Below are 72,089 nucleotides of genomic sequence, written 5' to 3'. Positions count from 1 at the left end.
CTTGAGTTAAAAGCTTTCAAAGATCAGTTACAAAAATCTCACGCTTTATCAGATTTATTCATAGCTTTCAGGCTATATATCGAGCACTAGCACAAGCACTTATTGTTATTATATTGGATTTTTTTAGATCAGTTGTGCTTAGAAAAACATATCAGTTGTGTACTGATAAAAGTTGTAAAGATACTAAGAGTTTCAGTTTGACAGTGTTTAAGACCAAATTGAAGTGGTTATTACATTTTCTGTAATTAATCAAAGTCTTTTAGTGAAAATCATATCCTTGATATAGAAGGGGTGACGTAGGAGCATTTGAAGTCTCCGAACATCCATAAATCATTGCGTTCTTTATTCTTCAAGTATTCAATATGTCTTTCAATTTATTTCTGCATTTTCAGTTAACTGATTGAAATTGACAACAATATTATTGAATTCAGTTTATCACTAAACTGATTCACTCCTTTGAAAAGATTCGAAAATCGTTAAGTGTTTATTCAACCATCCCCTTCTAAACACTTTCACTCACCCAACCGATCCTAACAAAAACTTTCACTCACCCAACCGATCCTAACAAAAACTTTCACTCACCCAACCGATCCTAACAAAAATTTCTGAGAACAATGAACCATCATCAAAAATTGAAATGGGTTGAAATTAGTCACAAAATCCCACTTCTCCTTTTACAATGCGTCGGCACGCACAAGCATGCAATGTATCTTCTAGTTCACAATCTTCTACTTTGAAGAATGCCGATACAGTTGACATGGAACAACACGTTGAAAAGAAGTCGAATATGACATCGACCACATCTGGGATACCAAATGATGCAGTGGAGCACGCACCTTTATTTGTCGAACAAGTTTGTTGTTGTTTTGGTTGCATTTACACAATTTTTTGTTTAATGATGTTTTTCATGCTTGTTATTGTTATCTCTAAGTAAGTAAAATGTTGTGTGTATGCTTATTGTTTTGTAATATCGTGGTGCGAAATGGACAAGACGATGTTTGATATCATATATGTCATTGACTATTTGTTGTCGCTATTTTGTTATGGAATATAAAAATATTTGGTTTTGTAATTTTTGGCTACTTTTATTCAAATAGTGGTATTACTTTACTTCATGTTAGTTTAGATTTCATGTTCAATATAATTTAGAATGTATTTTCAGCATTATATTTGTCTTCTTACATGCATCAATCAATGTAAATTCAGTAGTAACCCCATCTACACAGGATGCAATGAAGTAATGGTAAGATGACAGCAAGAACCCCATTCTCACATTTTCAGATGTTTAGATTTTTTTTTAAAATTCATCATATACTGATTTGAACAACTGTTTGTACAGGAATTTCCATATGGCTGAGGACGAATAATGGCCAGGGATTAAGGTGCAGGAGTATTGATGAGTTGTGCTTCTTCATTGCGATGCAAGTGGTTTAAGATTTCAAGTAAACTGAACCTTCCATATTGCTGCAGCCGAAGGTCAGTTAATTAGGTGACTATTCTCTACTTTTTTTCTTGTTCTGTTGGCTTCTGGAGAAATGAACATATGGAAAAAGTTTACTTTGTTGTCTTCACACTTCTCTTGATTATTTAAAAACATGTAGTTTGATTGATGGGATAAGATTTAAATGCACTTCTGAATAATAATTCATTATTTTCACTCTCCTTAGGTATTTAATAATTTTGAAAGTAATATATTGAATAAAAATGAGTGTTTATGTATAGAGGTTGACCTATATTGCCTACAATATCAAATCAATCAATTTCTATATCTTAGAGGATATGACATAAATTTTGGTAGATTTGTGTGTAATAAATGCTTTTCTTGTGTACTTAAGGGCATTGTTGAGTCTCAATTGCTTTGTGCAATTTCTATAACTAAAAATAACACAATTCTTGTTTTTGTAGCTAAAAAGATGTATGTGACTTTCCCCAATTACTCTCAAAATTCTGTTACTAGTAAGTATATAATACCAGTGATATCCCTGTTATCAGATGAAGAAATCCATGGTGATGTTCACCCTCCACAAGCATCAAAGACCAAAAATATGGTGGGTGTGTCTCCTTCACTTTCGTTGAAGAAAACAACAACCCGAACAAAGACTTTTGACCCTGTGGCCGACACGTACTACAAAGAACTAATGAAGCATTTAACAACCAAGAAGCGTGGTTGTATTGTAGAGACTGGCTCGATGAAGAAGCGTATTGCAACATATAATTGTGTACAGGTTGTTATCATCGATACATCGGACGAATCGAGTGGGTAAACATGTTACTTTCTTCCGTAAGTAATGAGGTCTTGCAACCACTACTTTGTTTATTTTGCATTGTATTATAGTTGTATATGTACTCGATAGGATAGTTAGGTGGGCAAGACTAGTTTGTTATTTTGGTGTGCCACAATGGATTGTGTATGAACAATTATTAGTACGTTTTGATGCTTAAGCTTCATGAATTTGTAATGAAATTATGATGTTTAGTTGTATATTTCAGATAATATTGTGTATTTAAGAAATTTCTAGCCCAACAGAATTGTTTGATGCAAGAGTGCAAGTTTAAGAAATTGAAAGAAACAACTTCAGTACAATGTGTTGCGTGTGATTAAACATAATTTCAAAAATTGAAAGATACATTATTTTATATCATTACTTAAAAAATTATTATTGAAGATACAGTTAGTTATTATAAAACAAAATTTGAGAAACTGAAAGAAAACATATAAAAAGTGATTATTAAATGATAGGCAACTTAATAATATTGTACATATTTGATATTATTTGAACTCAAAAATAAAATTATGAGAACACAGACTGCACAATAGTGTGATTGATTGGTTCACCAAGAAAGAAATATGGAAGCTTAGGCTTTGATTATACAAAATTCAAAACAAATCACTTTTTTAATAAATTTGGGACCCCTTATCAAACTTACCAATACAACTTGATCAAAAATTAATTTCACAACAAGAAATGAGGCAGCAAAATTCATGGAAAGTTTTACACGTACACAAGTTCATTACTTCAAAAAAATGATTGCATGGAAACTTAATATTACCCCAAAAGTGCCGCATGAAAAGGCATAACATCAACCTCTTCTTAGCAACCGTCTCGCTAAGCTCAATCTTCCGGCATGACCCAAACGCAAGAACAATGATAACTTGGCAGGGTTGTCCACCAATAACTCAATAACAATAACTTTCTCATATTCGGTCAACTCGGGAATTGTTTCCATGAACTTTAACACATTATCTGGTGCATTGCGCATCTTCTCATCATCTGCTTCTTTTTCTATTGCCAATTGTTTGATAAGGTCCGTCATTCTATCTTTTGTGATGATGGCGAAATTATTTATGGCTTCCACTGTCGCATCATCATCAGTATCCACCTGCTTCCGTTTCTTATCCTTCGATTTTGCAGTTGATGTTTGTCGCGAGGATGGTGTGAGAGATACAGACATTGAGTCAGCAGCTCCCTCATAAACCAAAAACAATTCCTTGAGGCTCATACCTATATTGTTAGGTACTTCAGGTGTCATTGTAAGGATTTCTTGAACTGCTACAGTAAAATGTTCAAATTTGTCTCCGGTAGCCCGATCATTAGCAAAGATTTCTCACCAATCATGATAATAGGTCCACATTTTGTGTCTCATTGATCATGCATTGTTGTCTGCCTATGAATTTTATAAACAAAACACTGAGCTGCATAATTTTTTTAAAGAACAAATTTGACCAGTTTTTGAACAAAAAAATACTTTAATTAGTGCTTCCCATATGTCATTTGAAGCTTCAATGGTATTCTCCGAGTCGTTCCAACCGACTCCACTTTTACTTAATATTGTCACCAAAGATCCGTACAATTTCTTTCACACATGAACTTTAGAGTTAATATGTGGATTGCCACTTAAGTTTGTGTTAGGGAATGCAACTTTCATACGATTTTCAAGAAAAGCTAAATAGCCTGGCCGAAATCCATTGCTGCTCTTCCAACCTTCTATGGAAGCCTCTTTCTGTGCTTGTATCAGAAACTCTTTTTCACGTTCACTCCAACTACATCTTTTCTTATTAGCTTTTTTGTTTTTCCAACACAACTCTCGGAAGTTGCTCCACTTTCCATAATTAGGACGTTGCCACTGCCGTTGTCCTATTCCTGCAAATAATATAGACCACTGGTTAAGCATGTCAAAGTAGTTCAATGACTTACAATCACATTTTGTAATAACGAAAAAAAACAACATTATTTGGGTGGAATTAATCAAAATAGAATAACATAAAATGAAATCATGTTCTGAAGATTTAAAATTAAAGAACATCAAATGCCACAAGTACATATCTTCAAAAGTTCAAACGAAAGAAGTACAAAAATCCGAATGATTTAGTTCAAATTGTTTCACATCGACATTGAAAGGTTCTCCCTCCACGTATCTCAGTCATCCGATGATTCCAAGCTATTGATGAAATCATCTTGTATCTCATTGCCCGGACTTACTATATCATCGATCACTTCCTCAATTGGATCATCGGGAATTTCAGACCTGATGAAGTTATGCAACAACATACATGTCATTATGATTCTGTTTTGTGTTTTCAGTGGATAGAACAAAGAACTTCGAAGTATGCCACATCTTTTTTCAACAAACCGAAGGCTCTTTCTATTACGTTTCGGGCTTGCGAGTGTCTCCAATTAAATAACTCCTTATAATTATGTGGGCCATTTTCACAGTTTCCCCAAGCATCCCTATGATAGCGTACTCGTCTGTAAGGAGTCAAGAATCCCTCGACATGGACATATCCATTCACATAGGTAATAACAACCGAATATAAGAAATTTGTTATTATTATGCAAGCACTAAATTTAAGAAGAAAGAAATAACAATGTTTGCAAACAATATTTCAAAAATAATTCTCATATTTTACAGTTAATAATAAAAAATCAGAATATCAAAACCTCTTGGAACTTTCAGTGTGTCGTCACGAGTAAATGCATCTTTAAGAACTCTAGCATATGCTGCAGATCCCTCCCACCTTGTAAGTGCATATATGAACTTCATGTCACAGTCGCAGACCCCAAGAACGTTGACTGCAATAGTACATTTTCTTGTTCTTTATCGTGCCTTGTCCATGGTAAGTACATGTACACTTATATACGTTCCGTCTAATGCACCAACACATCCCTGTACAATTTAAGAATAATAAGTTCATATCAATTTAACTATCACAATGTTTAACATGAGAATTGATCGGAGAACTTGATGAAAATGGATGCTGATTGTATGGCCACTATGTACATAGCCATGACCAAAATGTCGAGTTTTCTTGTGATGAGCCAATATAGACAGAAACATGGTGACCTTCTCTTCAATACGGACATATCTAGACTCGACTAGTCCTCCAACATGAGTTAGCAAGTAACACAATCGTGCAAATGCATTCCTATTCATTCGCAAGTTCACCACATATTGAACATCTCTTATTTCAATAATCTTATGCAAATGGTTCATTTGCACATTTATTCTTTGTGTCATGCTATAGGAGACTGTTGTTCTACGCGTCTTGCAAAGTCGTTTTGCATGTAACTTCAGTCGATGTCGTCTCAAGAGTAACATAATCAAGAAGGATCGACACATGATTTGGTGCAACATCACAAAATGTAGAATGTGTCTACGCATAATGGTCATCTATCGAAGATACTTCAAAACAAATTATAATTTAAAATGTGTTTAACAATGCATTTCAAAATACCCAATAGAATTTCATACATTGCAAACAAATATAGTATTGTAGGTTGAACAACAAATTTCTTGTTTATCAAGGATTATTTAAAAATACATCCAAATATACTTCAAAACAAATTAAAATGCAATACGAAAAGCAGTAGTTTCTTTACTATTAACAAAATCATCACTATTTAAAAAAATATTCGATTATTATACGACCATCTTTGACAGTGTCTTAAGTAATAAATTCACAGATGATTATTCAGATTTGGTCTTCGACTGTTATGAAATAACATAAATGAAATCGAAAAACAAGCTCGGCGGAAGAATAATCTTACAAACGAAAGATGCAACGGTTGTCTCAAACAAATAAACTACAAACACAAAAAAAGACAAGATTGAATTCAACTATGTCAACCCAAACTAGAAAACAAACTTCATTTTTCAGAAACCATAAACAGAATGAAATGTCATTTACCGACACAGTGAGAGCCTCCTCAGATTTCTGAAATTTTCGCAACTGACATCAGAAAATTTAACCTAACAAAACTTAATTTTTACAACAGCTTGTGCAAATACATGTTTGAAACAAAGAATTTTAAAACTATTTACCTGATTTCTGAAGATTTTGCAGCAGACAGCAAAAACCTAAGTCATTCCCCTTTCTTCGTACGTTGTTGTTTAGATGGAGGAAGACTTTTTTTGTTGGGATTCTTGGTTGAAGAAATCTAGTCCATTTGAGAGTAGATTGGGTGGGTTTAATTAAAAATGTATGAAACATTGGATTAACAGGAAAAAATAAACACAATCTTAATGAATCCATGCTACCAAACGCTGCCTTAGAATATGAATTATCATAACATTTCATTTATCATGTAAAAATTTCATGTGTATATTTCTAACTTCGGAATAAATACTACACGACATGATAATTAATTAATTATCAACTAATGTATTCTAGAACATCTAGAATATTCCATGATATTTTGACTTACTATTCAAATACTACTAATTGTTATTTAATAAGAAAATACTAAATTCAATAATTAATTATTTGCGATTATATCATAATCCTAATCGACTATCAGTCATTGTCGATGTGACGGAAATACAAATCTCGTTATTATGGTGAAAAGTCAAAATTTCGAACATAAATTTTTTTCACTAATTCATTTTTGGCAGCTGTCTATTTTGGAAGTTCCTAAACTAAATTAGGCAGTTGCACTTCACTTAATTAACATTCATGCTAACTTCCATAACTTCCAAATATAGAATTAACTTATATAAACAGTTTTATAAGCAATATGTTTGATCTCTATCAAACTATAGTCATCAAATTCAACTCCTTAAACTTGACTATCTCAACTGGAATACAAAATCCAACACTTGTGTGGTCGTCAATGGTTCATGGATATAGCTAGTCGTGAGTTCACAACTTAATATAATTCAGAACAACATTTGTTCTTATTCGGCTTACCCTAATTAGCCCCATTTTTTTCATCAACCCCTTGATCAATAACATCATAACTCAAGTTTGATTGCACTCATCAGATCATGGTAAGAGCGTCTAGTAGCATTTGCCCCATGATCTCCTAGGTATCACTGATAGTCTCTGTAAGAACTAGTAAGTTATGGTTAGCATACAGTATGGCGCCCCTTCGACTCATATATCCCGATCAAATTTACAATCATCGTTACCTAGAGAGTTACAAATGAATTCGTTAATAATGTAATGTATCTTTGACTATAATAGTGACATGATATGTACAACTAAGGAAACATCTTTCCATAACACACATGTCTTATTCCTTTCACTATTAACTCATCATATCACATAGTATATCTTCACCCACAGGTGAGCGGTGAATCCCCAACTATAATACATTGACTCTTATGTATTTCGAAAGTACACTCAACCTCGTTACTTGATAACCCTCAATGGAATCAGTTAACGACTGAAAGTGCATGCTAGTACGCAGAGACTTCATGTAGTCCTAAGTCTAAGGACTAATGATGTACGACCATAACTACGGAGAAATCCACTCAATAAGTGATAAATACTTGAAAAGTCTGAGAGAGAGTTGTTCATTGTCTCATCAAATGAGCACTTATATAAATGAATGGACATCTCCATACCCTTACCAATAAAACGTAGTGTTTATATCATAGATCTTAGTCTCAAGCTAGAGCTACATTTATCCTTATTTTAGATGGCTGATTCGACCAGAACTTTTTTAGAATATATAGTATACTTCCTAATGAATTTCATGATCTACAATACAAGATAAACCTCATGGTACTAAAGCATATTCATAGACTTCATCTATGCGGCTGATATGAGTATACAGATAAAATAAATGTCATATTTGGATAAAATCGTAAAATATTATTAAAATAAATATTGTTTTTACACAAAAGTCAATAGGGCACAAAGCATAAGTTGGCTTGCTGGGCATCTGCTCTAACAATCTCCCACTTGCCTTATAACCAACTACTCATAGATCTCAAAACTCATTGTTTCATAATGTTGCTCAAATTAAAGGTCATGGCAAGGGCTTCTTTAGGGGATCAACAATTTTATCTGTAGAGGTGACCCTTTCTACTGATATATCTCATCTTTCTACAATCTCCTGGATGATTTGGAAATTAAGCAATATATGTTTGGATCACTTATGAAACCTCGGCTGCTTTGCTTGCACAATGGCATCGGTGTTACAATACACCAGGACTGGATCAACTCAGTTAGGAATGACGCCCAACTCTTGGACAAAATTCCTCATTCTAACAGCATCCTTTGTCATAATTGATGCAACTGTGTATTCTGCCTCAGTGGTTGGATCTAATTTGTGGTTAAATCCAATGTGTTGTCTTATTTGGAACACTTCCAAGAGTCAATACCATTATTAAGCTTTGAATACAAACCCGGAGCTATATCAGACGTGATATTGAATTGTAAGTAAATCTCGTTCACTTATTTAACAAATAATATCATATTCAAGATTTAATAAAATCATTAGCCTTATATTAAAAATTTATAGGTATCACACATGTATTTAATTTTATCTTTTGATCTCAATTTAAATAAATGGCATGGAATATTATTATAATTTTATCTCTTATCTCGATTATAATGCATAAAATTATTTAAAGGTGATCAAACTTTGAAAGCATTAAAAACAATATAACATGCGCTCAAGAAATTCAAGAATCAAATCAATAGCAATAATCAAATAATAAGTTCAAGCAACAGATTATCTAATCTTGATAAAATAAATTTAGTTCATAATTCTAAGAATAAAAACTGTTTGACAATGTTTCTCAACACATAAAACATGGTTAATACAATCAAATAACAAAACAAAAATTTAGAATAAGGATAAACGGGCTTGAAATCTTTTCGGTCGATTTACCCATCTTCTTTCTCTTGGCTTCTTCCTCGCTTTCCACTTTTATCTCGACTGAAAAAATATCTGAAAATGTTAGTTTTAGCGGCCATTTACATGCATTTTGTACATATATAGTTGGGTTAAATGTGCATGAGTAAAAGTAATATTGAGATAAGTGATCTCATGAGAAGTTCACATGCATCAAGTTGATGACATTGCACCATTTCATCTGGCTGACTAGAAGAGTGAAGCCAGATCTTAATAGATAATAATGTCTCTGATGAAGACAGGGCCAACTGTAAGGAAATGATAAGTCTGATATCTAGGGATATGAGACAACAACAGCATATAGACATACGCCTCTCCGGACTCATGCGTCAAACAACCTGACTCATTAACACCTAAGTAGGTACACTTTACGTTGTCACAAGTATATAAAATAAAGTTACACTTTGACTAAAAATTATAACTTTTGACCTATTGATAATCACTTTATCCTAACACAAATTATATTTTTGTTATTTTTAATTTAATGCTTTCTTATAATAATTTTTAAAATTATGAATGATACAATTATTTAAAATTCTGATAAATATTAAAGGAAAAAAAGAGTATGAATTTTTTAAAATAGTTTTTATAATATTTCTAATTGAATAGAAATATAGTGCTTTTATAATTTTTAAAAAGTATTGATGTTATTTTTAAAAATTCATCATAATATCAAAATTAGTTTATCCATGTGTCTCAAAGTTAATAATAAGATACTACAACAGTAGAAAAGTCCGACCCGATTTAATTACATTCTTTCTAAAGCAAATTGAACACCCAAAGTTATTGGACTTGGGCCTAAACTTCCTTGACATATTTACTGAAACGGGTCCAATAATTTTGCTCTCTGCCTTAGTTTCTCATCTTTCCTTATGGCGTCAAAATCAGACACGAGCTACAAACCCAACACAGTTCAAAACAAAAAAATCAGATTTGGGCTTGGGGTTTTCGAGTTCAGATCAGATAATGTTAGACCCGATAGCTGACCCGTAAAAAATGTCGGGTTGGGTTGGGTTCGTTCAACCCGAGTTGACCGAAAATTTTAATTTTTTTAAAAAAATATAATTAATAAATATTTCCTACATTTTTACATATTGTATGTCTGAAAAAATATTTATTGTATATTTATATCATAAATTTTCATAATTTAAAATTTATTTTGAACATTTTTTATTTTTTAAACAATTGTTTATTTGATTTAGTAAATATATTTTATTTTTGTACAATTATATTGTCAAATTTAAATCATATATATGAAAGAGATTTTGTTATTATATGTTTAAATTAAAATATTTTTTTTAATTTTATTTTAAAAAAATTAAAAAATTCAAAATCGGGTTTATCAAGTGGGTTCGGATTCAGGTTGAGAGTTTTCGGGTTGGCTCGAGTTCGAATTGAGCAATTTTTGAATAATAATATTGTTCAACCCGACTCATTCGAATTGACACTTTTACTCCTTCCACTGTGCCACACGGTTTCTGCCCTTTCCCGACTCCTGCCCAACTACCCTTCTACTCATCAAAACTCATAATTAGTAGCTATAAATGTCACTTTAATATCCATCAAAATATTGTCGATTGAATCAAATAATACGTCAAAAAAAATTATGTACTCATCATTAACCAAAAAGAATTAATAAAGTAAAGAAGTAGAGGAATATAGGATACTTAATTTAAGTAATATTTGAAATAAAAACATTTCAACATGTCTAGATCTAAAATCAGTATAAGATATTGTGTAGCTGAAGATTTCATCCCTTTTAAAGTGTTTAACGCAAAAAGTTTTGCTACTCAACTTTGTAAGATAAATTTTTGACCCGACGGAACTAGGGGTGTTCATTAAACGGTTTACATCGAAAAAACCGATCGGACCATAAATTTCGGTTTTTTTTGGTTTGGTTTAAACGATTTTTCGGTCGGTTATGGTTTTGATTTTTTGTACTTTCGGTTTTTCGGTTCGGTTAACGGTTTTTGAAAATTTAAAACCGAAAAAACCGAACCGAACATTTAAAATATAATAAATAATAAAATAATTAATATAAGTAATTTCATTAGGTTTAAAATTTTACCGCCTTGCCTTTCTTCTAAACTTTTCACTATCAACATATCCAAATTCCAAATTGCTTACAATTGTCATAGATATATTTTTTTTATTATTTTATTTTGATGTTCGTGAGATACTTAACAAATTGGTTGCAATAATTATAGCTATGCTTGTTTTTGATTACTTTATTTTGATTTTCTTAAGATAATCAAAACAAATTTGATTATATTTTTTTAAAATTTATAACGTACAACTTCATTTATAACTAAATTTATTACACAAACCGTAATAACCGACCGTAATAACCAAACCGTAATAAAAAAAACCAAACAGGACCCAATTAAAATGGTTTGATTTATGATTAGNCAACATGGATACATGTTCCAACAATTGGATTAGCAAGGATAAATCGTGCAACTTCTATAAAAACACAAAGTTTAAAATATTTATTTAATTTTCATGAGATAAAATATATATTTTCGATATTTCAGGGTGGTTTTGGCGCAAAAAACTATAGCGGTGTCAATTCGGTGGGTCGAGAATTTGGGTCGGATTGAACAATAGTACTATTCAAAATTGCTCAACCCGAACTCGAACCTGAATCAACCCGATCAACCCGAATAACCCGATTTTGAATTTTTTTTAAATTTTTTTTAAAAGAAAATTAAATAAAATTCAAATAATAATAATAATAATAATAATAATAATATTTTAATTTAAACACATAATAACAAAATCTCTCTCATATATATGATTTAAATTTGAAAGTGTAATGATAGAAAAATAAAGTATATTTACTAAATCAAATAAACAACGGTTTAAAAAATAAAAAATGTTCAAAATGAAAATTTATGATATAAATATGCAATAAATATTTTTTAGACATACAATATATAAAAATGTAGGCAATATTTATTAATTAATTTTTTAAAAAATTTTAAAATTTTCGGGTCACCCGAATTGACCCAAACCCAACCCAACACGATCATTTTTTCGGGTCAGCTATCGGGTCCAATCCGATCTGACTCGAACTTGAAAATCCTAAACTCAAACCTGATTTTTTTCGAGTTAAACCATGTCGGGTTAGTGAGTCGTGTCTGATTTTAACATCCCCTAAAAAAACTATGTTATTATCAGTACCATTCAAGTAAACAAGAACCCCACCCGCTTCAAATTAAAAACTGAATTGTAAATTAATTCATATTTATTAATTCATATTAATTTCGACACTTCTTTGTATTTGGTACAAAACTACGAGCCCGTTTGGTATAAGAAGCTACAATTAAAAAAGTGCTTTTTTTATAAAAAAAAAAAAGTGCTTTTTTAATTTTTAACTTGTTTGTGTGGGCTTCTAGTGCTTAAAAAAGTACTTATTTAAGTTGAAATTAGAGCTTTTTTAAAAGCCCTATTTTAGAGCTTTTTTCACTAGCTTTTTTAATAACCTAAAAAACAACATCCACCAGTAATCTCCGCTCAATCTTTTCTCTATTCTTCTACAAGGTACAATTTTTTTTTTTCCGTCGAGGTTTTTGTTCGTTCATTTTTTTAATCCTTATTTGTATTACTTTTTCATTTATGATATTGTGAATTAGATAATCTATTGTTTTTTTATGTTTTATTTTTTGAATATATAATGTATTCAAAGTTAGCTCCTAAACGAGGATTATCAAATCCAAGTCAATTACCTAGATATACGATTGAGACTGTTGAACCTGGATTTGTTGCTGATGGGAATAATAAGGCGGATTGGACTGATCAGAAAGTTAAAAAAGCACTTTAATGATATGTATCCAAACACATTTATTAATTTAAAAAGTGTTTTTTATCTATTCATCCAAACACAATATTAACACAACTTTTACTTAAAAAAACATTTTTTTAATCAAAAAACTTTTGATACCAAACGGACCCTACGTCACCATGTTTGCTTTTTATCGACTAAGGATGCTATTTAATCAAAAGTTGACGTAACAAAATATATTTTACTCTTTGTTTAATTTATAAATAATTTAAATTTTCTATTGTCCATTTGTATATAATTAATTAATTTTCGGACGAAAATAAAAATGATTGACTTAATACCAGTCAACTCCCCACTAACATACCACTATCAAAGAAAATATAAATAAATATATATATATATATATATTTATATATTTACAACAACAAAAATGTAAAAAACTAAAATATTTATCAACAAACAATGAAATATTGTATTGTTGATATTATTATTATTATTGCCTCATTCGCCCTATTATTATTATTTTTTTATTATTATTTTCCTGCATTTGGCCTAGTTATTTAATTTTTTAAAAATTAATTTTATCTGTGAATTATTTTGTTATTTTGAAATTTTTAAATAGGTATATGAAATATGTGTTTTGATACTAATAGAATATTAGGGGTGTCAAAATCCGACACGTCCCACCAATCCGACACGGTTCAACACGAAAAAAATCAGGTTTGGGTTTGGGGTTTTCGGGTTCGGGTCAGATCGGGTTGGACCCGATAGCTGATCCGAAAAAATGATCGGGTTGGGTTAGGTTGACCCGAAAATTTTAATTTAAAAATATATATATATAATTAATAAATATTACCTACATTTTTTATATATTGCATGTCTGAAAGTTTTTTGTTATATATTTATATCATAAATTTTCATAATTTAATATTTATTTTAAACNCCGAAGTTTATTAAAACTGAACCAAACCGACCGTTGCACACCCCTAGACGGAACTCATGCAAAATATTATTTTTTATTTCCAAAATATCATTTTTTATCACAAAAATATCATTTTTGTTAGTTATGTAACTGGAAAAATATTATATAATATATGCTGATTTAAATAAAAAAAATTGATTTTTATGTCGAAAGTATTATTTTTCATCGTAGATCTAAATCGAATCGATCCATCTCACAAATCTATCAGTTACACAAGAGATCTGCTAAATTTTTTAATTTTCGACCCTCAAGCTTCCATGGAATCTCAAATGTTATAATATAATAAATGCATGCAAAGCGTGTTATCAGAACAATAATCATAAGTACGTCATATATACTAACTAGGGAAAATTGCAATATTAATATTGTAAATTGTTCTCATTGTTTATGTAATTTTACTTTTTTTTTTTTTATGAAATGCCGATGTAGGTCCTATTGATGTTGAACCGATCATGGCTTACAAGCAGTGGCAGATTTATTTGATATTACTCCGGATAGATCTATTTAAAATATTAAAAAAAATTTCTAAAATTTAAAATTCTAGCCTGAGTAGAGCCATATTCTTGACTCCGTCATTGTTTACAAAGCTCCACAAATACTACTAACATATCAGATGTTACATCAATATTCCATCGAAAAATGAGACCAACTTATAAGATCAAAATTTTTCTATTTTTCCTAATAATTAATTATCGTGTTAGTTTATAGTAAAATTTGAATTATCCAATCTTGGACATCACTTGGAATCTCATCAGATGTGCCTACAGCTACTAATCCAGGAAATTTCCTAAAACATGAGGAAAAATGAGTCATCAATTATTTAAAAATTGTTATTTTATATAACAACGGGTACTTACCTTGCTGGACCTGTACTAAGACTCTGAGTAATTGCAGTAACATGTTATTTAATTAATTTAATTAAATACACTTTTAATTAATTAAACAAATAAATTAATTACAAGTACAAGTACTAATAATGTTAATACACGTGACCTTCACGTGTGATCTGACTTCCTTGCTTATAAGTACAACGACCTAAGCTTTTTTTTTTAAAAAAAAACTTTTAATTAAGTAAAAAAAATCAAACGATATAAATAATTTTTCTTCTAATAATATAAATTTAATTCCACCAAAATTATAATGTCGTCTAAAAAAATTGCATAATGCATCCAACTTGGTTGTTTGAAATTTTTGTGCTTGTAAAAGATAGATTTTTATATTAAAATTTATACGTAATAATTTATGAACGAAAATAATGCAATCGGCCGAAACTTGTATGTAATTTTTGTATAACGAGAACAAATATCCAGGCCTGATCGATGTTTTAGATAGCATATCGATAGTTCAAACTCCAATAGATGGTGAAACCAGAACTGAATGGATTGAATGAGTTTTTATTTGAGTTAATTTGATTATAGTTTGAACCCCTTTGTGATTTGAGATTAATTTATTTAATTTTTAGTAACGAGGAGAAAAGTAATGGTGTGTCTTGAAATGGGGGCGACGACTCAATTCAAATCTTTTAAACAGTACAACAGTTCAAGCACAACGTTTCGATTGTTCTATCTAATATGGACAATTATTGCACTCAATATATTCTAAATACCATCTACCATTAATAACTTTGAAATTCAGTCCATACAACTAAGGAATTTCTATAATTTGTTATGAAAATCATTTGATAAAATTAGGATAAACAGATATATCCTCGCATAATATATGTCGGAACAATTCTGAAAATGATTTATTAAGTTGATCTAATGAAATTTTGCTTCTTTAATTAGTTAAAATTTGTTCTTAATACGATAAATTAGTTTTCTCGAATAGTTTGGTCTATTTTGGTAGCCTTACATGTCAGCATCTCGACGAAAACCTGACTAAGTCGGGCATAAAACAATTATTTAACATATCAAGACCAATTTTTAACCAATTAAAGAATCACAAATTTATATGTGCAAATATACGAGTTAAATTAAAAAAATTTTTTTCCACTTACACATGTATGATTTGGGGTACGTACGTAGTACCCGACGCATCATGTTAGTGTAAGGTGTCAAAATCAGACACGATTCATCAATCCGATATGGTTCAACTCGAAAAAATAAGGTTTGCGTTGGGGATTTTCGAGTTCGGGTCAAATTGAGTTGGACCCGATAGCTGACCGAAAAAAATGATCGGGTTGGGTTGAGTTTGGATTGACCCGAAATTTAGTTTTTTTAAAAAAATATAATTAATAAACATTGCTTACATTTTTATATATTTTATGTTTGAAAAATTATTTATTATATATTTATATCATAAATTTTCATAATTTAATATTTATTTTAAACTTTTTTTATTTTTTAAATAATTGTTTATTTGATTTAGTAAATATACTTAATTTTTTTACAATTAGATTTTTAAATTTAAATCATACATATCAGGGAGATTTTGTTATTATGTGTTTAAATTAATTTTTTTTAATTTCTTTAAAAAAAATTTAAAAAAATTCAAATTCGGGTTGATCAAGTTGATTCGAGGTGGGGTTTGGGTTGAGAGTTTTCGAGTTGACTCGGGTTCGAGTTAAGGAATTTTTGAATAGTACTAATGCTCAATCTAACCCAACCCAATCCACCTGAATTGACATCTTTACGTTAGTATGAGTAGAAACTATACATTTATCAATCAATACTATGGATGATCAAATTTTATAAAAACCGCCTTAGTCGACTGAACCAAATCGAATTGAATTATAATATCCAATTTTTTTTAAAAAAAATAAACCAAGGTTTAAAAAAAAAAAAAAAAACCAAACCGCACCACATGCAATGGTTTGGCGGAATTTTGTAGGCGAAACACGAATGGCCTCACCACATAATTTGTTAAATTTATATTTTTTATTAATAATTATACACAACATATTCATTTGATATTAACCTAAATCTAAGTTATCTCTCAATAATCTTTCTGAATGATCGATTGAAATATATAAATAACATAGTATAATATTATATTAAATAATTCATTTCCTAAATTTATAATTTTAGTATTCTACTATATTTTCTTAATCATTCATGGACCATTAAACAAATTTGTTTATGTTATATTCTCGTTTTAATAAAATTTAATAAGTATCAATGTTTACTATTCACCTATATTTCTTAATTATATGTTTGAAAATTGAATTCATCACTTCTTAATTTTCAAATTTTTTTTTTAAAAAAACCGCATAACCGTCCACGACCGACCGAAACCGTTATTAAGTTTTAATTTAAAAACCTCAACTTACAAAAATATTTGAAATTTAGCCATACATAACAATTCGATTTCAATTTAGTGAAAAAAACCATCCAAACGACACTGTGATCACCTCTAATCAATACATACAATACCTGTAAACTAAACACATATGCATATACATGTAAAATTATAATGATAACAATAACACCATGCAAAAAGTGAAAGAAATACACATACTAGTAATACTGGTGGTTAAATTATTTACATCATAAATGGTATTTTTAAATGTCAATTTGATATAATAAAAAAAGGGGAAGTTGGTGAAAAATCCACAATCAAAATATTTCTTTGGGTTCACTTCCTACCCACAAAATTGTGATACTATGTCATACAAATTGTGGTACACTTCATGTGGAAATGTGGTACACTTCATGTGGAAATGTGGTATTCAAAAAGTACGCAGAGACTGAACACAAAAAAAAAAGACGGCTGGAGACTTAAGGCCAATTTCCCGATAAAATATCTATATATATAAATCACCCCTATAAAGTCCAAAGCACTCTAACCACTTAAACCACACTCAAACATCTATCTAAACAAAACCCTTTCCTTTTTCTCTTCTTTCTATTCCATTACTTGCTCATTTCAAGAAGAATAAATTCATAAAATCGTCGAACAAAAATGAAGATGAGCAACAACAACAAGCGTAAGATTTCGACTCGAGGGCTAGGACGTATCGTTCGGGAGCAAAGAGCAAGGCTCTACATAATCCGGAGATGTGTTATTATGCTTCTTTGCTATCACGATTGAATTGCTCGATAAAGACGATGTATTTCTAATTACCATCTTTCTTTTTCGTTTGTGAAGTTAGAGAATTTTCAATTTCTTAATTTTTTTATTTTTAAAAATATATATGTTGTTAGAGTACATATATAGGAGAGGGGATGTGTTGATGTTAGCCTAGCTAATATTTCACAATTTTGTATTAAATTTTCCTCATTGAAGTTCTTGTATAGTCCCATAACTCAGATTTTTCATTATTTAATTCTTTATTTTGATCCCCTTTTTAATCAAAAAGGTCGTCATATATATGCAAATACTAGTTCAAATAGTTACATATAATTTTCGACATTTAATGGATTGATCAAATAAATAAAATGTGCAAACCATGCAATAATATCTTGAATCTTTTCAATCCAATAATAAAATCATAGTCAAATCAGATTCCATTAAATTTTTATATTTGTATCGAACTGTCATATTATGTCATAAATTATTGTTTCATGAGTCTGAACTCATATGAATTGAGTCAACGATAGATTTCTTAAATAGAAAAATATTTTTTTAAAAAAAATAGAATTGTTTTTATAGAATTATTCTTTAACAGGGGTAACTGTTCACCCACTACCACACATGCATATTTATTAAATTGTTTTTTTTTAAAAAAATATTTATGGATTGTATTTAATTAGAAAAATAGTTTTTTTTAAAAAAAAAGAAGAGAAAAGTGGTCTGCTATAGCTATCTCACATCTTTATTCTAATAATATAAAATTTAAGGAATAAAAGGGTAAACTTTATCGAAATGCTCCTAATTTTCATTTGTGCTAGGATTGAATATTTATTTAGAGAGAAAGTGAATAAATAATCTCACAAAATTATGAAAATGTTTCAGTTGGGTTAAATACATTGAAATGTAATTCTCGTCAATAAGGTATAAATAAACCTGTAGTGATTACTGCGCAGAAAAAAACTCACTGATAAAGATTGAACACATAAAATGGCTTATGATAAGAACAGTTAGGCTATCAAATATTGAAAAAAAGAAGGGTAACTGAATTCTAAATAACACAAGTTCATTTATGGATGTTCGGATACTTGAATTACTCATATGTCACGTCTTCTTTTTTGTTGAAGGATTTCACTAGAAAACTTTTACAATTACAACATTTTGCAAATGTCCACTTAAGTATTACTTACCACACTGCCTAACTGAAACTCTTAATAACTCATAAAATTAAACAATTTGACAAGTAAGAATTCTTATTCTTAATTATAATGATTTCTCCAAAGAAATTCCAAGCACGAAGTGATCCTTAATGATCAGATTACAAAGTATCACCATGTGCTTTCTATGATCAGTTGGGATCTCAAAAATTTCTTTGAACTCCAAGAACTTTTCCTAGACATATAGAAATTTTGAAGCCAGAGAATTCTTAAGCATTCTTGGCTGATCTATACATAGGCATCGTCTGTAACAGTTGTCTTTTTTGATTTGAAAATCCGATACAAATACAGACGTCGTTGTACCATGTCATCGTCCTTCTCACAAATAGTACACTTCAGCTAGTATGCGTGGACTCCGAAATTCAATGGATTGAAATAGCTATTACGCGACATCTTATCCAATCATCAGCTGGGCTCTACTCTTCAGAAATGATCAGCAAATGTTCATGGAATGTCTTTTTTTTAGACTAATTGATCCACTGTGGCTTACTGTTCTATTAGTTGTCCTTTGATCAGCTCGACTTCTAGCAGCAACACTTTATATCATCTTGAATTCTGTTAGCGACCTTTTGTCATCAAATAATTCACTAACAGTGATATGAATCTGATTGGGCGTGACGTGCTAATGGTTGGAAGGAGATTTAAGAAGCGTTGTTGTCTCGGACTTTCAAGCTTGATGATTATTAATGACGAAGAATCAAGCATATTCAAGTAATTGAAGAAGTTTAAAGAATAATATAATGAATGAGTGCCGAGCAATCAAGCATGCGAGTGCAAAATGGCTCGAGAGGACAGTAGCTGGCATGCACCAGCACAGCAGAACGCGCAGCCGCACACACTGGGCAGAACTTGGCCGACCAGTGCCGGAAGTGGCACACCAGCGCGCGCTCTGCTGGCCAAAACAAGAACCCCGCGCACACCCGCGTGAGTTCACGCACAGCTGCGCACCACGATGCATATTTTATGTATAGAAACCCTAGATTACGATTTTTGTTGTATTTTTTGATATATATACACGTCATAAAACATTATCAGGAGCTAATTAAGTTTATACAAAAGATTTTTGTGAGTTTTCTCTCAAATTTTCAAAGTTTTGCTTTGTTCAAACAAAATCAAACTTATCAAAGATTTAATCTTTGTGGCGTTTGTCAATTGTTTTCGCATGGATTGTCAAAGACGAATTCTTTGAAGGTTCGTCTGAATTTCTATTGTTTCATATCGTGAATATTTGTTGCTAAGTTCTGTGTAGCTTAGAGGTGAGATCAGGGCAACATAACGTTCTTTATTTCATCGAATCGAGGGCGTGACTCCATTGTTTAGCGCTTCTGTTTTTCGTGTTTGAAGAATCATATCAAACAGTTCCACTTATGCAATAACAGGGCTCTGATTAACAGTTTTTTCTCTGGAAAAATATATACATGAGAATTATCAGTTTCCTTCTTGAATTCATTTCGGCTAGGCTCTGCAGTTATCCATTGGATCAGCTGTCTTGTTAAATCATCATAACATAAGTATTATAACAATTTTTCCTTTTTTGTGATTGAAAAAATTATTCACTTTGATGTAGAAACACTGAATTCCGCAAAAATATTAAGTTGAAAAATTAAAACTGTTCTAGATAGTGCACTATTTCTTCTGATACTCCGTATGTCTAGAGTTCTTTCTACTAGAATGAGTAGGTTTTTTCAGATGATCAGTCAACTTAGGCGGTTCTCTTTTGTGAGCCTGACTGCTGGATAATTCAGTTTTCCTCTCTTTCTCTTTTTTGTAACCGCCAGAAGGTGCTTTCAGGTAGGTAATTACAGTGGCCAACTGGCTGCAAACTCCAACAATCTTCTCATTGAATTTTTCTTGTAGTTCTTCAATCTTGGTGCAAATCTAAAAGTTTTTCATCTGAATCTATCCACCAAGATGAGTAGCAATAACCACATGTACCTTATTGATCTGGTTCAAATGACTGAAGATATCAATCATGCTCTTGGAAAAGCCAAATACTTCCTTGAACATCTTGTCTTTGAAATTGTTCAAATTCTCCTCATTATTCAAGTGACCTCTTTTTAGAATAGTAAGATTTGATGTAATGGAGGAAAAAATGGTGTAAATTCTGTCCAGTGTATTTCCATCAGTAAGATCAAAATCTGGAGAGGAAGGCTCGATCCTGGGAAATTTTCTGGAAATAACAAGAGTATGATCAGGAGCCTGACTATTCGAGGGACCTACCTGTTCTTACAACAATATTTCTTTGTCAACCTGACTGATAGATTCTGCCACAAAAAGTTCAGTCTCATTTTGATTGGATTGCACAACAACAAAGACTTCAGGCACAGAGACTTCAATTATTGATACTTGTGGATCATCTTAGTTGACTTTCACAGCCACAACTACTTCTTCAGCCACAATAGTTTCTTTTAGAGGGACTATTGGTACATCTGACACAACTTGTAGTATTGTTTCAACTAACTTAGGTAGCACTTCAAGAATAACTTCTTCAACGGCTTCTCCAATCAGTGTTTCATCAATTACTGTCTCACCTACTGCTTCATCCAGCAATTCATCTTTAGTTAAGATTACTTTTTCTTCTGGAATCACCACATCCTCAGTAGCCTTGGGTTCATCCAATTTATAAACCACATGAGAGATAGATAGAAAATTGCTTAGAGACACATCATCATCATCAGCAACATTCTTATGGTATTGTGCAATTAACTGCAAAACTTCATCCACATTTTCTAGAGATATCTCCGTGAGATGTGGAGACATTGCAGTTTCTGATTCCAAGGTAGGTGCTAGTGAAGCTTTGGGTGGAGATTGCATGATTTATGGTTCAGGGATAGAAGTACTTGGAGTAGCAGGGGGAGTTGAAGTTTAGAAATTGTAAAAATAAGAACATCTGAGATAGGTCCAGGGGCTGAGGAGGAGAGAACGTAAATAGCTTCTCTATCAACAGATTTAGATCTTAACTACTCTATTTGTTCAATACCCTTCTCCACTATCTTCTTCTCTTGATTACCAGATGCAAAACCAATTCATAGTACTCCCACACTTTAACTTTCATCTGGAGGCACAAAAGTTCCATATCTAACTGATTGATGAGAGCAATTTCATCAAAAGCGGTAGGGAATGAGGGATAATAGTTTTTCCTTCGCTCAACATAGATCTCACGGTCAGTATCTTGATCTTCATGAGATCCATCAAGTAAGATCTCCTCTGAAGTGCTTCTCCAATGTCTTGTTTCTTGTTAAGATTAAAAACATTTTTCTCCAGATGAATCGCCTTTTCCAAGGCATTCTTCTTCTTAAATTTGGTTAAATGATTGACATTTTTTATTTTCACCCAATCATCAAAGATGTGAATCTCTTCATCTGCATACTCATTGAATTCATTAGTCAGCAAGTTTATATGAGTTTACACTGCAGATAAAGGATCAGATTCATAGACCATCAACTCTTCTCCTTTGGTTGAAGATGTTGAAAACATTGATTCTATTCTTGAGTGAGTGGACTGGATGGGATCTCTGATTAAATCTAATTAAGGACAAGGAGATGGAGGAGCAACTGAGAAAGGAATAACTCTTGAAGGTGCTGGGATAGCTGAGACTTTGGCTTTGGAAACCATGGGTTTATCAGCAACCTTCACATCAGTTGCCTTGGAAACGACGACACCAAGATCCATGTACTTGAGAAACTGAGATAACTGTGATCGGTTTAAGCACCAATGGACTTGAAACTGCCTTTGTTTTGGAGGCCCTAGGCTTCTTGGCAATATTAGTACTGGTAGATTTTGGGTCACTGGATTGAAGCCCCAATTTTCTCTTAGGCTTGGTTTCCTGAGGCTTTCTTCTCTTAGTGGCCTTCTTTGCAACTTCTTTTTCTTCTCCTATCTTTTTATTAACTTCAAGCAGGGCTGAGGAAGATATCTTCATAGCCTTTCCCCTAGTCCTCATAGCAATGACATTTTGGGCGTTCAGGGTGGGTCTTAAACTTATGGAGTGTAACTGGTTCACTGAGAGGAATAAAAATGTTGGAATATTATAAGTTTCAGAGTTTTACAAATCAATCAAGAAGAGAACTGAAGAATCTAACTGATCGAACAATCGTGTAATCGTAACTGAAGACCTCGTTCTAGCTGAACTGGAAAAACCTTATCAAATGAAGTATTCGTAACTGATAGGACATCAGTTATAACTGATAATGCCTAGCTGAACTGATCGGCCGATCAGTTTACTTCTAATCCGTTGGTCACGTCATCAATTGAAGTATCAGTAAGACACACTGACAAGTTGTACCAAAGCAGAACAGTTGAATCATAACAGAACTGTTTGAATACCTCGTACAACTATCAGATAAAAGTAACTACATGACGATTCAATGGATATTTGTCATTAAATGTTCATTAAATGCATTCAATACGACCGTTGGGATTGCATACTATATATAGCTGATCCAATCAGTTGAAGAAGGCTAGTGACTACAAGTGAACACACATGAAGCAATCAAGCTACAACCTTCAATCAAGTTGCGATAGCTTTCACGAGTATTTTATCAATTTACAGATCTCACACTCAAGCTCTACATTTATTGCATTTAGCAGTAGCATTCAGCTACCAGTTAAAGTATTTTCAGTTAATAACTGTATAAAAGTTATTAGACTAAGAGTTTCAACTTGACAGTGTGTAAGACCAACTGAAGTGGATTATTACAATCTATTGTAATATATCAAAGTTTTTTAGTGAAATCATATCCTTGTGATAGAAGGGGTAACGTAGGAGCATTTGAAATCTCCGAACATCCACAAAAACTCTCGTGTTCATTTCAGTTACCATTTCAGTTTACACTAAATATTCAATCTATATTTAAGTCTTATTCCGCGTTACTATCAGTTGACTGATCTATATCGACAAACAAGATTCTAGGATCAATCGTTTCTTCTTCTAAATAGTTAATAGATTCAAAATCCACAGCATAAGCATTTTCAAGGTAGGAAAGATTAGTCATTTTTGCAAATGAAAATCTTGAAGAAAAACAAAGTATGAAGATTCAAGAATAGGAAGTAAAAAATACGAAAGTTCGTAGAGAATTTGAAAATGTGGTTAAATGAATTTCAAAAGGGTAACTGATATTTAAATGCACAAGTAAGTCAGACAGTAAGGACACATGTCATGCTATCACTAAAAAATTTTGAAATTTTAAAACATTTGTACGCTTTATGTGAGGCCATTTACTCTAATGACAATTAATGATCAAACAATAATGGTTTGATTTAAAGCTGCAGCGGAAAAAAAAATTTAAAATACTTTAGCCATACTGGCCAGGACTAAACAGAAATTAAAACTTACTAAATACTCAGTAGATCATAAATATCACAGAGTCGACTCAGAACATCACAAAAACAACCAAATACCACTACAAATACACGGGACATCTCCCCGGCAAATAACTACAATACAAGATTGAAACAAACTCAAAACATACATATACTAACTGAGAGACTCCACTGAACAGAACCAAGCAATCCAACCTCAATCCCGAGCTCCACTGGTGGAACCTCGGCTTGATGCTGCAAAATGACTCAGGAGATCTACCATGGTTCCCAATAGCAACCACAGCAGCCCCCCAGAAACAACTGAAGTTAGGATTCTGGTGTGAAACAGTTCAACAATAACAACAATAATCATAAATTATGCATAATCATATAATAAAATGTAACATGCAATGCATGAAAGGCTCAACGAATATTCGGGAAAACATGAGCCAACAAACGGTACGATAACAACTGGAATAATGCTCGAGCAACAACACAGGGGAGCTACATCGTCATGCAGCTAAACCGCCCTGCCAAATATGCGAGGTGTGCCAAGCTGTGCTGAATAACACCCTTGACTCGGCCTCCATACAGCTGATACGATATAACAGGATGACACAACAGAAGGAACTAGATGACACAATCCCAGCGCTCACCTCAAAAGGCTGCACTAACCACGGAATTGTTCAATCATATCTACGGTCTCATGTGTATAGTTCTATCAGCCACACTATGATCCCGAGATAAACAACAGTGCAAGATAACAACGGATATCAACAATGAGCTAACAAGAACGATAGGGCTCAACATAAATGTCACAACAGTATGCCCTATACCAAATGCCAATAATATGTCACAATAATAAACATATATCACATCGAAGGCATTTAACAAATTACAACAGTCAACAAGTCATAAACACGATCAATGTAACACAGAATGACAATTAAACATGATTTATGTTTTACTGTCGTATGTTACCGAGCATTAACATACCTATACCAACTTGAAAATCCAATATCAACTTCACTTCAAGACTCTCGGCCTAAACAAAATAACAATAAGCCGATCATGAAAACTACATTCCATACCAATGTCTGATTTGTCACAAAAGAGCATAAAATTCGTATCTCGCACAATATTAACTCAAATCAATATCCGTCAATTGGAAATGAAAGATAACTTGAATATTTAACTTTTATAGAAGAAACTATCTTCCGAATCTCAGTAGATTAATCCCAGAATTATTAAGAACATCCTGCCACTCAACAAATTTTCGGACAGAAATCTCCTACCGAGCAGTTTCTGAAAAACCATTATAACTTGCACAATTCTTACTGAAATTTAACGATTCTTATATCATTACGAAGACAACACATAGCTTTACAACTTTTATTTGAATCAAAAGATCAGAAGCTAACGTAATCCAGAAATACAGTAGGTGTTATACACAACACAATTTCAGAATTTGATTTTGGCACATTTTGGTAGAAAAATAATATCAAATCCATTTCTAATCGAAATTCAATTATTCTAGCGACTCTAGAAAGCTAACCAACAGAATTATAAGTTCTATTTAAACCACAAGTCGAGATTATTAGTGCACAATAAACATAAACCCGAAATTCAGAAGCACAAAACTGAAACTCAACAACTACTGCACAGAAACACGGCTCACGAACTGGAGCTTTGATCTGCTCGCCTCCTTGCTCAAAATTCCTGTTTTATGGCTTAAAACGAAGCTACTGATGTATGAAAGACAACCCCTCAAACCGATTGAGGTTTCAACGTCGGACGAAGGAGATATCGCGATTTTGCCGTGGGTGCTTCAAGGGTGACGGGAATGGGGTTTGGGGGAAAGTTTCTTTCTTTTCTTTTTCCTTTACTTACTTCTCTCTCTTAAGGTAAGTTGCGTGTATGTATATGTATATTTATATATTGTGTATTTAGTCACTAAAATAGTAACTCAAGCCCATTTATCTCGGTCTGTATTTATTTTGCTCTCGTATATTATTTAAATTCTATATATATTTTATATCGTTAAATTATCCAATATTCTAAAATACATATTTTTAACACACTTCTTGAATTTATTTGGCATAAATAATTATTTTAATTTACAACTCAATAATTATTCTAATTATGTCAAATTACCGGATAATTAATTACATGGCCTTACACTGTATGAATCAATAACCATATTAATAGGTAAAAAATTAAAATGTTAAATTTTTTTTTCAAGAATTAAAGCTTAAATAACTGCAATTTAAGTAGTATTTAAATGGACGGTTGTCTTCAATTGATTAATTAAGACATAAATGAATAAGCTTAGCTCAAAATTTAAATGATAGTTTGTCTCATCAATAAGGCTCCCTGAATCAGTTCTCCCTAAAAACATGCATTCTAAGAAAAATCAATAAGGCCTAAAATATTTATAAAATAAAAAAACTTAGCATCAGTGAGTGGTTTGTTGAAAATTTCAACTTCTTGTTGTTCAGTAGAGACATTCTCCAATCGAATATTCTTCTTCAACACATGATCTCATATAAAATGATGATGAACGTCGATATGCTTGGTTCGAGAGTGCAATAGTGGATTGTAAGTGATTGTGATTACACTTTTGTTTTCGCGGAAGATTGGTGATTTTGTTGCATAAATGTCATATTCTTTGAGTTTTTTTTTGAATCCCAACAGTTGGGCACAACAGCTCCCAACAGCTAGGTATTCAGTTTCGGTAGTTGATGTGGGTCTGTTTTTTGTTAAACCAATATATCAGTCGGTCTCCAAAGAACTGACAAGTATCACTCGTACACTTCATGACCAATTTGCATCTTGCATAATACGCATCTTAATAGCTAACTAATTGAATGACAAGTCCTTAGGATACTAGAGTTCTACACTCTGACTACCTTTTGAATATTTCATTATCTTTTTAACAGTTAGGTAATGTGATTGCTTAGGACCAGATTGAAAGCAAGCACAAATACACATTGCAAACATAATATCAGGTCGGCTAGTAGTTAGGTATTGTAACGAACCTATTAAACCTTGATTCATTGTTACCTTGATTGACATTCCCCCTTCGTCTTTATCAAGTTTAACCGATGAGCCCATCGGGGTTGCAACAAGAGATAAAGTCTCCATTACAAAACTTTTCAGCAACTCTTTATTTTATTTTACTAGAGTAATAAATATTCCAGAATATATCTCTTAAGTTCGCCCATTATGCTCATTTAAAACTTATCATGCATCAACTTGGAAAACTTCTCACATAATTTTGAGTTAATTGATCCAAAAATATTATCATCAACATAAATTTGGACTATTAGTGTATGATCATTCTTAAAAACTATGAATAAGCTTTTATCCATAGATCCAATTGTAATATCGTGATCAAGCAAAAACTGTGAAAGAGTGTCATACTAGGCATGTGAAGCTTGTTTTAATCCATACGAGGCTTTATTTAAACTAAACACATGATCATACAAAGTATGCTTGACAAAAACTATAGGCTGTTCTACATATACTTCTTCTTGTAACATCCCATTCAGGAAAACACTCTTAGCATTCATATGAAACATTTTAAATTTTTTATATGAAGCATAATCAAGAAAAATTCGAATAGTCTCTATCTTGGCTACTAGTGCAAATGTGATACGATCATGGAAAGTCAAGCCCTAAGGAAAGCGTCGGATCCTTTAGAGTTACCGAAGGGACCAATCATGAGAGGGTGGATGAAGATGTTCAAGGAGGCACTGCATAGATTCATGAGCAATCAAGAAGAGCTCTCAAGCAAGGTGCTAAGTCTAGAAGGGTTGATGACTTCAGATCTACTGATTTTAAACGACAAGAACTCATTGATACTCTGCATGACATGCTAAATGAGTATCACAAACTTGCTCGCTCATTTGAAAAAACCAAAGCTGAGCAAACTGATCCCAAAGACAATAAAATTGAAACCGATGAGTCAGTTGAATTGTTGAGTCTGAAAAGGGAGATTGCAAAGCAAAAAGCTGAGATGATCGAGAACCAATCTTTGATTCATCAGTTGAAAAATGAGATTTCAAAACAAGCTGATTTGATTTAGGCTTGGAACAAGTCATCAGTCATTCTGACTGAAATGCAAGGTTTACAAAAATCAGTTACTGATAGAACTGGTTTGGGCTTTAACAGTCATGATGAAATCTTGGCAAGTGATACAAAGCAAAAGTTGAATGAGCACAATGAAAAGTACATTACCTTTGTGAAATCAACTGTGGCACATTAAATTTTTGAACCAAGTAAAGCTACTGTTCAACCGATGGAAAATATGAACAAAGCAAAACGGTTTGGAATTGGATATAGCCCGAAGAGTTTAACTGATTCGAAAAGCTGGTCACCTGAAAGGGTCAGTCATAAGAATAAAAAATCTAAGGATGGTTATTACAATTAATACAATTGTAAGCCAGTTAAAAATAGATATTGGAAGAACAATCAGTTTTTTCTTAACTGCTTGAATGTTAATGATTCTAAAACTCATTGTTAAAATCGCGTAAATAATTATATTTTTGAGGGAGAGTTTTTAATTCAGTTCTTGAGGGATTTTTTTTTTAAATTATACCTCGAACTGAAAAATGTTTTAAACTCGTTTTTAAATTCAATTCTTGAAGGGAAGATTTCTTATCACTCAAACTGAAATTTTTTTTTAATTGTTTTAAATGTTTTTTATTCTCACAAAGGGGGAGAATCAATTAGATTTTAAAATTAGTTCAGTTAGATTTTAAAATCAGTTAAATTTTAAATTAAAATTTTAAAAAATCTCTTTAATAGCTAAAGTTTGGTGATCAAAAAAAGAGGGAGATTGTTGGAACATTTCATGTTCGCAATCTTGATTTTGATGTTAACAAAACTTGTTATTTTGTTTTTAATTATTTATCGAAGTGCGCAGGAAACTGTAATTGATCGATCAGGTTTCGAACTGATCAGTTAACCGAGCCAAAACTGAAGCTTTCGAGAAGCAAACTGAAAGTGCCAGCTGATTGTCCAAACTAAATCAGCTCAACTGATATATCAAGAACAATTCAACTGATTATTCAGCTAATAGGTGGTTCAGCAGGAGAACTTCAGAAGCCCGCCCAGCTGATGAAGTGCTCAACTGATGAAGAGCCCAGCTCACCAGTTCAACTGAAACAGTGAAATCAGTTCAACTGACGAGTCAACTGATTCCACCAGTCTAACTGATGATCAGTTTAGGTAACCAGTTAGGAGCATCAGTTAGGAATCAATCAGTTGCAGATCAGGACAAGCTTATCCAAGTGGATTTCAGCTACGCACAAGGATACAAAAGCAACTGTACGATCAAGGTATAATAATAGACGTTGCAGGAATACTTAAGGACAAAATGTTCAGAATGGCTATCGGAAAAGTCGAGACACGAATCTCAAGGAACACATTCAAGCTGCAACGGATACAATTATTGATTCTCACTGTATGATCAGTTTTCCGCCTATAAATAGAAGATCAGTGAAGACCAACAATACAAAATAAATGTGTGTGAAGAAGAGAGGGCGCGCTTAAAAGTCTTATCAGCTTAAAGAGAGAAGCAATCAGCCCAGTTGTGAGGGAACACTTCAACGTGTTATCAGCTTAATATAGAAGCCCTATTTCTCTCAGTGTGTGAGAAAACCTTAGTGTGGTATTCATTGTTCGGTTCTTACACACGCACACACACAATCACTCACATATATCAGAGAGTTGAGCTTATTGAATAGCTGAGTGAGTCTTGCACAAAGACAATAAACTTGTGTATGTAGTCTTTGACACACAAAGTTAAACAAGTGTTAGCTGGAAGGTGCTACCTTTTGTCTAGACTAGGAGTTCAGTTAGACATTAGAGTAAGTCCTAAGCTGAGTGGGTTTGTACGAAGTATTGTATAAATCAAAGTCTTCTAGTGTATACTAACCGATGAGGTAGAAAGGGTGACGTAGGAGCAATTGAAGTCTCCGAACATCCATAAATATATCTTGTGTATTTAACTGTTTAACTATTGTTTGAAAATTGATTTGATCAGTTAGAGCATCCGTCAGTTCAGTTTTCACCAAAACTGAACTGATATATGCCAGAACTGATTCTATTTATTTTCAGTTATCAGTTGCACATGATATAAAATATATCAGTTTTTCTTAACGAAGAATTACTTCGAGTGTTTTTCTCTTGATTTATAATCAAACTTGATTTTATTTTTCGGTGTAAACATTTTTAGAAAACGAGTTATTGAAAATTATGGAGAATATTGTGTTTGAAGCATCTTCGCAGGTGTTCACACGATCCTTCAATTGGTATCAGAGCAGTTGAATCTTGTTTCTGAATATTTCCATCCTTACATTTGAATACCATGTCTTCCTTCAATAAGATTCCAATGTTCTCCAGAGAAAATTTTGATGATTGGAAAAATAGAATGCAAGCTCACTTAGCTGTACAAGACGATGATATGTGGTACGTCGTAACTGACAGACCAATGAGAATAGTGAAAGCAAATATTGTTCCTGCCATAACTGATGGTGCACCTCACCACATTGACGAACCACGTGAAGAGTGGACGACATTAAAAACAGCAATGTTTAAACTCAATGCATGAAAATTCTTATAATTCTCACACCCATAAAAGTTAGAGACAAAAGTGAGAATACGACCACCTCTCTTAAAATCTTCATTTCAACATTTCCTCTAAAATCTTGAAAACAACACAACAATAAATTAAGGTAAGGAATCAAATCATACCTCTTAGCTGTTGCGTTGGCAACTAACCTTACCTCATCGCGATTTCAGTTGCATTCATGTGCTCAACCCATTGGGTTCTCTCTTCAACACGACTCGTTTGTCTCCTTGTCATGACAATTCCAAAATCCTGCAAAGAAGAAAAAACAATGCTCGTGATTGAACCGACTATATCATCACAATGATAATAAAACCACTTTGTACAAAAGTACTTGAAGGAGTTTATGCAAAAGCAAGTAACTCTTGACCTCACTCTTATGGGCGTTCACTTCATTTTTCTTTTCTTTTTCAGTGGCCTCATTTTCTTTTTCTTTCATCTCATTTTTTCATCTTTTTTTCTTTTGATGGTCATCTCACTCTTTTGTTCTCTCTTTCTTTCGACCATTTTAAATTCTTTTTCATTTTCTAAGTCATCTCACTTTTTCGTTCACTCTTTTTTTCAGCCTCATCTCTCTTTTTTTTTTTCAATTGGTCCTCCAACAACTGCTTTAGGGACAAGGAAGCAATACGATGTGTTCCTTCTTTAATACAAACGAATACCTATCCTTGAACCCATTGTGAGTCACTCGTCTATCATGTTGCCATGATCTTCCTAACAAAATATGACAAGCATGCATCAACACTACATCACACAATACTTCGTCTACATACTTCCCAATCGAAAAAAAAAAACCAAAACCTACTTGTTCACCTTGACTTCCGTACAATCATTCAACCATATGAGTCTATATGGTTAAGGGTGCTTTAAACTCCTTATATTAGTCCTCGACACCCCTCGTGCCCTGCTTCAAGTTCTGCAACCTCTTAAACATCTCCCTATAGTAATGGTTGGGTACAAACCTCTTCTTCATGATCCTTTTCATCTCATCCCAAATCTCAACGGGCATTTCATTATATCTCCTCCCAGGGGTCACAAGTTGATCCCTTCAAATAAGACCGTAGTCTAGAAATTCAACCACCGCCAACCTAACCTTTTTTTGTTCGGAATAGTGGTAATGTTTAAACACAGAATCTACCCTCTTTTCCCACTCTAAATAGGCCTCTGGGTCATATTTTCCATGAAAAGATGGAATCTTCATCTTAATACCACCCATATTACCATCCTCCCTATTCATATCATTGTATCTACCTCGTACGACTCCTCTTCTTCCTCTACCAAACCCTCTATCTCGTCCGTTCCTACCCCAATTCTCGTTTTGGCTCTCCTCGTCTCCTCCCAAATCATATTCCTCATCTTCTTCTCCTCTACCCAAAGCTTTAGGCTTAGACTTATTCCCGCTAATACTAACTTCAAGCCTACTCATCCTCTCATGTAATGGCTCCAACTTGTTCCTCATCATCCAAGTGAAATGAAAAACAAACGCCTTCATTTGAACCTTATACAACTCTTGGTTCAAACTGTCTCCTACCTCACTCTCCATTTTTCTCTCCGACATTGTACTTGCAAGAAAATATTAGTAGAATAAAAAGATATTCATTACCCTAATCCTCACGGTCACTCCAAAGAAAATACACACGTCTCTTCTTTTTTTTTTCTCCACACTACAAATATTCACCAGTCACTCCAAAGAAAATTCACTCACACTCAAGTATTTTCACTCGAATTTGAGAGTTCCCTCAAAGGTGTTCAAGCTTTGTATTTTTATATATCAAACTAGCAAGTTTAACTCGTGAGCAATTGTGATCGACTCACTTGGACTGCGTAAACAATCAATTTGAAATATATTTTTTTTACTGTGAGAGACAATTGAATACGACTCACAAAAGAGAGTAGAACAAAATACCAAAACCAAATTGTAGCAAAAATTCGAAATTTTTGTACTCTTTTTTTTGAATTTGCACAAAAAAGATTGTGCAACTCGAAAAAAGTAATCATCAAGACTCAAAATTGTTGAGAATAACTGATTCACGAATGATGAAGAACGATAGAACAAAGCATATCTGAAAACAGAACGAAAGAGTAAGTAGATCTGATAATAACATTGGATACTTACTTGAATCAAATGGAACAAGAAGCTCTGATACCAAATGATATGAATCCTCATATGCAAGGAAGACAAACACGATTAATTGGAATCGCGCCCTCAATTCAATAAAGATTAAGGATCTGTGTTGTCATGTCCCGATCTTTTGAATCAATTAATGTGTGATTTTCACCCCTAAACTACGAGGTTTAGTAATAAACAATCACAAATAAACAGTCGATACTCAAACAAACCTTCAAAGAACTCGTCTTTGACAACACGCGTAAGAACGATCGACAAACACCACAAGGTATAAACTTTGATAAGTTTGATTTGGATGAACAAAGCAAAAGCTTTGAAAAAGTTTGAGAAAAATCTCAAAATATTTTGTATTAACTCAACATAATCTGAATAACATGTCAAATTTCGTCCATATATTTTTTACATATCAAAAGATACTCAAAACTAAGTTCCCAAATAATCTAGGACTCTAAATTATGTAAAAATCTAATTTATGCGCTGCGGCGTTGGTCAAATAGCGCCTAGCGCCCGTAATTCGTGCTCAGTTCGCAAACTCACCGTTGCGGCACTTGTTAAGTAGCGCCTAGGCGCTAGATGCTTCGGCGACCCTGGCGCTATAATGTAGTGCTGCGGCGCTTCTTCCTCCCTTAGCGCTGCGGTGCTTCCTCCTTGGCGCTGCGGCGCTTGTCAATCATCATTGCTAAACATTTGAATAACATTCATATGGCCTCCAAACTCACTTCCATGCAGCACGACTCCCTCGAGGCTTGGAACCTTGCTTACAAGCTCTTCTCGATTGCTTACAAGTCCATGCGATTATTCGTTGAATATCTTTTCAACCATTAGCATGCCACGTCTATTCAGATTCATATCAATACATCATTATTAAAAAATTCTATGTCATGCAATCCATCAGCAAGGTTCAATTTATTCAAGTTGTTAATTGATCTGAAGTTAAGATTATTCAATTTCTTACGTTATAACCACAATTTATCATTATTAATAGGAGCAAAACAAGTCAGTGATGATAAGTAATCATGGTTACAATCAGTTTTATAAGTATTACCGTTTCTAACATTATTTAACAAAGTTCAATTATCAACATCCTTAACTAAGCAGTTACTCTTATAAAACTCAAATAAGTAACCATTATCACAAAGCTGAATGATGTTGATTAAATTATAATATAGATTTTCAACAAGTAGTACATCATTAATCACAATATTTCCATGAGTAATATTATCCTTACACTTTTCATTGTCATCGAAAGGGATTTTGGGCATTCACATTTGATTAGATAAATCAACAGTTGAACTTGACTAGTCCTGTGTATCGAACATCAACTGTCCAAGTACCAGAATGAATTTTTTTATCCTTTCTTGTTTATTAATATGTAATCACAAAATAAACATTTAGTACCCAATCCTATTTGGGGTCAAATGAGATTAGTATCTTAGGAACTGACACTTGGATTAAACTGATCGGCCGACCACTTTGTCTGTTCAGAAAGGGTTGTGCAAAAATATGTGAGTGTGATGTTCTGTGTGTGCTTGAAACAAAATGTAGTCTCGTGTTTCTGCCATTATTGGTCTACTTGTGTTTTTTCTTAACAGGCTTGAAGTTGTAGTAGCGGTAAGGCTTAACTCTCATTGAGTTATGCTTTGCCGAGCTGAATTTGTTATCAGAGCAGTTAGGCTAGAACTCTTAGGTTCGTAACCAATACCAAAATTTTTGCCCTTGTTCATCGGTTCAATAGATTTTTAAATTTGAACAGTTGGCTGCCTATGTTCATATATCATACTGAACTTAACAAAGTGAATGCATTTCCATTTGCACATGTTCAGTTTCGATTGAGTATTTGACTTAGGAGTGCATTCGTTGTTACTAAAACTGAGACCAGTACTGTATCCTGATGGTTTTTGCAGCTCTTACATCTCCTGTAGACTGACTGATGACTTGTTCCAGATTTTGATCAGTTCAGTCAATTTTTAATTCTCATAAATTAATTGTTGTTGTTCAATATGTACTCACTCATTCTCAATCTTGAGCTATACAATCTCTGCCTCATGAAACAACATTTTTCCTGAATGTTCCTAGTTAGGCTCCGTATCACTGGCAGTTGGAAATTTTTTTTTTGACTTCTTTGAATGATTGAGATAGTATCTTATACTAATCTACCATGTCATTAAGTGCAGTGATGAGATCATTTTATGTAAAATTAGTTGAGCTAAAATCAAATACATATTCACTGATGAATTCCAGCTCGACATCCATCATGAGACACTGCACCTCATCTTCATCAATTTCACTAGTGGAACTCTATGACTCAAATGAGTACGAATCGGAATCAACCCTCTTGGCTTACTGCCCTCGGCCACCAGTACCTTCTGCTCTTCTCTTCCTAAATGATTTCTTGTCATCCTTGGACCTCTTCTTCTTGTCATGAGATCAACCTTCTTCATCAGTTGACATTCTCTCATCCTTCTTCGGTTTGGGAAAGTCGGCTATGAAATGAACAAACTTTCCTAGAGTTGAAACACACATTTTAATCAACTGTAGACTCATTCTTGTAGTAATTGTGTATGTTTGGGCTTTGAAAATTATTACCCTGATTTTTCCTAAATAACTTGCCAAATTTATTCAGAAACAGTGACATTGCTTCACTACTTAACAGCTCGGTTGTCTTCTATTATGTGACAGACTGATCAATGATGTAGCAGCAAGAGTTTTCATCAATTTGACTATTGATTCACCATCAGTATTGACTCAAGTTCAAATTCATATGCCTTAAGGTGTGCAAACAAATTGTGTATTTCAAGCTTGTTAAGGTCTTTTGATTTATACATGGTCATTGTTTTGACATCCCATGCTCTTGGGAGTGCCCTTATCACCTTCAAGGCTATCTCACGATTGTCATACTCTTTTCCAATAACAACAAAAACAATTTTAATGTTTCTCACTCGTTCATCGTAGTCTGTCATAGACTCCCCTGCTTTCATCTTGATGCCATAAAACTTTTGTATAGTATTAGACATTTTTTTTTCTTTTGTTTGGTCATTTTCCTAGCACAATTTGATCAGTTTCTTCCATATGTATTTAGCAGTAGAACACATCTGGATTTTGTTGAAGGTCTTTTTGTCAATGTCTTGTATAGAATCCCTTAGCCACATTGTCTAAGTTGAATTTAATATTGTGTTTACCAGTCCAATCCATTCGTGGCTTTTCAATCATTTTAGGTGCACCATATGAAATTGCAACAGCTGAATTGGCTTTCATAATTTTCATTGTTCTACATGTGATAAAATATCACATATTATCATCTTGTGTAGCTAAATAAGCCTGCATCCTGATTTTACAATCGTCAAAATCCTCTTTGGAGAACATGAGAATCTTACTGAAAGAGGTCATTTTGAATTTACTGTTCGAAGACAAGAATTAGCCCACTCTAATACCACTTGTTAGGATCAGATTTTGATTTAGAGGGGGTGAATAATAATCTGAACAGTTGTATCGACATTCATAATTTTCATTGGTCTATCTGTGATGACTTACCACATATCATCTTATGCAGCTAAATGAGCCTGCATCCTGATTTTTCAGTCGTAAAAATTCTCTTCAGAGAACATGTAAATCTTGCTGAAGGAGGCCATTTTGATTTTAGTGTTTAGAGATAATAATTAACCCACTTTGATACCACTTGTTAAGATCAGAGATTGATTTAGAAAGGATGAATAAATAATTTAAACAAATTCTGGAAATATTTTGGCTGGGTTAACAATGAAATATAATTATCTTCAGTAAGACATCAATAAACCTGAAAATGATTGTTGCGCAGAAAAAGGCTAACTGTTGAACCCAGCTGACCAGTTAAACTGAAAGAGTGAAATCAGTTCAACTGACGAGTCAACTGATTTCACCAAGCCCAACTGAAGATCAGTTTAGATGACCAGTTAGGAGCATCAGTTAGGAATCAATCAGTTGCAGATTAAGAAAAGTTTACATAAGTGGATTCCAGTTACGCGCAACGATACAAAAGCAACTGTACGATCAAGGTACAATAATGGACGTTGCATCAATACTAAAAGACAAAATGTTCCAGAATGGTTGTCGGAAAATTTGAGACAAGAATCTCAAATAACACATTCAAGTTGCAACGAATACAATTATTGAGTCTCACTGTACGATCAGTTTTCCGCCTATAAATAGAAGATCAGTGAAGACCAATAAAAATAAGTGTGTGTGAAGAAGAGAGGAAATACTTCAACGTGTTATCATTTTAGTATAGAAGCCCTATTTCCCTTAGTGTGTGAGGACACCTTCGTGTGGTATTCATTGTTCAGTTCTCACACATGCACACACACTCACTCACATAAATCAGAGAGTTGAGCTTATTGAATAGCTGAGTGAGTCTTGCATAAAGACAATAAACTTGTGTATTTAATATTTGACACGTAGACTTTAAATAAGTGTTGGCTGGAAGGTGCTGCTGCCTTCAGTCTAGACTAGGAGTTCAGTTAGGCAGTAGGGTAAGTCCTAAGCTGAGTGGGTTTGTACAAGGTGGTGTATAAATCAAAGTCTTCTAGTGTATCATACCCGAGGAGGTAGAAGGGGTGACGTAGGATCAGTTGAAGTCTCGGAACATCCATAAACATATCTTGTGTATTTAATTGATTAACTAGTGTTTTCAAACTGATTTGATCAATTAGAGCATCCGTCAGTTCAGTTTTCACCATAGCTGAACTAATATATGCCAAGAACTGATTCCCTTTATTTTCAGTTATTCAGTTGCACAATATATAAAATATATCAGTTTTTCTCAACGAAGGATTAGTTCGAGTTTTCTCCCCTTGATTTATAATCAAACTCGATCTAATTCATCAGTGTAAACATTCTTAGAACATGAGCTATTGAAGATCGTGGAGTATATTGTGTTTGAAGCACCTTCAAGGGTGCCCGAACTGATCTTTCAATTGGTATCAGAGCTAGTTTTTATAAGAAGGACATTTGAAAACTGATTTTTAAAATGTGTTTTAAAATGGTATTTAAAATGGATTTCAAAATCCTCTTAAAAATTTTATATGAGCTTACCGTGGGAAGATAGAAGATTGTTCGCTCTGCAACTAACATTGTAGCCACTTCTCTCGACTACGGATTTTTTTGTTTTAGCAACTTGCAGGGTGTTTAGTCCAAGTTGACAGCAGATTAGCTAAATTGATTCAGTAGACAAGATTTCAGCTGCCAGCCTATCAGTTTAGCTGATCAATAAACGAAGCCCAGCTATGTTGAGATGTTGGATGATTAAAGTGGAGCTTAATCACAGGTATATACCGCCGCTTCATTGCCATATCAGATCAGAGTAGATGATCAATGCGGTTCAGCATCAGTTGAGTCCAGTTTTGAGTTAGCTCTACCAGTTAGCCAGCAAAGAGATCAAGTTCAAGTCAAATTAGCTGCTCTTCTGGCAAAGAGACTCAAGATCAATGCAGCTTTCAAAGCATTCAAGGCGACCGGTTGTTAGTATATTCAGTTCTATTATGTATAAATTGACTGATATTTGATGTTATTCAAAATTTGCTATTATAGTAGCAATTTCCCTTACACTTGCTGATGTGCGTAAATGTATGATACAAGGGACGCGTATTTGATTAAATAAATATCATGTTTATCTAGTTAGCTTTCATGTAACTGAACTGCTATCTTAAGATTTGTTACCTAAACTGCTTGAACGATGCTAAAACTTCATTTAATGCGTAAACGATTATATTTTTGAGGGGGAGTTTTTAATTCAGTTTCTGAAGTGGAGTTTTCTTTAAAATTATCCCTCGAACTGAAAAATGTTTTTAAACTCGTTTTTAAACTCAGTTCTTGAAGGGGAGTTTTCTTATCCCTCAAACTGAAATTTTCTTTTAATTGTTTTAAATGTTTTTGATTCTCACAAAGGGGGAGAATCAGTTAAATTTTAAAATTTTATTTTAAAATCGCTTTAATAGCTTAAGTTTTGTGATCATCAAAAAATGGGAGATTGTTGGAATATTTCATGTTCGCAATCTTTATTTTAATGTTAACAAAACTTGTTATTTTTAATGATAATGATTTATCGAAGTGCGCAGGATGCTGAAACTGATCAGGCTTCGAATTGATCAGTTACCAAGCCAAAACTGAAGCTATCAAGACTCTAATTGAAAGTGCCAACTGATTGCCCAAACTGAATTAGTCCAACTGAAGTATCAAAGACCAGTTCAACTGATTTTTCAGCTGAGAGGCAGTTCAGCAGAAAACCTTCAAAAGCCCGGCGAGCTGATGAAGTGCTCAACTGATGAAAAACCTAGCTGACCAGTTCAACTGAAAGTGTGAAATCAGTTCAACTGACGAGTCAACTGATTTCACCAAGCCTAACTGAAGATCAGTTTAGATGACCAGTTAGGAGCATCAGTTAGGAATCAATCAGTTGCAAATCAAGACAAGCTTACCTAAGTGGATTCCAGCTACGCACAACGATACAAAAGCAACTGTACGATCAAGGTACAATAATAGACGTTGCAGCAATAGTAAATGACAAAATGTTCCCGAATTGCTGTCGGAAAGTCGAGACACGAATCTCAAAGAACGCATTAAAGCTGCAACAGATACAATTATTGAGTCTCATTGTACGATCAGTTTCCCGCCTATAAATAGAATATCAGTGATTACCAATAAGAATAAGTGTGTGTGAAGAAGAGAGGAAACACTTCAACTTGTTATCAGCTTAGTATAGAAGCTCTTTTCCCTCAGTGTGTGAGAACACCTTCGTTTGGTATTCATTGTTCAGTTCTCATACACGCACACACAATCACTCACATAAATCAGAGAGTTGGGCTTAATGAATAGCTGAGTGAGTCTTGCACAAAGATAATAAACTTGTGTATGTAGTCTTTGACACATAGACGTTAAACAAGTGTTGGCTGGAAGGTTCTGCCTTCAGTCTAGAGTAGGAGTTCAGTTAGGCAGTAGGGTAAATCTTAAGCTGAGTGGGTTTGTACAAGGTGTTGTATAAATCAAAGTCTTCTAGTGTATCCTACCCGAGGAGATAGAAAGGGTGACGTAGGAGCAGTTGAAGTCTTCGAACATACATAAACATATCTTGTTTATTTAACTGATTAACTAGTGTTTTCAAACTGATTTGATCAATTAGAGCATCCGTCAGTTCAGTTTTCACTATAACTGAACTGATATTTGCCAAGAACTGATTCTTTTTATTTTCAGTTATTTAGTTGCACAGTATATAAAATATATCAGTTTTTCTTAAAGAATGATTACTTCGAGTGTTTTCCACTTGATTTATAATCAAACTCGATCTAATTCATATGTGTAAATATTCTTAGAACGCAAGCTATTGAAGCTCGTGGAGAATATTGTATTTGAAGCATCTTCAAGGGCGTCTGAACCGATCCTTCATGTTTGGATATTTGAATTACTCCTATATCATCTCTTCTTCCTTGCAGAAAGATTTCACTAAAAGACTTTGACAATTACAATACTTTGCAACTATACATTTTTGTTCAACTTACCACACTACCTAACTGAAACCCTTAGTATCACAGAAAATCAAACAATTTGAGCAATAAGATTTCTTATTCTTAATTACAATGATTTCAGAAAAGAAATTCTAAGCATGAATTAATCCTTAATGATCAGATTACGAAGTATTAGTGTGTGCTTGCTATGATCAGTTGGGCTCTCAAAAATTTCTTTGAACTCGAATAACTTTTCTTAGACAGATTGAAATATTGAAGCTAGGAGGGTTCTTATGCATACATGACTGTTCTATTAGAGGCATTGCCTGAAACGATAATCTTTTTGAATCGAGCAATCCGTTACAAATGCAGACGTCGTTGTGTCATGTCATCGTATTTTTTGACAAATAACATATTTCGGGTAGTGCGCATTGACTCTAACATTCAACAAACTGAAAATTTTGTCACACGAGATCTTATCCAATCATCAGCTGGTCTCTGCTCTTCAGGAATTATCAGCAAATGTTCAAGGAATGTCCATTGTTTAGACTAAACGATCCATCAGGAGATGACTCTAATGGTACCGTTCCCCTCCTTCATTATCGACTTGATTTCTTGGATTTGAAGTCCTTGTTTATTTTGAGAAGTACTAGTTTCTTGGCATAGAGACTATCGAAAACTCCACTTCCCTTGAGTAACTCCCCAATCAATTTCCACCACCATCTGTTGGTCAAGACTCCCAGCTGCAACGCATTCAATCTGCTATTGTCTTTTCTCTTGGGAAATAACTACTTCAAATCTTTATACTTTAAGTACCTCTTGTGTGGGTGGAAATTAAGAATTGATAGTCAGCCAATGCAAAATCATTTTTGAAATTTTTCGATAAAAGTGTTTTGGAACCCTCAAACTTCCCCAATTTAATCGCTGCTTGAGATGTGGATGTTTGAGCCATGATGATGAGTTGGTGGTTCACTCATCCCAGAACTGCCACAAGTTAACCTCTATTAACTTTGGATTTTTTAAATGATGAGCACCCCAAAAAGAAGTTTCACATTGATGATATGAGTAGTACCTATCAAATCTTTTTTAAACCCTTCATTCTGGCATGTGATATCATAATCACCCCTCCTTCAGAATGTGACGTCCTTGTCGCGACCTTGCAAAGTCTCTCTCTCACATTTCGTTGTGAGATATTTCCCTTCGCCCAGAAGCCTGCTAGGAGCCGCTCATTGTCAGTGCAACCTCTTGGAACTGACGATCACTCTCGACTATCTTTCAGCCCTGAGAGTCATATGCTCACCGGCTTCCGCTTGGTTTGTCCCCAAACCACACCTTACTAAGAGATTTCGTTTTTTATACTATTTTGTAATGCTCCAGATTTGATGACTACCACACTATATTAACACAAGTCTTTTCAGCATGCTTATATCCTCTCTCACATACTTCTGAAAAACTTCTTGAGAGTTACTCATCCTAGAATTACCCCAAGTCAAACATGCTTAACTTTAAAGTTTTTAAGTGATGAGATCCCGAAAAGAAGATAACTCAACATCCTTTTCATGACCTTGCATAGTATCCCTTTCATTCCATTGCAAGATTAGTTCATTCATATTTCTTTTCGCCTAAAAGCCTGCCAAAATCCGCTCATTGTCTCTGCAACATGTTGCCACTGACAATCACTCTCTGCCCTTTATCAGCCCCGAGGGTCACATGTCCACCAGCTTCCACTCGGTTTGTCCTCGAACCACACTGTACTAAGAGATGTCTTTGATACCATTATTTAACATCCCAAATGCGATTACTATCTTTACTATATAAATTCGATGTTTTTCAGTGTGCTTATGTCATCATTCACATGATCCCGAAAAAACTTCCTAAGAAGTCACTAATCCCAGAATTTTCTCAAGTCAAGCATGCTTAATTTTGGAGTTTTTAAGTTATTTGCCCCCGAAAAGAAGATAACTTTGATGATATGAGTAGTACCTATCAAATTTTTTTTAGCTCTTCATTCTGGTACGGGGTATAACAACAAGGATATTTAGAAAAAATAAAAAACTACGTACATGTTAAGGGAGGTAGTAAGGAAGAGAAAGTGAGTATTGTTTGGGAAGTTAAGATTAGAATGAGTTGCCAATATTACAGTAATATTCTTCTCTAGGCTTGTTGGTATTATAGATAAAAATGTAAAAACTCAAGATACATGCAAGAGGTAATTGTCCCCAACTCCTATTATTAAGAATTTTTCTATACATATTACCCAAAAAAAATTATATACCATATCCAATTATCAGATAGAAAACATATTAAAATTTAAATGTTTCTAGGATATCATGTTGATTGGAAAAAGAACCATACAAACCTGTAGGGTTTAAAAAAATCATGAATTTATAGGTGTCCACTTCATAATTTAATGAGTTTTGAGGTTTCAACATCCTTGGAATTTTGGTCATATACATCATCAAATTTCACTTTTATTCCGTTATCTTTTTTTTTTTTTGCAATTTTTCATTTTCAGGAGTGACATCATTGTAGTGCTAAATGCGGCACTAACTTCTCCCTTTGAAAAAGAGTCAAAATTTCAAAAACCGAAGTAATATAAATAAGATTGAAATTTGATAACATAATAGACCAAAATCACAAAATGACAATTATATAGGACTAAAAAATTGATTTACTCGTTTTTTAGGAAATGCAACTTAAATATTCATAATTGCAATTTTGGTCATCTATGTTATCAAATTTCAGTTTCAATCCGTTATCTTTTTTATTTTATTTTTTGCAGTTTTATTCATTTTTTGATGTGACATCATTTAAGCTCTAATGTGGCACTAACATCTCCCAATGAAAAAGAGTTAAAATTGCAAAAACTCGAAAAATATGACTACGGTTGAAATTTGATAACATAGTATCAAAATCACAAAGTGACAAATATATAGTACTAAAAATGTAATTTACTCATTTTTTTAGGAAATCCAACTGAAATATTCATTACAATATAAAATTAAACGGAGGGTGATGTTTCAAATTTTAGACAAAATTGCTTAAACTTTTTGTTCGGGACTTCAATGAATGGATTATTAAATTTCATGACCCCTCAAAAATTCAGTGACTTTGTTTGATGAGTCTAGGCCGAGTTTTCCCCCTAGTCATTTCTTTATGCTATTTGAGGATGGGACAACCTTAATGGCATCTCAATTGAGTTATCTGTCTTTGTTTTCAGCTAAACTGTTAGAGTAGATGTCCTGTAAGTTAACTGTTGACTGGAGAATTTATTGACTCAAGTGTAATAAACAATCTTTATTTTAATATAATTTAACTTTTTATGGTCTTGTTTTATTTTATCTGTATACACATGCAATCAGCATAGATAAAGTCCTTGATTATACTTTAATACAAATGAATCGTAATTCGATGTTGAAACTCATTTGTAAACACTGTATAATTTAAATTCGTTCCTAGTCGATTCAGCCGCCTAAAACGTGGATAAAGGTCGCTTGAGCTTGAGACTAGCATCTGTGATGTTGTGTACCGCGTTTCTTGGTAAGGACATAGAGATGTCCAAACATGCAGATGGGTAGTCATATGATGATTATACCGAACAACCCTCCCTCGGACTTTCCAAGTGGTTATCATTCATCGAGAGGATAAGTCAGTGGTTGTGATTGTAAACCATTAGTCCTTACTACCCGGGACAACACTGAGGCTTTATATGCTAGAGCTGTGCTTTGACTCGTTTACCGGCTCCAGGATAGTCATCAGGTGGCGAGGTTGGGTACAGTTGCGACACATATAGGAGCCAGTGCATTGTAGTCGGGGATTCACTGCTCACCTACGGGTGTGGATATCCTATGTGATCTGATGAAATAATAGTGCGTGGAATCTCTGGCCAGAGTATGAGATGTACGTTAGAGAAAGAGTTCTCCAATAGTACATGCGATGCCACTATTTATATGTATCACATAGTTATTGAATTATTATGCAACCCTCGGTGAACCAATGGTTGTAGATTCGATCGGGATATATGAGATGAAGGGACCGTACTGTACGTTAATCATAATCGACTGGTTCTTGCAGGCACTATCAGTGATACCTAGGGGATCATGGGGCGATGCTACTAGACGCTCTTACCATGATCCGATGGGTGCAATCAGAAATGAGTTCTGACATTAATTTGAGATTTTAATTTATTAAACTCAAAAGTTGGGTTTATTAAATATTAAATTTTGGAGGTGATAAATTCAAGGAGTTGAATTTATAATTTAAATATTAAATTCAAATGTTGAATTTGTAATTGCTTTACTTTATTAAGCTCAAAAGTTGAGTTTATTAAATATTAAATTAAATATATTGGGAGTATGTTTAATGGGTTTGTAGGAGTAGAAGTCCAACATATTAAATAATTAAAGTTATTAATGGACTTTGATTAATTAATTAAAATAGTTGGACTAGCCCAATTAATTAATCAAGTCCATTAATGTTAATTATGGAATGTAGGTCAAGGCTATTGTTTTTAAGGAAATAAAAGAAATTTGACCTAGCCTCCACTAATATTCCATGCATGATTCACGAGAACAATCTCTCCAATTCCTCCAAAATTTGTTTTGGCCACTCTTCAAGAAAAGTTTTTTGAGTTCTCTCTCAATTTTTGATCTCAACGTAAAACTTCTTTCAAATATTTTAGTGCTATTTGAGAGAGGAACAAATCTTCTGGTCGTGGACTTGATAGAAGGAGTTCTTGAAAAAAGTTCGTAAGGATTCATCAAAAGCTATATCCGCCTATACCGGATTAGTTGGAGCCAAGTGATTTAATTCACCAAAGGTATAAAATTTTAACGCCCTATGAATGTTTGATTCAATAAACCATACGAGTGCCCAAAACAAATATATTTTGATTGTCAAAATAAAATAAAAATTTTAAAACTTCCGCTGCGTTTGAGCACGAGAAAATCGAGATCCAACATAAACATCACTCCACTCATCCTGAAATAATGAGAGGAAAGTATATATGAGATAGTACGATGTTTGAATAATGTTTTTGGCTTTTAGGTATGATCATCCGAGTTGCAAAGATGTAGACAAGTGATTCTTGTGTTCCAAATATGAGTTTGTGCATGTGTCGAGCCTAATTATAATTAAAATACAAATTGTCCTAACACCGATTTTGTATTTGGATCAGATCAACGCGAGGGTCGAAAGGGATGACAAACCAGCCTACCGAGGGTTGTAGAACATTTAAGTCCCTTGTTTGAAAATTTTAGGTGAGGAAATTTTGAGGGTTTTTTCATTTTTGGTATGTATTTAGTTGCCTTGGTTTTATTCTTTTATTCATATAGGGTGGTGGCCATTTCTTGGGGAGTGTGATCAAGAGAAAAGTAGAGAAGAAATGCGAATAACGTTGGATTTCAACAAGGTTGAAATATAATTGTCAGATAAACATGAAAATATAGGGTTTACGATGATAAGCATATCGTGTGTTAATGGGAAGGCAACGAAAAATATCAGATAATATACACAACCAACTGCAGAAATGTCAATCCAGTTGATAGAGCACCGGCCACAATGAGGACCACACCTGGAGCAACTGATGACCAGTTTCATGCAAAAAAAGTTTAAATGATACCCCGAGAATTGTTCAAGCAGCAGTTGCAACAAAACGAGACATCATTCAATACAAATACGTTCGTTTAGCAAGTCAAAAGCTTCACAAAAGGTGGTGAGCTACCATTTCTTTGATGACAGTGTTCAGTTCAAGTTCTAATTGATTGTCTTGCCTCCTATTACGCTTCCGCCCCACGCAACATAACTGTCCTGTGATTCGAACTCCTGCACAAGTCTTCGAATTACAACATGAACTATGAAAGCGAGCTGCATTAAGGAAGAACTCTTGAGTAGACGGCGAAAAACTTACAAGTTGGCTCAACCGGAAATCAGGAGGTGTCTCAAGCTCTATGTTAGCAGGATCAGGAACCAAAATTTGGCTCAACCGGAAATCAGGAGGCGTCTCAAGCTCTATGTTAGCAGGATCAGGAACCAAAAGTTGGCTCAACCGGAAATCAGGAGGCGTCTCAAGCTCTATGTTAGCAGGATGATGAACCAAAGGTTGGCTCAACCGGAAATCGGGAGGCCTGTCAAGCTCTATGTTAGCAGGATCAGGAATCAAAACTTGGCATGCCTCTAGATCCCTCTTCAAATGCTCAGGCCCTAGACGAGCATAATCAGAAAGACGGGGCTTGGTATTCAGTGCTTGTACATCTGCAATTTCATCCCTATCAGGGGATTGGCTTCGCAGAAGTTCGTCGCACAAAGATAGCCCTTCTACCAGTTGCTGAGAACTAAGCAAAAACTGTGACTCATTTTCCCACCATTTGTCTTCAGCAGCTGCCTCATCATCCTCGTTCCCTAGTTGATCAGTTTGAATATCCATATTATTGTGAATTTGATCACTGGAAGGCTCAGAAGTTTCCTCCTCTTCAAGCATGTGAGCCCCATATAACTATAACAAAACAGAAGTTGAAAATGAGAGAAAAGCGCAGATGGACAAATAAATTAACAGACATGAGAGAGATCATCTCGACCAAGTTGTGCTCCAACCAACACAAATGAATTTATCATGTTTTTAGAGGTAAGATACAATGGGAGCAACGATACGCCTGATTGTTTTATGAGGCAGTCTTCGTGGTACACCCATCAAAATGTGGTGTTTGAATAGTTGAATGATTTAGGATCTACAGCTTTCAATATAATGATAAGCCATTCGATGTATTTAACAGGAAAAATCAACCGCTGACAGATAACATAGATTGAGGATGACAATGGAGAAAAAATATCCAAAAACTCAACAACTTGAATTCGAATTATAGCATTTCCTAAAGGAAGATAACATAATGGCATCTATATTAACAATACACCAAAGTAAACTCCCATGCTTCACCAAATAGCCAGTAATGCAAAAAAATAGTTATGGCCATGATAGAAAGTCAGACTTACCTGTGCTACATGAAGCGTAGACTCCTGTTCGGGCTCAAGGCTAGAGAGTCTACTTTCTGTACAAGGAGGTTCAGGAGTCACCAACTTGGGTGTAACAGGATCCACTTTAGTAATCATGGCTTCAATACCTTCGGAAATATCTTCTTCGATTTTCTCGCTCTGCTTGCCTTGTGGCTGCTGGTAAAACACTTTCGAGATAACATACTCCCCCTCTCTTTCATCTTCCCCTGTCCCGAGGTGATATTGATGCATCACCCAATTCGTCTTCTCTGCCTTTCCACCTCGAACTGGGCTTATATACAGAACCATAATCTTCTTGCATCCTTTTTGTACGCCATCCAAGAAAACAGGCTTTGTGCGGCCAGTCTTATGCCAACGAACATCTCCTAGATCATCGCCATGTATTTTCCGACGCTTTCGTGTTCCAGTATTGTAAGCTTTGATCGCTAGGTGAAAAAAGTGTGAAACTCTTCCATCTTGTTTCACACCTGAAAGTGCCATAATATTTTGAAGCGATTATGGCTAAAAACAAACAAACTAAGACTAAGAGAAAGAAAATCAAGAAACAGATGGAGAACGATATATTGTAGTGTTACCAGGTAAATTTTGAGGATGTGTATAACAAATTCCATCATCTTCTTCGACAGTAGGAATAAATTCATCGATGAAAGGATGAGGTTTCATATTATGGACACCAACTTTAGCGAGTAAGTGCCACATTATTTCTTGATCAGATGGATCAAATTTTACACCACTGGGTAATCCTGGCCACTCATGAGCAACCTATATAAGAAATGAATGATGACTCGGTCAATACTCTTACTCGTCCATTTTAATGGCTAATATAATATTGCTATACATAGAAGGACCAAAGATTTGAGCATTCCTGTTCTTTTATTTACATAGAAAGATGAATCACAAAATGTTATAAATGCCAGTCAAATCTGAATAGTCTAAATTTCATTTAAAAACAATAGCGTTCATCTCCAGTTAAGTCCTGCAGTTAAATTTCATTTAAAAACGAACTTGCACCAATCACGAACTATAAAGAACAGAGTCCAGAAAAAGTATATCCAACATGACATATTCAACATCGGATTGTTTTTTTGGGTAACAACACATAACCTCTTAGCTATCACGCAATGAATATCAACAACAAAACTGGCCTGATTTTAAGAGTATAGTCAATCCATAAAACAAATTAAGAATTTTAAGTATGATGTGACTACAAGTTTTTCAACTACTTTCTCGTTGAGTAGTGTCTATATGGGGAGGGAGAGGCTGGAGAGCCTTTATCCTCCATGAGAAAGCATACACAAGAATGGCACTCAAGTGATCTGTAAATGTGTTCGTCCAGAAGAAGCCATATTATCAAACAAGAGATACATGTATTCCATTGCAAATCGTGTATTTCATGAAAATAATCCTAGAGACATTAGTATACAAATAAAGAGGAAAGACAGAATAGGGAGTTTCGAGTCATACATCGCTATTGTCAATCGTAAATTGGCAGTTTGGGCAAGATTTTGTTGGATTGCTACTCCAGCTGACTTTTAGCGGATCACACTTACCGGATGCACTCCTAATTTTAGTGGCAATTCTGTTGGGGTCGACCAACCATGATGGCCTGCAAGATACGCAAAAGGTAAGAAATCGTGAACTTCTCCAAGAACCAGCATGAGAAAGAAGATGGCTTCTACACATTGTATAGTCTTGACTCTTGATGTGATACCAAACAGCAAGAGCAAGATGCAAAACTTACTGAGACGTCATTGAAAGAACACAATAATCTTAAACAAAGGATTCCATCACACTAATACAGTAATACAGTTTACTGGAAGACAGTCCCTCATTCCCAAATTGAATGCTCCTGTTTCTTTTTACAGAAATCTACAGATGATGCACCTCCTTTCACTAATGTAAATTTTATTTCCAAGAGAGGTATTTATAAAATATTACCATGCCTACTGACTCTTCAACTTTTTCAGTTCTCATTTTAATTCATGCCAATTCAATAGTACTTCCCTTTCAATTACCCAGAAAAAAATTCCTCAATTAAATGTTGATAATTGAGCACCTGGAATTCCAAAAACCAGAAAGGGACCAATCACCGTTGACCGGAAAAACACAGTCCTTCCGATCATGGCAATAACTCTAATCACTCGCAGATGCAAATAATGTAAGAAAAAAACAGTAGTCTGGCCATATTTTCGCAAACATTCAAATATTTGACCATTTACAGAATTCAAAATGTTTCCCTTTTCTATAAAAAAAATGTTAGGCCATAAAACTTCTAACTATTCTAAAATAAAAACCAAATAAAGTATTTTCAGATAACAGTTTGTAGAGATTGTATTGGTACGAAACCCGTCGTGGACATAGTTACAACAATTCTCAGTAAAATTTAACCACAACATCATCAGTTCTTTAATTAAACTACACAAACGCATATCTCCACAATGCTGAAGACATGTAAATCTTACAGTCCACACTTTGAAAGTCCACTGCCCCTCGGAAAATAATCATACGATAATGAAAACGTAGGCATTTTGAATACTACAAAATCATCATTTATGTCAGAAAGAAATACAATAAATTTACCAACAATCAAAGCACTTCATCCCATCAAAACAAAACAAAAAAACCAACCCAAAATGCGAAACAACTCCCTTTGTCACTAAATAAGAACCCAACGCAGTATTGACTTCAAGATTCAACTAACGCCAACAAAAATCGAAACTTCACGCAAACAGTTGGTCAAAAGAATTTCACAATAAAAATGGTGAATTTAGCATAACGCAGCAAAAGGGAACCCACTGTAAGAATCGCGATGAAACTTAACCACAAGATTCAAGCATAAACAAAGAAAATATGCCTATTATCGCATCTACCAAGCAATGATTCTACTAAAAAAAAGTCTTCACTCAAATGTGGGCACATACAAAACAGAAAAAGGGATCAAAGAGATTACCCAGCCATAGGAAGAGCTTTTTCCAATCCGCCCTTCGGACTCCACCGGAGCAAAATGATTGATACGAAAGTGCAGTCTTGGTTCTCGGAAAAATTGATTTTTTTGGGTTTTACTGTAGTGCTTTATTTTGAAACTCGAAAGCGCGTTTAATGCTCTGTTTGGCTCCGGGAGAGGAACAGTAAAAATATGGTGAAGTGTAAGGTGTAAAGTTGCTGCGCGATCTGATCCACCAAACGATTTCATATAGTCTTTATATACATCAACATCTTTTACTAATTAACATATATTTTACAAAATACATGATTTAATGATATTATTAACAATTGATATTTTCATTGTTAGTTTAACAAATATTCTTAAGTTTTGGTAATAAAAAAAACCATTATTACCAAAAAATATCGAGTTGTTTCAGGTCAAACTAACATTCTTATGTATTTACATATTTATAGTTGCTGGACAAGTCAAGCCGCTCAAGCTGTGGACATCATATCATCATCACCTATATTTTCTTTCAACTGGACCACTTTATTAAAATGTATTCAGAGTCAAATCGTTCAACTCTAATCCCAAACCAACTGGTCACACTTTCAAGATGGATACAATAAACTCACTTTGTTCTATGCTATCACATAAAATATCACGTACAATATCCTACCAACTCCCGATTCACATAAATGTTTTCCAAAATACCAAAATTCAATCAATGTTTCATAAGATAAAAGAGTCAAAGTCGTAAAATGTAAAGAAGAATTAAATGAGAATTTAATGTAGTTTACGATAAAGAGAAGTTTACAATACCACTCTGTCGGAAATTAGTACAGATGATTGTTGAAATATTTTCCGATCGTTGGAAGACTGTATATAAATATGCAGATTCAGAACTACAAAACCACAAAAAAAGAAGATTTGGGCATTCACAATCTGTAATATACAATATCTCGTGTACACTTATTCTTTCAAATATCAAGTCGCTCACCTAGCACACACTTACATGTTCTTATCGGATCATCAAATATCAACTTGTGTTATCCTATCAACTCTAGATGTTCAATGCCACCTATTGAAAAGTTTGTTGTTTCTGGTGAATCGAGGGTTCTTAAACAGCCAGAGTTTGTTGAGTTGTCACTAAGAGTTTTGATTTAGGCACTCATAAGTCTTAATCGAAGTGAGTTATATAAAAATTGTACTAATCAAAGCTTTTTAGTGAATTCATTCCTAAATTGAGAAAGAGTGAAGTAGGAGTTATTCTCCGAACATCAATAAAATCTTGTTTATTTAATTTACCCACTTACTTCGGTCTTTATATTTATTTGTCTAAATGTGTTAATTGATTGTTTGCATTGAATATATATTATTTCACTAGTCTAGCCAGATCGTTTCCATACTCAAAATTCATTTATTGGTCCAATTATGTCTAGCCATTCAAGTAAGGGTTTTACATTAAAGTTAGGTCAAGTTTTGTAAAATATTTTAATAGGGTTTATTCACCTCCTTTAAATTCTATTTCAATCCTAACATTCATGCTTTCTGTCTTTGAATTATTAAATATCTACATGATGTATACCATATTTGTAAGCTAGAGATATTTTACTATAAAATAAAAGAAACTTCATTATAGTTTTACCTGATAAAAAATTTACTTGCATATATGTTTGTGCTAAAAATAAATTTTGAACTCAATATAGTAAACTCATTAATTTTGACGAGAAACCAAAGTGGATAATTCCATAAATTTTGGTCAACAGTGATAAGCAATGTTGCGGTTCAAAATTAGTCCGACCCAATTAATAGAACTAATGTTGCGTATTTTCTGTCCGCAAGCACACGGTTGTCAAGTTTTAATATAAGAGAATAAAATATCGTTCTCACAATGAGTGTATATATAAAAGTATATCAGTGTTTGTAATTAAAATAGTCATAATTTTATCTAGAAGAATTAATAAGAGGTTTAGTTTACTGAAAACGAATTAATTGATAATAAATATTAATCAAACCGAATTGAGCAAATATTAATGAGAGAAAATATTTAGAGAAACGATTTCACTTAATTCCCACGATAACTATTCCTGATTGAATTTATATTCATGAATTCAATTTATTTAATAACCAAGAACACTTAATTATTTTATTCTCTATTTCCCAATTGAAGAATAAAGTGTATCATTCAAACTTCGATTCAAACATTCCTAATAAAAATATAAGTTCAAATGATATATGCAAATGATGATCTTGCCTAAGCCCCGCTAAAGTCATACGCCTTACGAACAGTATAAAAATTTAACGATATGTCTCTAATGATCCATAATTCTAATCCCTCTCCCGAGTTGTAGAATCAATATGATNCAAAGAAAAATAGTTTAAATCGTAAAATTATCAAACACTTGACCAACCCTGAAAACATTATTTGAAAAGTATAGCACATATTATAACCTTTCAAAAACCGCTCATAACATAAATAAAAATCATAGAATATTTTTAACATAACTTAAAATCATAAATCATAACTAGTGCGGTAAACTAGCGTCGGTCCTCGGGTTATGTACACCTTCAGTCCAACAAAGTCAACCATCAAGACCTCCATAAACATTACTATCCTAATAACCTGCATCAATCAGACCTAGTGAGTCTAAAGACTCAACACACCATAATCTTGATAACAACATAATACGTATACAAATCACATACAACAATGAAAAATATTTGTAGTTAAAATATTGTTTTCATGAGGATGCATAAACTTTAAACATAACCATTTTCATAAACATTTTCATGATGCGTAAACTTTAAATAAAAACATTTTCATAATCTTTTCATAAACATTTTCATATCGACATAAACTTATTTATATTCATATTCATATCCATATTCGTATCCATATTCATGTTCATATTCATGTTCGTGTTTGTTGAATTCAGATCATGATTGTGACTCGTATTCTTAAACGTATTGGGCGATGGATCCATCTACATGTAACCACAGTATTGGACGGCGGGGACACCAGCAACACTCTCACCGGTCAACTGGCCTTGGCCTATCTTCATAATATGGAAATACGATCGTCGGGGCTCTCTCGGGGGCCTTCTCCCATAGACGGGTTCCCTCTGAGGCCTTTTCCCACGCATGGGCTCCCTCTGGAGCCTTCTCCCGAAAATGGGCTCCCTCTGGGGCCTTTTCTCCTCACGTTATCCCAAAGCATATCATCATATACATATACATATCCGTATCCAAGGAAATACTGTAGAGCCCGTAACTTAGACTACGTATAAGCCATGCATAATTCTAGTATTTAAATTAAAATGATATTTATTGCATGAGTATTTAAATTTAATTATTTTTCGTAGCAGTTTAATTTTTAGCATTTCAGTTAGTTCAGTGAGGCCGGACTGGAGTTGGAGCTTTAAAATAAAATTTAAGATTCAGAAAACATTTCCAGGATTTATTTTAGCTAGCAAGTAAGTTAATTTAAGTTAATATGAAGGTTTAAGGAATTATTTATACAACTTGAGGTGAGAAGAAAATTAATTCATTTAAGTTCCAATAATTAAGGGGTTAATTCACTAAATTATTTAAAAGATAGGTAAGGCTTTCAAGGGATAAAAATTTACTAAATAAGCAACATTTTCCCCTTCATTTTTTTGTTGAATTTCGGCCCCCTAGATGATTAAGTATTGCCTTGCCAACTCATCATCTTTGACCCATTCTTTGTTAAGTTTAGCATGCTAACCTTTTAATTATTAATTCACCCTAATTAATTAATTAATAAGCCATATCCTAACCTATTCCTAGCCTAGAATAATCGGCCACCACCTCCAACAAGACACCAACAAATGTTTGATAGCCATCAAAAATTCAAAATTCAAAATGGTGGAGACTTGGTCTTGATTTGTTCCCTATATTTTGCAACCATCCCCTCACTCCCCTAACCAATATTATTCCCCCCTCTCCACCGAAATTCAGAGCCATAAAACCGTGAGGTTCATAGATTAAAAGAAGAGAGAAAAATCGAAAGCAAGGAAGCAAGAAAAGAAAGTGATCCACCTCCTCCGCGCCGTGTCGTCTCATTCTTTCGTTTTTATTTCAAACGAAACCAGGCATGCATATGTTCTTCCTTGAATCTTCAATCAAGTCCTACTATCAAATTTTTTCATTTCATGATCATCATTTCCATGTTAAAACCGAAACACATTAAGGAATTTCAGAAAATGCAACATGCAGATTTTCGGTTCCCATTTCAAGCTTCACGGTTTCTCTTGTTTTGTTGTTTCAGGTGGATGGTTCGACTCCAGGCTCACTAGGCGACATTTAGACATGTATTAGGATGCATTAAGACCTTGTTGGTCCATTCAAACAAGCCCCATGCATGATAGAATCCGAAATTGACAGCAACTCCCCATTTGTGTCCATATGAGTTTCGAAAATTCAGTTTGCTGTCAAAGGGAAAAGTTTCTGATCATGGCTGCCCTAGGGGCCTATAGCCATGGTTAGAACACTTCCCTAGTATGTCTAAGACGTGACTAAGTTGCCCTTTTGGAGGCTTGGTCCATGGTGCATCGGTTTTTAATTAAAAGTGCAAGAACAGCCCCAGCCCCCCTTCGGCTTCTCATTTTGACAGCATGTGTGTTTCTAATTTGGTGGGATGGTGTGGATCTTGGTTGGCCTATCGCCCTTAACCACGGTTCATACCATACCCCTAGATGTCTAGATCGTGCCATGGTCAATCAAATGGCCACTGGAATGGCACGAGACAGCAGATGAAACACAACACTACACACGCATGTATGAATGTTCTCGGTTGGAGTTTTCTGATGTTTGCTGGAATGGTGCGAATTGTGGCTGGCCTAGGGCCCTTAGCCATGGTTCAAATCATTCCTTGGGATGTTGGTAAGAGTATCTGGTCGGTGGTTCAAGCCCCAATGGCTTTTAGTCTCGAAAACGACACAAGAAATGCGATTGCACAGCTGCTGTAATTTGACAGCAAGTGGTCCTGTTGCTCTCAGGCGTGTTTCGAGTTCTCGGTTGGCTTTTAGCCTATGGCCTTAGACTGGACAGTGCCTCATCAAGTTAGGAAGGTCATGTTTTTGGCCGTTTGTGATTCGGATCGTTTTTGAGGTCGTACGAGAATTTACGGTGCGATGTGCCAAATTGACTCTCGAAAGAGCGTTTCATGTTTTGGCCTCCATTTCACCTAGATTTCGATCCTCACCATTTTTGGAGCATTATTTCATCATTTTGGGCGTATTTTAATCATGACTACATGTTAGTTCAGTGTTGGTTCGGGTTGGTTCGGGGTCATGATTAAATACGGAGTCGTTGGACGTAATTGTCGCACTTTCGGGTTTAATTGCATAGTTGTACATTTTAAAACTATTGCATATTCATCATGGCATATTTAGGTTGCAGCGAGCCTGGGAGTGATCCAATCCACAGGATATTTAATTATGTTAATTAATTATATTACGTGTAAAAATACAAAATTTTGAGATTTATTTCGCAAAAATGTTAATTTCTTCCGCTGCTACTTTGAACATCAAACTTTATTTATCAGTTCAATTATGAATGAGGCAATGTAACTTATTTAAAAGAAAAATTTTAAATTTTCCGCAAATTTTCAAGTACGGATTTTTAGGCCTCTACAAATACGATCGTCGGCTCCCACTGGGACCATAACCCTCACGATATCTCTAACATATCATCGTATTAGTCACAATCCCTTCACGTCCTTCAACACATTATCATCACATAATAAAAATCATGTATATACGTATCATTTTGATTTTTTGAAACCAAGCATGCAACATGTATTTTAATTTCCATATTAAATCATAAAAATCCATAATCATTTAAACATCATAATTTAACATATAAAAATTCAGAAACATTTAAAACCAACCTTTTAACATATAAAAATCCATAAATATTTTAAAATAAACATTTTAACATACCCAAAATCAATAAAAATTTTAACATATAAAAATCCTTAACAAGCCATAAACATTTTAAAATAAACATTTTAACATCATAAATCTTTAAAGTAAACATTTAAATCATACACATTTAAAATAAAAGTTTTGGCATATTAAATCATGAAAACATCCATAAACATTTAAAATAATCATATTAGCATATAAAACAGCATTCAGGACACTGTCATGATGTTTACTAATTTTTAGGTGTGAAAAGACCGTTTTACCCCTAGACATAAAATTTCACGTTTTTGACTTTTTCTTAATTCAATTAACTCTAACATGTCCCAAATAATTATTTAAGCCTACCTTAATTTTTTCATATTTTTATTTGGCTTAAATCGATGACTTTTAAATTAATCTTTAAATAAGACGTATTACTGCGTTTTAATCCCGAATTAAACCAAACCTTAATATAAAATTCCCAAATTAAAAAATTAGACTTTTAATAATTATTTAAGCTTAAACCTAATTTTTCATAATTTTATAAAGCTTAAAACTACGCTTTCGTTAAATTCATCGATTCTTTTTTAAACTTAGACTTACACCTTGGTTTTGACTCGTGTGGACTTGAAACTTAACCAAAACTTACCAAACTTGGACCAAAGCATAAAAACACCTAATTAACCCATATACAACAAAATTCCAGCCCATTAAGTCCCTTGAACATGCCTAGGAAGCTACTGAATTTTTCAGCACAAGAGTCCTAGTCCTAATATGATTCAAACCTAGGCTAGCTTCGCCTCCAGCCCTTAACCACCATGTCCAGCCTCTACCCATCCCTCCTATGCAGCCCACTTAAGTCTAGTGAACCCTCCCTAAANTGTGGACTTGAAACTTAACCAAAACTTACCAAACTTGGACCAAAGCATAAAAACACCTAATTAACCCATATACAACAAAATTCCAGCCCATTAAGTCCCTTGAACATTCCTAGGAAGCTACTGAATTTTTCAGCACAAGAGTCCTAGTCCTAATATGATTCAAACCTAGGCTAGCTTCGCCTCCAGCCCTTAACCACCATGTCCAGCCTCTACCCATCCCTCCTATGCAGCCCACTTAAGTCTAGTGAACCCTCCCTAAACGCAGCTAGCAGCCGTGACCCTCAAAGACTCCTAGTCGAAGAGTCATTTCCCTTAAGGAGTCTATTTTCGTTTTCATTCCTTCCCTATTTTTTTCAGCCTTTAAACATACACCTAGGGACCCTTAAACATGTGGAAAAACATCCCTTCAAGTACCCCTACCATGGCAGCCCCCTTGTGCATCGTTATGAGGAGTTTTAAAAGATGAAAACACTAGTTTTGTGCATGTATAGCCATAAAAACGAAAATATAAAAGTTGCGTCATGTTTTTCATGCAATCATGTATCAAACACATAATATGGTGTGAAAGATGAGAAAAAGGATATTAAGGCGTGCCTTTGTATTTAATACGCACGAAAACGTTGCGGCGATTCGAGGGACGACGGCGGAGAGGCTTGCTGAATTTTTCCTCAATCTTTTAGTGGCTTCCCTAGAAAAGTCACGTGTGGTGTGGTTTGTTGGGGAGGGGAGAGTTTTGTTTGTATTGGGGGAGGTCTGTGTGTGTTTTGGTGTTAATGGGGAGGGTTTAACATATTTTATAGTTAAATAAATACTTAATTAAACTTAGGCCCATTAAGCATACAAATTAGGCTCATTAGTGCTTAATTAGAATTTTAAAAATAGTTTTGTTTAAATAAGTTTGTGAATTTATTAGCCGGGTTGCCAAAACATTCGTATTTTTGTTGAAAAACCAACACCGATAAAATTTACGTTCCGGCGTATAAAATCACCTCAAAACCCCTTATTTTCAAAAATAAGAAAAAACATCACCTTTACTTTAAATAATCAAAACAATTATTTTAATAAAAACGTTTTACAATTTTCAGCCATCGGTCTCCGTTCCTCGATCGCAACTCGAATAATCCTTAAAAATACTTTTTAATGCAACAATGTAGAAAAATATATTTTTAAACATGTCAATATGCACCACATAATTAATTCATACAATTAAAATATTTAATTAAAATACAAAGGAATTTAATAACTCGTGCATGTGGTTCGCGTGGACTTATTAAATTTTCGGAGCGTTACAATCTTCCCCCCTTAAATGGAATTTCGTTCTCGAAATTCGCTTATCCTCGATAACCCAAAGTTTAGTCTCAGTTCTAGTATCCCAAAAATCCACGCTTTCCCTGCGCTACTCTGATAAAACTTAAGTTCTAGAATGTCCTTACGTCTCCTTGATCCCAATTAAATTTTCTTTCTAAATCCTTATTTTCAAATCGCAAATTAAAAAGACCCAAATGACTTAGTGCTATTAGTATTATAACCTCGAATTTCAATTTTCTTACAATTCACAATATTAAAAGATGGATAACCTTACTTATCATATATTACTTTCCTTATTTTATACCAAAAATATTCATCAACTTATCTTAATTCAACATTAAAATCCCAAACGCATCCGTTAACGCTTAGATTTTTTCAAGCATAATATTGATTCACCCTTAAAAATCATTGATTAACATTCTTTATAACATTATAACCAAAATATCCCAAGGTTCCAAATATTCTTAAAAGTTTAAATCATCGAAAATTCTTATCATTTAACACATTCAATTCCCACTTATTGTTAAACTAGTCCCCAAATTCTTTATAAATTGCAAAATCAATTCTTAATTTCCTCAAAAATCATCACATTTGATCCTTAATTTCAAAATTCCTACAGTTAACCCATAAGTTTTTGACATTCTTAATTCTCTTCTATGATTTTTCCATGACAAAATATCGATAATTTTAAACTTATTTACCAAAAATCAATTCCTATAACCAATCTTACCTTTCGTCAAACTTAAAATCCCAATTTATACATTTTTTTACTTTCAAAGATAATCGCAGTCCTCGAATAATTATTACTTATGAGTGATTCTCAAAATTAATTCAACTAGTAACCATGAATCATAAATATTTTCTTAGAAAATCTACGTGTCCCAAAGACATTCATAATATTCACGATTAACTTATGGCCCAAAATTATAATGTCAATACTAAAACCCAAAAATCAATATAGTCCAATTCCATCATAAAACCAACATGTGTAAAAATCAAATAATTTCTTATTTTATATCGTATCACTTATAAAAATTCCAAAGCATATAAATTATATATTATCATAAAGCTATTAAACATCTGACGTGAATATATAATTCATGTACTTATGCAGGTAACATCATAAAATCATATAAAGCATGTAAACTTACAAGTTTGAGGCTTGACGACTGAGCTTCCCGGCACTGATGGTGGCACAACCCTTTACAGAACCATTGCTATGATACCAACTGAAACGCCCCAGGTTCGACGACTGTCCTCACTGTACCAAGACGAGTCTTTCCAGCGTGCTTATGTCCTCACTCACACGCACCCTAGGAAACTTTCCACGAGGTTACCCATCCCAGAATTGCCCCAAGTCAAGCACGCTTAATTTTAGAGTTATTATGTGATGAGCTACCGGAAAGAAGATGCACCTTCGTGGTATGAGTAATACATATCAAATCTTTTAAGCTCTCTTCAACTGTACAGTCCATTACATTGAACAGTCTCGGAATCCCTCTCCTTCCAGTGTAAGATCGGTTCATTCATGTTCCCTCCGCCTAGAAGCCTGCCAGGAGCCGCTCATTGTCCGTGCAACCTCATGGCACCGGCGATAACCACCTCCCTCTTCGACCCCGGGCCTCACATGCCCACCAGCTTCCGCTTGGTTTGTCCCCGAACCACACCGTACTAGGAGAGATCGGCTCTGATACCAACTGAAACGTCTGCTATTCGTTTTCTTAAAATGTGCTAGAAATTTTTTTCCCTCCTTAATCTCCATAAATCAAAATATACATATATATATATATTTAAAAATACCTTGACACCATTTTTAAAATAAAATATCCAACTACCATTTAAAATCAAAGAAAAATAGTTTAAATCGTAAAATCATCAAACACTTGACCAACCCTGAAAACATTATTTGAAAAGTATAGCACATACTATAACTTCTCAAAAACCACTCATAACATAAATAAAAATCATAGAATATTTTTAACATAACTTAAAATCATAAATCATAACTAGTGCGGTAAACTAGCGTCGGTCCTCGGGTTATGTACACCTTCAGTCCAACAAAGTCAACCATCAAGACCTCCATAAACATTACTATACTAATCACCTGCATCAATCACACCTAGTGAGTCTAAAGACTCAACACATCATAATCTTGATAACAACATAATACGTATACAAATCACATACAACAGTGAAAAATATTTGTACTTAAAATATTGTTTTCATGAGGATGCATAAACTTTAAACATAACCATTTTCATGAACATTTTCATGATGCGTAAACTTTAAATAAAAACATTTTCATAATCTTTTCATAAACATTTTCATATCGACATAAACTTATTTATATTCATATTCATATCCATATTCGTATCCATATTCATATTCATATTCATGTTCATATTCATGTTCGTGTCTGTTGAATTCAGATCGTGATTGTGACTCGTATTCTTAAATGTATTGGGCGATGGATCCATCTACATGTAACCACAGTATTGGGCGGCGGGGACACCAACAACACTCTCACCGGTCAACTGGGCCTTGGCCTATCCTTATAATATGGAAATACGATCGTCGGGGCTCCTTGGGGGACCTTCTCCCATAGATGGGTTCCCTCTGAGGCCCTTTCCCACGCATTAGCTCCCTTTGGGGCCTTCTCCCGAAAATGAGCTCCCTCTGGGGCATTTTCTCCTCACGTTATCACAAAGCATATCATCATATACATTTACATATCCGTATCCAATGAAATACGATCGTCGGGCTCCCAATGGGACTATAACCCTCACGATATCTCCAACATATCATCGTATTTGTCACAATCCCTTCACGTCCTTCAACACGTTATCATTACATAATAAAAATCATGCATATACGTATCATTTTTATTTTTCGAAACCAAGCATGCAACATGTATTTTAATTTCCATATCAAATCATAAAAATCCATAATCATTTAAACATCATAATTTAACATATAAAAATTCAGAAACATTTAAAACCAACCTTTTAACATATAAAAATCCATAAACATTTTAAAATAAACATTTTAACATACCCAAAATCAATAAAAATTTTAAAATAAACATTTTAACATATAAAAATCTTTAACAAGCCATAAATTTTTTAAAATAAACATTTTAACATCATAAACCTTTAAAGTAAACATTTAAATCATACACATTTAAAATAAAATTTTTGGCATATTAAATCATGAAAACATCCATAAACATTTAAAATAATCATATTAGCATATAAAACAGCATTCAGGACACTGTCATGACGTTTACAAATTTTTAGGAGTGAAAAGACCGTTTTACCACTAGACGTAAAATTTCACGTTTTTGACTTTTTCTGAATTCCATTAACTCTAACATGTCCTAAATAATTATTTAAGCCTACATGAATTTTTCCATATTTTTATTTGTCTTAAATCGACGACTTTTAAATTAATATTTAAATAAGACGTATTACTGCGTTTTAATCCCGAATTAAACCAAACCTTAATATAAAATTCCCAAATTAAAAAATTAGACTTTTAATAATTATTTAAGCTTAAACCTAATTTTTCATAATTTTATAAAGCTTAAAACTACGCTTTTCGTTAAATTCATCGATTCGTTTTTAAACTTAGACTTACACCTTGGTTTTGACTCGTGTGGACTTGAAACTTAACCAAAACTTACCAAACTTGGACCAAAGCTTAAAAACACCTAACTAACCCATATACAACAAAATTCCAACTCATTAAGTCCCTTGAACATGCCTAGGAAGCTACTGAATTTTTCAGCACAAGAGTCCTAGTCCTAATATGATTCAAACCTAGGCTAGCTTCGCCTCCAGCCCTTAACCACCATGTCCAGCCTCTACCCATCCCTCCTATGCAGCCCACTTAAGTTTAGTGAACCCTCCCTAAACGCAGCTAGCAGTCGTGACCCTCAAAGACTCCTAGTCGAAGAGTCATTTCCCTTAAGGAGTCTATTTTCGTTTTCATTCCTTCCCTATTTTTTTCAGCCTTTAAACATACACCTAGGGACCCTTAAACATGTGGAAAAACATCCCTTCAAGTACCCCTACCATGGCAGCCCCCTTGTGCATCGTTATGAGGAGTTTTAAAAGATGAAAACACTAGTTTTGTGCATGTATAGCCATAAAAACGAAAATATAAAAGTTGCGTCATGTTTTTCATGCAATCATGTATCAAACACATAATATGGTGTGAAAGATGAGAAAAAGGATATTAAGGCGTGCCTTTGTATTTAATACGCACGAAAACGTTGCGGCGATTCGAGGGACGACGGCGGAGAGGCTTGCTGAATTTTTCCTCAATCTTTTAGTGGCTTCCCTAGAAAAGTCACGTGTGGTGTGGTTTGTTGGGGAGGGGAGAGTTTTGTTTGTATTGGGGGAGGTCTGTGTGTGTTTTGGTGTTAATGGGGAGGGTTTAACATATTTTATAGTTAAATAAATACTTAATTAAACTTAGGCCCATTAAGCATACAAATTAGGCCCATTAGTGCTTAATTAGAATTTTAAAAATAGTTTTGTTTAAATAAGTTTGTGAATTTATTATCCGGGTTGCCAAAACATTCGTATTTTTGTTGAAAAACCAATACCAATAAAATTTACGTCCTGGCGTATAAAATCACCTCAAACTCCTTATTTTCAAAAATAAGAAAAAGCATCACCTTTACTTTAAATAATCAAAACAATTATTTTAATAAAAACATTTTACAATTTTCAGCCATCGGTCTCCGTTCCTCGATCGCAACTCGAATAATCATTAAAAATACGTTTTAATGCAACAATGTAGAAAAATATATTTTTAAACATGTCAATATGAACCACATAATTAATTCATACAATTAAAACAACAAATATCAAGAATAATTTTGTCCGAAACTAACATAATTCAAATGGATTCTCATATAAATTAAGTGCAATTTTTGCACTTATCAAACCCCACAAACTTGAACTTTTGCTAGTCCCGAGAAAAATAGAACTCAACTAAACAAAAATAATCGCAAGGTAAAGCAATTAAAGAAGACTCTAGGTTGTGGAATCAACAAGTAACATTGGCCTTAGAGAATAATCTTTTCAGTCGAACATATGCATAATAACTCATGCATTTATGCGTATGTGTGTCTCGTGCCATTCTTGCCTACCCACTCGATCGATAAGATTCATTCACAAACTTGTTCACTTTACTAACTCAAGATCCCTTTAACTTTAGTTTCAAGAACTTTTCCCTAAGTTTAATATATACGCATAAAGATCACAAAGGACTTCCTTGGTTCATGTTAGGTTAAACGGACATTCAAGGAAGTTTGTAGATCTATTAATCATTATATGAAATTGCTAACTGTGTAACATATCGTACTTTAAAAATACTTAAAATTTGCGAAAAATTAAAATTTTTCTTTAATAAGTAACAATCTCTCAAAAAGCAGTAGTAAATAAAATGCTTGTCTAAATATTTGAAATGTAACTGAGCTTGTAACAAGTGCTTGATTAAAACAACGTAAAGTAATTTCATTAAAAATCAGAGTAAAAAATTTTATCATGCATAAAACTCTTGAAACTAAAGCGGTCCTCGGGTTAGTGTTCTGAACAGTCCGAGCCAACTCACTGGTCCCCGTCTCTCGTCTCCTCATACTCGTTCTCACCTGCATCGATCAAGTCTAGTGAGCCTAAAGACTCAACATGTATAAACTGAGAAAAGCAAGTAATACATAATAAATTCACATGCATTTTTAAATTAGCACATACATACTCAAACTTTGAACATACTTACATAACATAGACGTGTCATCATTTCATAAACATTTCCATAAACGTGCTTGCAACATACATATATACTTAAACATTCATAATCATCATCTTTTTGCTTAGATATATGTTTCAAAGTAAGTGACCCATACATAATGTGCCTGATCAGACTAAACCACAGTACTGGGCTGGCAGGGATCATCACAGTCTTTCGACCGAGCGTCCAGTCCCACATACATAAGATCCCCGGTCATGTTTTATCGGGTGGATTGGTCTATGTGTTGGAGTAGGTGCCCGTCGAGCCAAGTGTTGGCCGACGGTTCATGTTTAAACTCTATGTATAAACAAACTTTATTTTAATAATATTTGAAATCATTGCTTTCGCAAAATTTTATATGTATACCCATACTAGTTGCATAGATAAAGTTTTTGAATATTCAAATAGTAGAAAGAATATGAGATGCTCATATGATGAGTATCATGAAACTCATATTTGGAATACTGTATATTCTAAACAGTTCCTAATCGATTCAGCCGCCGCCAAGAAGGATAAAGGCCGCTCGAACTTTAAACGAGTATCAGCGATGTGAGTACCATGTTTCATTGGTAGGGGACATTGTGATGTCTGAGCATGCAGATAGGTGCTCCTTGTAGAGTGCACTGAACAACCCTTCATAAAGGACTTTTCAAGTAGTTCTCATTTATCGAGTGAAACGTCCTAGTTTATGTTTGTACACCATTAGTCCTTATGACCCGGGACAACATTGAGACTCTATATGCTAACATTGTACTTTGACTTGTTTACCGACTCTCATAGGTTCATCAGGTGGCAAGGTTGGATGTTCTGTCGAAACTTATAGAAGTCGATGCATTGTAGTCGAGGATTCACCGTTTACTTTTGGGTATGGATATCCTATGTGTATGTAATTTTAAATCTCTGATCAGAGTGTTGGTGGTAATTATGAAAAGGGTTTCATAGATTACACCATCGATGCAACTACGACATGACGCATAGTATCGATTCTTTGACAGCTCTCGATATACCAATAGTTGTCGAATCGGTCTGATATATGAGATGAAAAGACCGTACTGTACGCTAACCATAATAGTTTGGTTCTTGCAGGCACTATCATTTGATAGAGTGTTGGTGGTAATTATGAAAGGGGTTTAATAGATTACACCATCGATGCAACTACGACATGACACATAGTATAGATTCTTCGACAGCTCTCGATTTACCAATAGTTGTCGAATCGGTCGGGATATATGAGATAAAGGGACCGTACTGTACGCTAACCATAATAGATTGGTTCTTGCCTAGGCACTATCATTTGATACCTAGGGAATTATGTAAGCGATGCTGCTAGGCGTTTAACATGATTTGTTGGGTACTATTAGACTTGAGTTATGACGTTCTTTTTATCAAGGAATTGATAAGTAAGAATGAAGCAACTGGGGTATGCTCATATAAGGACTTGTTTAGTCCCGAATCACATTGAGATTTGAACCCACGACTAATTGTATCATTGAACTATTGAGGGTCACACAAGTGCTAACTTTCTAGATCTCGTTGAGAAGTAAAATAGTTCAATGTGTTGAATGACTTATAAAAGAGTCTATAAACGTAAAGAAAAATAGAAGTATGACTTCTATAAGAGGATTATGAGAAAAGTAACTTTTAATTTGAGGAAGTCTTCCTAAATTAAAAGATGGCTCTAATAAATAATGTATTTGAAAATTGTGATTTTCATAAACATTATTATGGACTAAATTAAATTAATTAAAGTGTTGAATTAATTAAATAACATTGGTTATTGTAGAGCCCAATTGGAAATTATTATTCAATTAGTGGATTTGAGTAAATTGAAGTAAAGTTTAAATGAACTCAAATGTGTTTGAGATATTTAAATAAAATTTCATGGGCTTTGTAAATCTTGCATGCCCAAATAAAATTGAATGCTTGGGAGGTGAAGGGTTGGAGACAACTTTTTCAATAAACAAGGCATGACATGCACATGCAACTTTAACTTTTTACACAACCAAGAAAAGCTTTCTCCTTCTCTCCTCCAAGCAAGAGTGGCTGAAATTCTTCATTATTTTTCTCTCATTTTTTCTTCTTCAATGGTTGATGAAAGCATTCTCTTCTCAAAAAAAATCCTCTAATTTTTTTAGTGCAAAATTAGAGGGGATCTTCTTTGTTAGTGGTGGACCTAATTTGAAGGAATTTGAGCAAGGAGTGCTCAAGGAAAGCTTGTAGATTTGTCTACAATTCAAGAGCTAAGTTGTTTAACAACTTAGTTGGAACCATCATCAATCTTTGTGATTGATAGGTAAATTTCTAAAACACATTATGTATGATTTTGTGTTTTTCATATTTGTTACACATAGTAGTGGGTTCTCGGTTTTCATGCTATGAAAATATGTGTAATGCCCTGAAAATTTAAATATCCACGCGAACCACATGCATTCAAGTTATTAAATTTCTTGTGTATTTCAATTAATTGTTTTAATTGCATTAATTTGCATTAATTAATTATGTTATGCATATTTACATGTTTAAAATATATTTTTCTATATGGTTGCATTAAAATATATTTTTAAAGGTCATTCGAGTTGCGATCGAGGAACGGAGACCGAGGGCTAAAAAATAGAAAATGTTTTTATTAAATAATTAATTTTAATTATTTAAAATATGGATGATTCTTTTTCATATTTTTGAAAATAAGGGGTTTTGAGGTAAACGTCATGACAGTGCCCTGAATGCTTTTTTATGTGCTAATATGGTTATTTTCAATGGTTATGGATGTTTATGGAATTTTATATGTTAAAATGATTATTTTAAATTTTTATGAAATCTTATATGTTTATGATTTAATATGTCAAAATGTTATTTTAAATGTTTTGATGTTAAAATATTATTTTAAATGTTTATGGATTTTTAATATGTTAAAATGTTTATTTTAAACGATTACTGATTTTTATGATAAAACGATAATGTTAAAAGATATGTTGCATGCTTGTTTTTGAAAGGAAAAAGATATTAAATGCATGATTTTATAAAGTGATGAAAATCTGAAACGTTGAAGGAAGTGAAGTAATTGTGACTATTGAAGATTTATATTAAAAGATATTTTTATGACTATTTATTTATGTTTATGAGTGGTTTTGAGAGGTTATAGTATGAGCTATACTTTTCAAATAATATTTTTGGGTTTGGTAAAACGTTTAACGATTTAAACTATTTTTCTTCGGATTTTTAAATGGTAGTTGGGTATTTTATTTTAAAAATGGTGTTGGGTATTTTATTTTAAAAATGGTGACATGGTATTTTAAAGTATATATATGTATATTTTGAATTATGGAGATTAAGGAGAAAAAAAAATTTCTAGCACGTTTTAAGGAAACGAATGGCAGACGTTTCAATATGATTTTCGAAAATTCCATTGCGCATTCGGGCATCATAACCGATCCCCTTTCAAGTGGTATCATGAGCTATGATTACTTTTATGTGTAGCAAATACATGATATTATGTTGAGGTCAATTTCTAACCACATGAGAATCGTTAAAACAAAACCGAGGCCATTTTGGGGAGGCATTTCGGGTAGCAAGGGCAGCCCTTGAACCCCCTCTTTTTAAAATAAAAAAAATTTTTGTTGGCCGGAATCTGGCGACAGAGCTCCGGCAACGGCGATGACGACTAGGGTTTCCAAAAGTATTTTGGAATATCAAAGTGTCATGGGCCTTGAGTTGTTGGGCCATTAGATGACTAACATAATTTGTGAAATTTAAATGGATCAAAATATTTTTGGTGAAAATTGTCTTATTGGGCCCTTAAGTTTAAATCTACAAAAATTGTACACATTTTCTCATAAAATAAATAATTGAAGTATGACTTTAATTATTTATATTAAATGGTGATTTATAAGAAATTCGGTTGTAAACAAATTAATTAGAAAGTAGACAAAAGAGTTTGTTTACTTTGTTGATTTAGTTCATAATCGTGACGGTTAGTGATTGGATCAAGATATATAATATCGGATCAATTGATTATTGTGATAATTAATTGATGGTGTATGATATGTGATATTATGAATGAAGGGTGATCAAAAGCTCAAGCCCAATTTGCTAGGTGTATGCTAGGATATTTTGAGTTGAATGATTGTAATAATTATCAATTTATAAGTAGGCTTGGTTTATAGCCCGTTCCCACCCCATGAGATGTATCCCTATTTGCCATGGATAGTTATTTGTAAATATTAGTATAGTGGAAGATCAAGATTGGAAGATGGTGGCCTTGATGATTATGAAGATCGAAGACATGTAAATATTGGAGGCTTATGTAATTGTGCATTTGCATCTCATGCATTCCCTAGGATTGGACCTAGTCCCGTGTTTGGCTCACACGGGCCATTAGTTTTTGAGGCGATTGATCATCCTTGTTTATTTTACTGTTTATAATATATGCATGATATATTATAAATAATGAATATGTGAGTTATTATTTTTATAATAACAAAGTTGCATGAATCCAGCAAACATACGATCAAACATGGCAAGCTTTTAAAAAAAATTAATGATGAGACCTTTCAAAATTAAAAACCCTCATTTTGAATAAGATTCAAAATTAATATCAAGCCCGAAAAGAGAAATCATAAACAAAATATTCAAAATTAATATCAAGCCCGAAAAAGAAAATTGTAAATGTGTTTATAATTTCCATGTCTTCCATCGACAATAGCTGATCATGAACGCTACCCGTGCTCGGGGCTCGGCTCATATTATTGGGGAGCCCTGGACACCGGAAAGCTGTGACATCCATTGACATGATGATGTGAACTACGTGGAACTCCCATGACTTTGGCTCATATTATTGAGGGAACTCATGGCGACCGTCCATTAAGGTTCAACATCGATGGGTAAGGCTTGACACGTAAAGATGAACGACGTCATATTATTGGGTCCTAATCAAACATGAGACAAAATTTTACGTAAAGGGTTGCATGGAGATGCAATTGGAAACTACTTTTTGAGAATTATGACTGGCTGATATTATTCGGGATCATAATTTGCTAATTGGACCTTACGTCTCTATTGAGGAAAGCTGTTTCCCGTTTTCACTAGAGGGTAGTGAAAAATGTCAAAACAATGGGAGCGAAAATTTATGAAGTAAAAGTCCATACTTTATATCTTACTAAATATTTTAAAATAGTCAATAACATTTATCTGTTTTACTTTTCAGTACAAATTTGACAATGTCTTCGATTCGCAATCCATTATCAGCTATACTCGACGAACATATTTTGACCGGACCTAATTACCTCAATTGGTTAAGAAACCTGAAAATCGTCTTGAATTCGAAAAGGATAGCATATACACTTACTGATTCGTCCCCTGTTGAGGATCCGACTAGCTGCACTCCTGAGGAATTGCAGAATTACAAGGATTGGTGTGACCATGACTTGCGAGCAAAGTGTTATATGCAGGCTTCTATGAATGATGAGCTGCAGAGGCGTTTTGAGGATGCAAAGAGTGCTGCTGACATTAATTTGCATCTCAAGGAGCTCTTTAGTTAGCAGACTCGACCTCTTAGGCGTGCTACCGTCAAGGAGCTGATCACTTTACGCATGCGAGATGAGCTTCGGTCCATGAGCATGGCCTAAAGATGATTGGGCTTGTGGACAAGCTAGTTGGCACGGATCTCACGTTGCCTTCGGAGTTGACCACTGACATGTTGCTCTTGTCGCTGCCTAGCTCATTTGATCCTTTTGTGGTGAATTTCAACATGAACAAGCTGGAGCCTACCCTTGAGGAGTTGGTGAATATGCTTGTTACCTTTGAGTCCACCATCAAGAAAGAGAAGTCGGTTCTTTATTTGGGTTCTTCATCTGGTACAAGGATTGATCCACACGGGAAGGGAAAGAAGCGTTCTTTCCAACGTCCCAAGAAGAATGTGCCCTTGAAGAGGTAATCTTTGAATCCCGTTGTGACAGACACACCAGTTAAGGCTGACAAGACTGCTGATGTATGTCATCACTGCAAGAATCCTGGACATTGGAAACGTAACTGTAGAGAATATCTTACCCAGAAGGGTTCTGGAAATGGTATGTTCTACATTGAAGCAAACATTTCAATTAACTCTACTTCTTGGGTATTAGATACTGGCTGTGGCTCACATCTCTGTAATGATTTACAAGTGATGGGAAGAAGTAGAAGACTTAGGGAAGGTGAGACCTTCTTGAGGATGGGCAATGGAGCAAAGGTTGCTTCCAAGGCCGTAGGAGATGTTTACTTATCGTTGAACAATGATTTTAAGTTGATTTTGAGAGATGTTTTGTTTGTATCTGAGTTGGTGAAAAACATTGTTTCCATTCTATGCTTGATAAAGATGGATATTCTTGTTTATTTAGCAAAGGTTTTTGTAATATTTACAAGAATTAATGTTTGATTGATACGAGAGTACTTGAAAACGATCTCTATAACTTAACATTGAAAGATATTCCACTAAACAATGTCCAAGTAATAACAACAACAAACAAGCAAAAACAAGATACTCTAAATTCGGCAAAATTATGACATGCTCTATTAGGACATATTTTCCTAAGAAAGATGAACAAGCTAGTGGGAGTAGGCATGTTTGATATGTCTAATATTAATTCTCTCACGACTTTTGAATCATGTCTGAAAGAAAAGATGATTAAAATTTCCTTTAAGGGCCACGTGGAGCGAGCCAAAGTATTTTGGATCTGATCCATACCGATGTGTGCAGTCCGCTTAGCATCACCACTAAAGATGGACATGCCTACTTCATCACCTTTACAGATGACTTTTCGAGGTATGGGTATGTGTATTTGATGAAATACAAATCTGAAGCCTTTGCAAGATTCAAAGAATTCAGAAATGAAGTAGAGAAACAGTTGGGACGAAACTTCAAGTAACTTCGATCGGATCGAGGTGGTGAATACTTGAGTGCCGAGTTCCAAGAGTATCTTAGGGAGAATGGGATTCTCTCGCAGTGGACTCCGCCTGCTACACCACAGTTGAATGGTGTTTCAGAGTGTTAAAAACGGACTTTGAAGGACATGGTTCGGTCTATGATGGGGTTCACAGAGTTTCCGCCATCCTTTTGGGGATATGCGCTTGAGACAGCGGCATTGTTGTTGAACAATGTCCATTCAAAGACAGTTGATAAGACACCATATAAGATATGGATGGGTAAAACTCCTAAATATTCTTATCTTAGAATATGGGGATGCTCTGCTTATGTGAAGCAGGTAGTGGGAGATAAATTGGATATAGTTGATCCATTTTATGTTACTTTGTGGGATATCCAAGGAATTCAGTTGATATTATTTCTATCATCCCCAAGAAACAAAGGTGTTTTTTTCTAAGAATTTAACCTTTTTTGGAAAAAAATTCCTATTGGATAGAAAAAAGGAGATGATAGAACTCGAAGAAGTTCGAGAAACACCCACAATTGTAGAACCCATACCCGAAGAACCAAGAGAGGAGATACAAGCTCCTAGAAGATCCGAGAGAGTCTCAAGACCACCTATGAGGTATGGTCTGTTTCTTGAACAGGACCATGATGAGCCTAACCATGGATG

At 33.8% G+C, this 72,089-nt stretch overlaps 2 protein-coding genes across 2 annotated transcripts; one reads left to right on the top strand and one right to left on the bottom strand.

Annotated features, from left to right (window-relative positions):
* Window positions 1-17,776: 17,776 nt before the first annotated feature.
* Window positions 17,777-18,010, top strand: LOC140964182 (small polypeptide DEVIL 4-like). The gene has a single exon (XM_073423752.1). The coding sequence runs from the start codon at window positions 17,810-17,812 to the stop codon at window positions 17,936-17,938; it is 129 nt and encodes a 42-aa protein (XP_073279853.1). The 5' UTR covers window positions 17,777-17,809; the 3' UTR covers window positions 17,939-18,010.
* Window positions 18,011-46,165: 28,155 nt separating this feature from the next.
* LOC140964564 (SUPPRESSOR OF GAMMA RESPONSE 1-like) lies at window positions 46,166-50,794 on the bottom strand. Its single transcript, XM_073424433.1, has 6 exons — window positions 50,628-50,794; window positions 49,142-49,283; window positions 48,253-48,439; window positions 47,657-48,144; window positions 46,578-47,162; window positions 46,166-46,492 (listed from the first exon to the last, which is right to left on the bottom strand). Exons 1-6 carry the CDS (start codon window positions 50,633-50,635, stop codon window positions 46,424-46,426), a joined length of 1,479 nt encoding a protein of 492 aa, XP_073280534.1. The 5' UTR covers window positions 50,636-50,794; the 3' UTR covers window positions 46,166-46,423.
* Window positions 50,795-72,089: the final 21,295 nt, after the last annotated feature.

The sequence above is a fragment of the Primulina huaijiensis genome, chromosome 18 (genome assembly GCF_012295235.1).
Source record: "Primulina huaijiensis isolate GDHJ02 chromosome 18, ASM1229523v2, whole genome shotgun sequence".
Classification (NCBI taxonomy): Eukaryota; Viridiplantae; Streptophyta; class Magnoliopsida; order Lamiales; family Gesneriaceae; genus Primulina; species Primulina huaijiensis.
This window is presented reverse-complemented; position numbering and strand designations above follow the sequence as displayed.

Bases quoted from the DNA above. Each gene is read 5' to 3' on its own strand.
- LOC140964182 (XM_073423752.1), top strand. From the start codon at position 17,810: ATGAAGATGAGCAACAACAACAAGCGTAAGATTTCGACTCGAGGGCTA.
- LOC140964564 (XM_073424433.1), bottom strand. The intron at 48,440-49,141 runs GTATGACTCGAA...TTTCTTATATAG, and splicing joins TTACGATTGACAATAGCGAT to GTTGCTCATGAGTGGCCAGG. The intron at 46,493-46,577 runs GTAAGTTTTTCG...AGACTTGTGCAG, and splicing joins ATTTCCGGTTGAGCCAACTT to GAGTTCGAATCACAGGACAG.